Here is a 72,089-nt window from a genome sequence, read left to right on the forward strand (position 1 = left end):
TGAGCCTATTGAACGGCTGTGGTGATGAATGTATATTGAGTATGACTTTGGGAGTTGATTGAGGAAAATAATGAAGCCGTGATGGCTGGAAAAGTAAGAAATTTAGGGGAAGTGCTGTCCAATTTTTCTAGGCCAATTGGTTCCTTTAAGTTTGAATTGGCTTGTGATAGAAATGAAGGGCTTTTGGGTTGTTGAACCTAGGTCTTCATGTTACCTTTTTATTCCCAAAAATCATGTTTTGTACCCTTGCATTAGTAATTATTTGGCGAGGCATACGACTAGTAGTCGAGCATCACATGTGCATTTTGTTTACTCGATTCTGGATGTGAAACTTTCAATTGGTTTACTTTGATTATTTTAGGGTTTCTTGGCGATTAAAGCCAATCCGAAGTGAAAACTTTTGAGGTATCTGTACTTGAACCGGTGAGTGTACCACTCCCCTCCATTGCTGTTTAACATGATTTCTGCTCTGCAATCAGTTTAATTTGTTTGAGACGAGGGTGTACTTTATCACACTCATTCTCTTGTCTATTCATATGCCAATTTTGGTGTCAATATGAATCTGTATCTGTATCTGATATATGTATCTGTATCTGTATCTGTTCGGACGTCGTTTGGAAACTTGTAACCAACGACCTTTCTGTGACCTATGAGCTCAAACCCTATGGCTAAGTTCTTCGAGTCGGGCCGGCAAGGGCCTGGACGATTAGATAACGAACCACGGTAGTCTGTTTTGGGATTTTTGGGTATTGAGACCCTTGATTCCGGGTATACTCGAGTATTACCATTTTTGTTTCTGTTGAGGTGAGCGGGCCCGGTAAAGGGGTGTTTGGTGAACGGAATTTGGTGTAAAGTGGGGTCTACGGACGTGTTGGTTCTATATACGTTGACGGAGAGTCAACCGGCTTGGATCAAGTACTGCGCTGGAAAGCTGGCTCCCGAGAGCCACCTGTATCCTTCCTATTTGAGTTCTTGTGTTTACCTGTCTTACTTTATAGTGAGCATGTGTATCTGATTTGTATAACGTGAAATGCCTGATTTTTCTGCTACATGGTTGGTACCTCATTGGGCGTAAGCTCACCCCCTCCTCGTTATCTTTGTTTTCCTTACAGGAACCTCTGTTGGAAATCATGATTTTGAGAAGCGAGTTGAGCTAGTTAGAAAGTCTTTTGTTCTTTTGTATAGCTCCTCGAGAATGAGCAAACTCTAAATGTATTTCGTTTCACTGGTTCCATTTGAATTGTAAACCTAGCGACATGTATATATGAAAGCGTTTTCCCCATGTTTAAGCTTGGCGGTCTTCAATCGTTCATTTCTTTTGGGTCCTATCTCACGTAATATCAGATTTGTGTGATTCGACTCCGTAGTCCTGGCGAGAGCTGGGCAGGCGGTCCGCTGAACCCTTTGGTTCGCCTTAGGGTGAGGTGGGGCTGTCACAAAAACACTTTAATGTTCTCACCAATGCTCTCCAAACCTCTTGATAGCTTACCTTGAAAAAATTAGAACTCCTTCAAGTAAACAATCAACTTACCAATGTTGGTCACGAGAGTGTGGCAATCCTCAATAATGCCAACGAGGTGATTAGAATGTGGAGATAATATAGGTTCGAGAGACAATGAAATGGATAGAATCAAATGAAAGCAAAGGAATGACTAAGACACAGACAGTGATGAAGGCAAAGACACGATGAAATGGAAAGAAAAGTACTCTCTCTCTTTTTTTTTAGAAATGCAAGCTGCCTTGCTTGTTTAGTAGGTCCGAATGCGCAACTAAGGGCAAGAAATGGTGGCGGTTAGCTCCCTATAATGTAGGAAGGGTGGCCATAAAGAAAAAGGAAAAGAAAGGTTAAGGAACTCCTAAAATGTAGGAAAAGGTAGGGCTAAAATATAGGTAAGAAATCCCTAAGAAATAGGCACAAGGTGGTGGTGTTGGGAAGTGTAATGTGAGTGGCTAAGGTAATCCCTAAAATCTAGGTAAATGGGCAGCTAAAATGTAGAAAGGGAAGAAATTGTAGGAGAAATTTTAGGGGATGGATTTTAGGAAGCTTTCATGATTAGGAAACCTCAAGGTTAGGAAACCAAATTGGTTTTGGACAACCAATCAAGGATCATGGCTGCCCTAGGTATTAATACCCCAATGGCTGTGACTTCAACCCCACAAGGCAAATTTTAATTTCGGTGTTCCTACGCGCAACACACAAATCAGCTTTGGTTGGCTCGAAACAAGAATCAAGAGAATGGACAACCAACAAGAGGACACTAACAACCCTCCTCAGGCTCCTCCCCAATGGGTTACCCGAGATGTTCCCAAGAAGTTTACTCCAAAACCATGAAAACCTTTTACTACCGCAAGGGAGTACAAGAAGTTTTTCACTAGAAGGGTGAAACAAATTCCCAAGACCCAAAGTGCTCAAGAATTTGAAGAAGTAGTGGACCAAAACTTTTGAATGTTGTTTTCTTTTTTTTTTTGATTAAGGATTCAGACCACTATGTAACACTTCGAATGGTTGGCAATAAATCTGAAATTTGGCTTGACCCAAATAATTTTTTTGCTTGCTGTCACTTTCCTCTTTTTTTTTTTTGAACGACAAAGCAAACAAAGGGAGGCTAGGGTTTCCTCTCTTTTTGGACTTGGTCAGCCGCAATTAATTCGTGTATGGCTGAAAGGAACCCAAATCAGATTTACTTGCTCCCAAACTCACAAATTGCAAGGAGAAAAATTTTTGGACAGCCCACAATGGTCCTCCACCTGCAACAACAAACCCCAAATTCGGACAACCAAGGCTAAGCAAGGTACGACAGCCGCCTCTTTTCCTTCTTTTTCGCTCTTCATTTTTTTTTTGACTCAAGCAAAAACCCTAGGAAACCCTAATGACCCTCACGGCTAAAGCACAAGGTACGGTAGCCCCCAAGGTCGCGACACAACATGCACGATGGACAGATCTGACACAAGACAACCTAAGAGAGACACAAAACAGAAATTTTCAACGAAAGGACAAGAGGAAACAATTGCGGACTGACCTAAACAGATTGTAGCTGCTTTGGACAGAATTTTTTTACCCTCAAATATGACAAACAACTTCAGACTTAAAGCGGACAGATTTGAAGACAAAATGGCAGAAACACAAGAGAGAACAAACGACACAATAATGGAGCAACAAAATAGAATTCCGACTCGAACACAAGACAAAACAAATGCAACAAAGCTTGGGCAGATTAGAGACACTTGAACAGAATTTTTGACTCCACAAACACGACAAAATAGATTGGAACTTATGTGGACAGATTGAAGACACAATGGACAGAATTTGACACAAAACAAGGCAAAGAAAACGACACCAAAAGGAAGAGAAAATAGCGACACAAAAGAACACAAAACAAGGGATATACGTGATACCTTCAACTAGCTCTGATGCCAGCTGATACGAACGAAACCAACCTTGTGATGCAACCCGTACAGACAAGAAAGGATCTAGAAGATAGAATTCACGTTGATGAACACGAACGCAGCGGAATCACGTAAACCCGTTGATCACGTGGTCAACGAACCTCGGTATTGGTAGAAGACGCCACAATCTAGCGCGTTCCTAGATTAATAAGTCGACTTGAATACCTAAGAACGAATCTAAAATATTCAATGTGCTTCAATGAAGCTTTGAGAGAACTCTCAAGTGTATTTTTATTAATCATCAAAAACTGATCATGAAGGTCTCTTGCCTTGGCTATATATAGCCATACAACTTGAAAACTGTGACAGCCCCACCTTCCCCTAAGGCGAACCAAAGAGGTTAGCGGACTGCCTGCCCAGCTCTCGCCAGGACTAACGGTGCAGTATAAAACGATCTATCACGTTCTGAAACTTATAATGCGCGCAACAAGGCAAAAGGGCAAAATAACCCAACATAAAAGAAATGAAATCCAGAGTCGGCCATGAATGGTAACCGACCCGTCCGAAACCCAACCAAACATCGAAATACATATACAACATAACATTAACCATTTACAAGCCACAATGGCATTTAAAAGTGATACAAAAGTCACTACATAAGTGGGTTGCCAAAACAAAAGTGAAAACGGCCCTAATGATACATTTAGGGTCCTATTTTATATACAATACAAAAGAGGCATTCATCTAGTTCATTCGGCAACCATTTAACAAAATTCATTTCAAAAGAGTCACATTCCTGTAAGGAAAACAAAAGAAACGGGGTGAGCTAAATGCCCAGTGAGAATACAACCACCATAGCAACTAATATCACATAAGCATAACCGTTCAGTTCAAGTATGCAAATATGAAGTAAATCAAATCAGTGAAAGGATACGGACGGCTCTCAAGAGCCCATTTCCACGCTTATTTCTTGATCCAACCTCATTGACCCTCCGTCAATGTTAAAAGTAACCATCCGTAGACATCACTTACATCCAACCGTCCAACTATCATACCCCAACCGGGCCTGCACTCCATTCAGTCATTTTGGTAATACTCGAGTTTACTGGAATCAAGAGTCTCATTACTACAAGATTCCCCAGTACAGTCCCCGTGGCATGTCAATTATCACGACCAAGCCCTCGCCGGCTCGATCCAATTGACTACCTAACGGAGTTGAGCTCAGTGATACAGTAAGGTCGTTGGACATTCGTCTAAACAACACCAAATCAGTTTCCATGAAATGGAATGCAATAACTCATATATCAGGTTCAGTAAGACAGTGAAACAGTAGACAATCAGTGATACTATCAAAAGGGGTGAGGGCGGTCAAGTACACCCTCACCTTAATCAATTACAATATCCAAATAAGCCTTCAAGGCAACACAACCACATATAGCAAAGCCACATTATAACATTTAAGTGAGTAGTATACTCACCAATCACGTAAGTGATACTTCATGCACCGCCGTTAAACGAACGTCGTGCACCAACGTCACTTCCTAGAACATGCAAACAAATGCAATGAGACTCGATAACGAGTCATATAGCCATACCAATTATAACCCTAATAGGGTTTCATATGCATAAATAAGCATCATAGGTAACCAGAAATTAAGAAATGGCATTAGCTTAGGCCTTAACAAAAAAAACAGTTTTCGTCATACTTTTGCGGTAATGGCACAAAAAGCGCTACGCTTATCAGATGAGGGTGTAAGACCCACCATCTCAAAGCTAAAAGACAGGGCTACAACAATGTAGAAGGCCACTCAGTCCAAATCCTAGCACAACTAGGTCAAAAATGCAGATTACCAAACCAGAACCGCAATTGCAGGTTCCCAAATCGTACCATGCTGTAATTAGTCTATTTCAGTCTACACAAGTCCAAACACATAGATTCCAAAGGCATATGATAGCTAAGACATCCAGATACATTTCATCAGAAGACACCAACAACAAAATCCAAACCAATTCCAGTCAAAACAGTCAATTACAAGTGCAGTTTTCACATTCTGAGCAACCCAGATCAGCAATAGTAAAATCGACATATCTCACTCTAAACTAGTCTAAAAGACCTGAAATTTTGCAGGCACTTCAAACTCATCAATACCTACAACTTTCATGTTTTGAGAAAAGTCCAATTCGGCCTCTAACCCTATGATCCAAAACCGGACAGAATTAGGGGTTTTGAAACCCTAACATTTCACATTTCAATCCAAATCCAAAATTGGTTGCAATTATCAACAATTCACATCCACTAGAGTCATTGTGAGAACCCGTAAATTCCTCTTAATAATTTTCCTAGGGTTTATCCCCTTTAATGGCATGTTTTTTGCATTTTCTGGCTTAGGAAAAATTTTTCCTGGTGAATATTATGAGTAATTATGTTTTTAGATGATTTTTCTAGTATTGGAGAGTTTTTGAAAAATTAAGGATATATATCGGACGTGGGACCCACTAGTGCGAAAAGTTCGGAAAAATTCGGCCAATTAGGTTAAATTTCGGATACTGGTTGAAATTTATCGGGTGTTAAGAGATAAGTAGAGGATGTGAAGTGATTGATGTGAGAGGAAAAGAAAGGGATAGGAATGCATTTAATGAAGTGACAAGTGTCACTCTTCCATCGGTTGGACTTGGTGGACAACTAATCACCTTTTGACTAATTGATTAAATACCCCAAAAATCACCAAAAATTCACTCTTTTCTTCTCCTTGTTGGTCAGCTCTCTCTCTCTAGCAAAGGAAGGAAGAAAACTCTTCAAAGGTTGGCATCCATCTAGCTCAAATCATCCCAAGCAATCCCTTAAACTTGTTTCTACTCCATAAAACCTCTTCATTTGGTGTTGTTTAGTGGTTTGGTGAAGTGTTTGGAGGAGGTAAGGTGTCCTACAACTCTCCCTCTCTTGTTTACTAGGTGAGTGGTGATTGAACTTCCTCCTACACTTAATGAAGCTTAAGTTATGCCTAGTGGGAGCTAAAGTGCTGAAATTTGTGGTTTATTTCTTGGTTTGAGATGAATTGGTGAAGTTTTTAATTTATTGATGATTTTTCTGGTTTAATTTGATCATGATGTTGTGGCTGTCCATGATGGTTGGAAATGATGTTTAATAACTCTAGTAGGTGTAAATGATTGGTAATTGCAACCAATTTTGGGTTTGGAAGAAATCTGGAAAATTAGGGTTCCTTGGTTCTTCATTTTGTCCGAAATTTTAGGTCATAGATAGAGGCCGAATTGGCCTTAGCTCAAAACATGAAAGTTGTAGGGAATGATATTTTAGAGGTGCCTACAAAAGTTTAGGTCAATCGGAGTAGTGTGGAATGAGATAAGTCGAAATTACTATTGCTGTTCTGGTTTTACCCGAAATTGAGATTTTCGACTGTAATTGGGTGTTTTGGTCTGAATTGATTCCGAATTGGTTGTTGAGGACTTCTGATGAAATTTAGCCCTATTTCTTAGCTTTCAGATGGTTTTGGAATTTCTGGATTTGGACTTGTAGAGCCTGAGTTATGATGTTTCCGCTAGAATGCGTTTTGGTGAATCTGTTTTACGTTTTGGATGTGGTATCTAGCATTTTTGACCTGTTTGCACTCAAAACTCGGTTGAGTGACCTTCTGTGATGTTGTAGCCCTGTCTTTTAGCTTCGAAATAGTGGGTCTTTTACCTTCATCCGATAATTCTAGGGCATTCGGTGCCATTACCGCAAAAAGAGGTCAAAAACTATTTTTTTCAAGGCCAATGCTAATTGCATTTCCGAATTTTCTGGTTTTCTCTAATGTTTGTATATGTTTATGGAACCCTATTGGGGTCATATTTGGCATTGATTTACGATTCGTTATCGAGTCTCATTGTACTTGTTTACATGTTTTAAGGCTTACTCTTATTCCGGTCATTTCCTAGCTGACTTTTGTACTTGTACTACTTTGAGCCTAGTGAACGGCTTTTGGGAAATGAGATGAATTTTGTGTGAGATGTTGGGACTGATTTGAGGAAATAATGAAGCCATGATGGCTGGAAAATAGGTAAACGCAAGGGTTATGCTGCCGAAATTTTACTTGAAGGCTAGTTGGATTTACTTGTGATTTGAGCGAAGGGCTTTTGGGTTGTTTGCGCCTAGGTCTTCATGTTATCTTTTCATTTCCAAGAAAATCATGTTTTTGCACCCTTGCATTAGTATTTTTTTTTGGCAAGGCGTACGACGTGTAGTCGAGCCTCATTTGTGCATTCCGTTTACTCGATTTTGGATATGAAACCTTCAATTGGTTTATTTTCATTATTTTAGGGTTTCTTGGCGATTCAGGCCAATCTGAAGTGAAAACTTTTGAAGTTGAGCCAGTGAGTGTACCACTCCCCTCCATTGCTGTTTAACTTGATTTCTGCTCTGCAATCTGTTTATTTGTTTGAGACGAGGGTGTACTTTATCACACTCGTTCTCTTGTTTGTTCATATGCCAATTTACTATGCAAAATTTGAATATGTTATCTGTGTCTGCATCTGTTCGGATTTCTATGACCTATGAGCTCAGTCCTATGGCTAAGTTATTCGAGTCGGGCCGGCAAGGGCCTGGACGATTAGATAACGAACCACGGTAGTCTGTTCGGGGATTTTGGGTATTGAGACCCTTGATTCCGGGTATACTCGAGTATTACCATTTTGTTCGTTTGAGGTGAGCGGGCCCGGTAAAGGGGTGTTTGGTGGACGGAATTTGGTACGAAGTGGGTCTACGGACGCGTTGGTTCTATATACGTTGACGGAGAGTCAACCGGTTTGGATCAAGTACTACGCTGGAAATTTGGCTCCTGAGAGCCACCTGTATCCTTCCTATGTGAATCATTGGTTACTTTACTTTACATCTGGCATGTGTATCTGATTTGTTAAATGTGAAATGCCATGATTTTTCTGCTATATGTTTGGTACCTCATTGAGCGCAAGCTCACCCCTTTCTGTTCCTTTTGTTTTCCTTACAGGAAAATAAATACTTTTGGACTGGATTTGACAAATGGCTGCCAAATTGAGCTAGTTGAACATATCTTTTGTATAGCTCATGTAATAAAATCTTAAATGTACTTTTGGGAACTGTTTTCCTTTTGATTTGGCAAACCAGACATGTATCCACATTTGAATACTTTTGTACGCCACTTTGGCTTGTAAATGCTAAGTTTCAAGATGGGAATGTTTGCTTGGTATTTGATTGGGTTCTGACGGATCGGTTACTATTCATAGCCGACTTCGATTTTATTTTTTATTTATTTATTTTTTACCCGCGTTGGTAAGTTTCGGGATGTATTAGCTCGTCCTATACCGAACCGTTAGTCCTGGCGAGAGCTGGGCAGGCGACCCGCCGAACCCTCTGGTTCGCCTTAGGGGCAGGTGGGGCCGTCACAGGTGGTATCAGAGCCACTTCGCGTGGTCTCTACGCGGAGTGAGACTGGGCCAAGTGGTGTTGTGGTCCTAATTTCATGAATATGTCTAAGTGCTCGTTTGAGCATAAGTTATGAACCGGGCATGTGATAAGTGTACGAATCATTATCATGGGACTCGAGGAAGCTAGGTATGTATGTCGGGTAGGAATCATTAATAAGGATGGTTTACTCTTGGGACCGGCCGGCTCGAGCTGTGAATTATCTTAGATGGGATTCTTGCGCCCGGATACGAAAGATATGAGGGCCTAGGTTAAAAAGGATTTGGTGAACTAGAAAGGCCATTCCTCGGTGGATCGTTTATGTTTATGTTTATGGATCGAAAGTGTCCTCTCGGGTGTACTCCTTAGAACAATATCAAGTCTTTGATCCATTAGAGGACGTGGAAGGTAATAATTTACTGAACCTGGCCAGTGAAGGGGTACAGATCTGTTAGCTAAGTATAATGCTCAATTTAATCCCGGAGTAGTCAATGATAAGGAATTTCGAGGACGAAATTCTTTTAAGGGGGAGAGAGTGTGAGAACCCGTAAATTCCTCTTAATAATTTTCCTAGGGTTTATCCCCTTTAATGGCATGTTTTCTGCATTTTCTGGCTTAGGAAAAATTTTTCCTGGTGAATATTATGAGTAATTATGTTTTTAGATGATTTTTCTAGTATTGGAGAGTTTTTGAAAAATTAAGGATATATATCGGACGTGGGACCCACTAGTGCGAAAAGTTCGGAAAAATTCGGCCAATTAGGTTAAATTTCGGATACTGGTTGAAATTTATCGGGTGTTAAGAGATAAGTAGAGGATGTGAAGTGATTGATGTGAGAGGAAAAGAAAGGGATAGGAATGCATTTAATGAAGTGACAAGTGTCACTCTTCCATCGGTTGGACTTGGTGGACAACTAATCACCTTTTGACTAATTGATTAAATACCCCAAAAATCACCAAAAATTCACTCTTTTCTTCTCCTTGTTGGTCAGCTCTCTCTCTCTAGCAAAGGAAGGAAGAAAACTCTTCAAAGGTTGGCATCCATCTAGCTCAAATCATCCCAAGCAATCCCTTAAACTTGTTTCTACTCCATAAAACCTCTTCATTTGGTGTTGTTTAGTGGTTTGGTGAAGTGTTTGGAGGAGGTAAGGTGTCCTACAACTCTCCCTCTCTTGTTTACTAGGTGAGTGGTGATTGAACTTCCTCCTACACTTAATGAAGCTTAAGTTATGCCTAGTGGGAGCTAAAGTGCTGAAATTTGTGGTTTATTTCTTGGTTTGAGATGAATTGGTGAAGTTTTTAATTTATTGATGATTTTTCTGGTTTAATTTGATCATGATGTTGTGGCTGTCCATGATGGTTGGAAATGATGTTTAATAACTCTAGTAGGTGTAAATGATTGGTAATTGCAACCAATTTTGGGTTTGGAAGAAATCTGGAAAATTAGGGTTCCTTGGTTCTTCATTCTGTCCGAAATTTTAGGTCATAGATAGAGGCCGAATTGGCCTTAGCTCAAAACATGAAAGTTGTAGGGAATGATATTTTAGAGGTTCCTACAAAATTTCAGGTCAATCGGAGTAGTGTGGAATGAGATAAGTCGAAATTACTATTGCTGTTCTGGTTTTACCCGAAATTGAGATTTTCGACTGTAATTGGGTGTTTTGGTTTGAATTGCTTCCGAATTGGTTGTTGAGTACTTCTGATGAAATTTATCCCTGTTTCTTAGCTTTCAGCTGGTTTTGGAATTTTTGGATTTGGACTTGTAGAGCCTGAGTTATGATGTTTCTGCTAGAATGCATTTTGGTGAATCTGTTTTACGTTTTGGATGTGGTATCTAGCATTTTTGACCTGTTTGCACTCAAAACTCGGTTGAGTGACCTTCTGTGATGTTGTAGCCCTGTCTTTTAGCTTCGAAATAGTGGGTCTTTTACCTTCATCCGATAATTCTAGGGCATTCGGTGCCATTACCGCAAAAAGAGGTCAAAAACTATTTTTTTCAAGGCCAATGCTAATTGCATTTCCGAATTTTCTGGTTTTCTCTAATGTTTGTATATGTTTATGGAACCCTATTGGGGTCATATTTGGCATTGATTTACGATTCGTTATCGAGTCTCATTGTACTTGTTTACATGTTTTAAGGCTTACTCTTATTCCGGTCATTTCCTAGCTGACTTTTGTACTTGTACTACTTTGAGCCTAGTGAACGGCTTTTGGGAAATGAGATGAATTTTGTGTGAGATGTTGGGACTGATTTGAGGAAATAATGAAGCCATGATGGCTGGAAAATAGGTAAACGCAAGGGTTATGCTGCCGAAATTTTACTTGAAGGCTAGTTGGATTTACTTGTGATTTGAGCGAAGGGCTTTTGGGTTGTTTGCGCCTAGGTCTTCATGTTATCTTTTCATTTCCAAGAAAATCATGTTTTTGCACCCTTGCATTAGTATTTTTTTTTGGCAAGGCGTACGACGTGTAGTCGAGCCTCATTTGTGCATTCCGTTTACTCGATTTTGGATATGAAACCTTCAATTGGTTTATTTTCATTATTTTAGGGTTTCTTGGCGATTCAGGCCAATCTGAAGTGAAAACTTTTGAAGTTGAGCCAGTGAGTGTACCACTCCCCTCCATTGCTGTTTAACTTGATTTCTGCTCAGCAATCTGTTTATTTGTTTGAGACGAGGGTGTACTTTATCACACTCGTTCTCTTGTCTGTTCATATGCCAATTTACTATGCAAAATTTGAATCTGTTATCTGTGTCTGCATCTGTTCGGATTTCTATGACCTATGAGCTCAGTCCTATGGCTAAGTTATTCGAGTCGGGCCGGCAAGGGCCTGGACGATTAGATAACGAACCACGGTAGTCTGTTCGGGGATTTTGGGTATTGAGACCCTTGATTCCGGGTATACTCGAGTATTACCATTTTGCTCGTTTGAGGTGAGCGGGCCCGGTAAAGGGGTGTTTGGTGGACGGAATTTGGTACGAAGTGGGTCTACGGACTCGTTGGTTCTATATACGTTGACGGAGAGTCAACCGGTTTGGATCAAGTACTACGCTGGAAATTTGGCTCCTGAGAGCCACCTGTATCCTTCCTATGTGAATCATTGGTTACTTTACTTTACATCTGGCATGTGTATCTGATTTGTTAAATGTGAAATGCCATGATTTTTCTGCTATATGTTTGGTACCTCATTGAGCGCAAGCTCACCCCTTTCTGTTCCTTTTGTTTTCCTTACAGGAAAATAAATACTTTTGGACTGGATTTGACAAATGGCTGCCAAATTGAGCTAGTTGAACATATCTTTTGTATAGCTCATGTAATAAAATCTTAAATGTACTTTTGGGAACTGTTTTCCTTTTGATTTGGCAAACCAGACATGTATCCACATTTGAATACTTTTGTACGCCACTTTGGCTTGTAAATGCTAAGTTTCAAGATGGGAATGTTTGCTTGGTATTTGGTTGGGTTCTGACGGATCGGTTACTATTCATAGCCGACTTCGATTTTATTTTTTATTTATTTATTTTTTACCCGCGTTGGTAAGTTTCGGGATGTATTAGCTCGTCCTATACCGAACCGTTAGTCCTGGCGAGAGCTGGGCAGGCGACCCGCCGAACCCTCTGGTTCGCCTTAGGGGCAGGTGGGGCCGTCACAGTCATAACCCCTCATTATCAACCATCATAAACAACCACAACACCATGATCACATTAAACCAGCAAATTCCTCAAAAAAAAATAAAAACTTCACTAAATCACTTCAAATCAAGAAATAAATCACAAAAGGCTTCACTATCACTACCATTAGGCACAATTTAAGCATCATTAGGTGTAAGGGAATAGTCAATCATCACTTACCTAAGAAACAAGAGAAGAGGAGTTGTAGACCACCTTAGCTCTTCCAAAAACTTCACCAAACTCACCACCAACACCAAATGGAAAAGTTGTATGGAATGGAAACTAGTTTATGTGATTGATTTAGATGATTTAAGCTAGTTGAAAGCTTGAAGTTGGAAGAGGTTTTTCTCCTTCTTTGTTAGAGAGAGAGGGCCGGCTATGGAGAAGAAAAAATGAGGGAATTTTAGTGAATTTTGGAGATATTTAACTAAATGGGTCAAAAGGTCAAAAAGTGGAATAGTAACTCTTAAACTTCAACCCATAAAATGGTGACACTTGTCACACCATTAATGCAATCTTATCACTTCTTTTTCCTCTCACATCAATCAAATCTCACTCTCTACTTATCTCTTAACACCCGAGAAATTTTACACAGTATGCGAAACTTAACCTAATTGGCCGAATTTTTCCGAACTTTTCGCACTAGTGGGTCCCACGTCCATTATATATTCTTAATTTTTCAAAAACTCTCCAATACTAGAAAAATCATCTAAAAACTATAATTACTCATAAAATTCACCAGGAAAATATTCCTAAGCCAGAAAATGCAGAAAACATGCAATTAAGGGAACTAAAACCCTAGGAAAATGATTAGGGTTTTTTACGGGTTCTCACAAAAACCTAAAGTGACTTAAGAACCCTAACTCAGCTAGGCTAGGCCTTTGGCCTGATTCCACTACTCAAATCCACTATCTAATGGTCATCTTATAATCGATCCAATGAAGGCTTTAAGCTAGCCCAACAAAACCCAATAAAAGTTAATTAACCAACTTAAGTAATAGTGAGTCTAGACTCTATAAATCGGATCCAACTCAACATGAGGTCTTGGACCTAATTTATTCCTAGCAAATAAAAATAGAAATTTGGAAAACAAACTACTAACTATTACTAAAAGATTCAATCTCTTGTAGTCCAAAACATGGCCCATAAGCAGCCCATATTTCGTATCACTTTGAGTTGAATAGTGATTGTTGATTGTTCGAGACCGAGTTTCCCTACTAGCCCTTAGTCATTATTCAAATGGCACGTGGCATGAAATCTTTATTTGATGGTGCTAAAGGTTTAGTATAGGATGGTATGACTTATGAAGAAGAATTCTAGCTATAACCTAGTACTTGGATGGTGAATTTGTAGCTTTTAAACCACTATGCCTTGTTAACGCCTAGATCACTACTTATACGTGGATTTTCACTTAAAACTAAGGTGCTTTAAAGAACGAGTGACTTTTCTTCCCGAGTCGCTTGTTGAATATTTTGACAAGAGTAAACGTTATTATATCATCTTACTATATTCTTGCCTCAATTAGAACCTTATTTTTTTTGTTTAAATTTGTATTTTTGACTTTATTGTCAAAAGTTTTCCCTTATGGTTTGAGCAAGAATAGGTGATACTTTTTGATTAAAAGCTTGCACTTGGAGAGGGGTTTGGCTTCTTTATTCCAATGTTTTAAACGGTGAACTTCTTTAGTTCACTTATCCTATGTGTTTGATCACAGGTTTCGAAAGCGAACCCGTGGACCCTTTCACCGAGGAAAGTTAACTTTTTTCCATGCGGTGAGTATTCTAAGTGCATATTGCACTTCATACTTGCTTGACATGCATGTACCCTATGAAATTGCCTATTATTGAACTGTTTGATATTTGACTTGGGTGAGCATGTACTTTAACTTGCTCAACCCCTTTCTTACTTGTACTTGTCCTGTTAGTCGTTTGGGCTGTTATCCCATCGACTCTTTATTGTGAATTGTTATTCTATGACTATTTGATTGGTTGGTTGGGCTATTTTCCCACCAACACAACTGCATGTTGGGAATTCCAAAAACCCTGTTGGCTAGTTAATTAAGTCGAGCCGGTAAGGACCTAGTCGATTAGATAACGAACCCTAGGTCAACTGTTTTGTCGAGTGGAGTGATATCTCCTCGACTAATTGGTATGCTCGAGCATTATCACCAGTATTTATTGTGGCGTGCGGGCCTAGTATAGGGGTGAAATGGTGAACAGGAATTGGAGTAAAGCGGTGTTCTAGGTTATTGGTTTGATAAACGTTGACGAAGTGTCAACCACCTACGAGATGCCCGAGCTACATGGATTTGGCTTTTGGAAGCCCTTGTATCCTTGAATTGGATTGTTACTTCTTAACTTGCGCTCCAAGTATTTGTCTTATTCTTTCTTGAATTAGTCTTGAATTAAATGTTCTTGTTGGTTAGACTGCATGATTTTCTTAGAACCTCATTGGGCAAAAACTCATTGTATGTTTGTTTTCCTTAACAGGGGGAAAAGTGTTAGCACCCTGAGAGAAGTGAGCATGCCAGCACTTGGTATATTTTGTATTTCATCCTTTTGGGATGTAAGCTAAATCTTGAATTATGATTAAGACATTTTGGGGATGAACACTTCAGCTTGTAATAGTTAGTATTTATGGGTGATATTGAATGATTTACTCGTACTTCTTGTCTTGAGGTGTTAGTAAGTCTTGGCGAGTGTTGGACAGGTAGCTGCCGACCTCTCTGGTTCGCGTTAGGGGAACGTAGGGTCATTACACAAACCTTAAGTGGACACTTGAAAACAAAGAAAATTTCAGTGTGATCTAATAGAAGTTCTTATTTAGATAGTTTGGATTGTTATCGGAAATAGATTGCACCATCTTCTATGGATGTGTACATTAAATGTTATCTGTTTATTGAAAATTATATAATGAAGTGAAAATAGTAGGTTTTCAATTCCATACATAGTTTTCTTGAGAGATTATATTATTGGTAGTCTATTCATTATATACTTCTATGTTTTTATAATGTACTCCATATACAAAAGTGATTCTCTCTCTCTCTCTCATTTCTCTCGATGTACTCTTTATACAAAAAGTTATCTTTCATAATGTATTTTCAATTGCCAGAATTTTAGGGTTTGCTTTCAATAGCCATGGCTTTCTTTCAACCGCCTAGAGTGCAATTGTGGATCCATCTATTCTAGCAAGATCTTTTGGTGCAAAATCCATTGCGATAGTCCTTATAGGTTCCAATTCTTCTTCTTTATATCGCGCCCCATTTTTAAAAATAAAATAAAATAACGAGTTTTAAGAAAATGGGATTTTTTTGATTTACTTTTGAGTGAAAATGTTTGAGTTAAATAATTTGTAAAGAATAATGTGAGAACCCGTAAATTCCTCCTAATATTTTCCTAGGGTTTTTCCCCTTAATGGCATGTTTTCTGCATTTTCTAGCTTAGGAAAAGTTTCTTGGTCAATTTTATGAGTAAATATAGTTTTTATATGATTTTTCTAGTACCAAATAGGTTTTGAGAAATTAAGAGTGTATACCGGAAGTGGGACCCACTAGGGCGAAAAGTTCGGAAAAATTCGGCCAACTAGGTTAAGTTTTGGATACTGGAATTAATTTATCGGGTGTTATGAGATATTTAGAGGTACCAAGTGGATAGGTGTATGAGAGACAAAAAAGTTAGGCAAGTCATTAAATAAGATGACAAGTGTCACCATTGGATTGGGCTTACCTTAAGACTTTCTTACCATTGACTTAAATAACCAAAAATGACCCAAAAATCTTCAAAAATCCTCAAGAAGTGGCCGGCCCTCTCTTGCTCTCTTTCTCTCTCTCCTACTCCAAGCACAAGGAAGAAAACACTTCAATCTTGTTCCAAATCATCAAAACCAACCATCCAACTTTGATTTTGCTCCATAAAACACCTTCAAGTAGTGGTTGTGAGTTGTTTTGTGGAGTTGTTTGGAAAGTTAAGGTGGTCAATAGCTCTCTCTCTCTTGTTCTTAAGGTAAGTTGTGAAGAACCACCCTCCTCCTTTAATTGATGCTTAAATCATGCTTAGTGGTAGTATAAGATGCAAATTTATGGATTAATTCTTGATTTGTGGTTGAAATGATGAAGTTTTATTATTTTTGGGGATTTTTCTGTTTTAATATAAGCATGATTGTGTGGCTAGCTATGATGATTGGAAATGGTATATAATGACTTAAGGAGGTGGGAAAAGTGATTAATTGCAACCAATTTCTGGTTTGGAAGAAATTTCAGAAAACTAGGGTTCTTGAGGGGGCATTCTGTCCGAAATTTTAGGTCCTAGATAGAGGCCGAATTGGCCTTAGCTTAAAACATGAAAGTTGTAGGAAATGACATTTTAGAGGTGTCTACAAAAGTTCAGGTCAATCGGAGTAGTGTAGAATGAGATAAGTCGAAATTACTATTGCTGTTCTGGTTTTACCTGAAATTGAGAAGTGCGTCTGTAATGGGTTGTTTTGGCTGGAATTGCTTCCGAATTGGTTGTTGAGGCCTTCTGATGAACTTTAGCCCTGTTTCTTAGCTTTCAGTGGGTTTTGGAATTTTTGGATTTGGACTTGTAGAGCCTGAGTTATGATGTTTCCGCTAGAATACGTTTTGGTGAATCTGTTTTATGTTTTTGATGTAGTATATTGCATTTTTGACCTATTTCCACTCAAAACTGGGTTGAGTGACCTTCTGTGATATTGTAGCCCTGTATTTTAGCTTCGAGATGGTGGGTCTTGCACCCTCATCCGATAATCTTAGTGAAATTGGTACCATTACCGTAAAATGAGGACAAAAACTGTTTTTTCAGGGCCAAAGCTAGTTACATTTCCGAAATTTCTGGTTTCCTTTAATGTTTGTATATGCTTATGGAACCCTATTGGGGTCATGTTTGGCCTTGTTTTATGACTCGTTATCGAGTCTCATTGTATTTGTTTGCATGTTTTAGGGCGTGACGGTGGTGCACAATGTTCTTTTGACGGAAGTGCATGAAACCACATTTGCTAGCTTGGTGAGTGTACTACTCACTTGTGTGCTATTATATGACTTTGATATTTGAACTTGAGATGTTGAATGTTAATTGATTGGAGTGAGAGTGTACTTTATCATTCTCACTTATTGTTTCTGTAACGCCCCCACTTCTCCCTAAGGCGAACCAAAGGGTATCCGCGGGACGCCTGCCCAGCTCTCGCCAGGACTCACTACAATCCATCATTCAAAAGCTCGAAATACTTTAAGTAACTTCAATACATAATTAAAGTACTCCAAATATCTCACACTTACAATTATGCAGCTTCCAAGCTTAAATACAACCCAACGGAAAAGGGTACAATAGCCATCCGTTATAATATAACTTAAAGTTTTCAAAAGAAAACAATCTAGTACTACTCACGAGCACCCTTGGTCTCGAACCCTGTAAAAGAAAACCACAACGTGGGATGAGCTACACAGCCCAGTGAGGTTCCAAGACACTCTAACAGTTCAAATAAATCAAGTAAGTTGGGCATATCATATGCATGGTTCAATGTTACACAATGGCGTGTTATCATGAGGTGATAATCATTGTACGAGTAATTTGAGACATTTATCATGGTATGAGACATTTATCATGAGACAGGTATCATGATATAAGTACATTGGTCAGGTAACAGGTATGGAGCATATCACAGGCATAGTTCAGGATTTCATGTTGACATTTTAGCATGAAACAATTATCATGATACAAGGTAAACATATACGGTAGGATACGGTGTTCCAGTGGAACTCTGTCGGTCATCTGCACCTTATGATTTCTGATCCCCACGGTACGGTCTGGCCATCGCCTTATCCCTCCAGTGGTAATACTCGAGTATACCGAAACGGTGGCCCAGGGTTCCAACCTACCCGACCGAGCCCAGTCCTGGCTCGAGTAGGTCAGTAACCAAGGGCAGGGCCCAAGTTCAGCTTAGAGCTTACAACATGCACAGGTAACCAAGTAATTCGACAAAAGGTAAAATTCATCATTTGAGTAGGTCGAGTCAGGTAAAGTACACACTCGCCTAATAATGATGGACAGCTTCATATAACATGTGATTCATGATAATCAAGTAATCAGGTGGTCAAGTAACCAAGTAAGTTGGTGATCACGTAAGCAGATAACCAAGTAAGCAAGTAACCAAATAGATTAGAAAACGGTAAGTAAACACGGTTAACGGTAAACGGTAAACGGTTAACGGTAGTAATTACGGTTAATTGGTAGACATATGTCATTTCAATAGGCCGCCATTGGCCGTTTTTCACTTTCACCACGTAAGAGTCGAGGAGATTTACTCCAACCGACTTATGCTTCCATAGCATAATTAATCATTTAAACACATCATGTAAATATGCTCTCCAAACATTTCATATCTAGTATTTCAAGTAATCACATAAGTATGCTCTTTAAGCATTTCATATCGAATAGTTCAAATATACCTACTTCAGGTGTTTCATGTCAAGTAATTCAAGTATACATTATTCCAATTACGTATTCCTATATGGAACACTCACCTAGTCAAAACAAGCGAGTAGTTCTTAAACAAGCGTCTTAGGTGTCCGCTCCGAGTTCCTCTGGGAGATTCCCTCGAGTGCCTGAGCAAACAATAATCAACTACCACTCAAAATCATTCTAATTATCGAGGAAAATTGTACACTAGTACAATCTAAGAAATTAACGCAGAGACGAGTCTAAGAGTTCGTGTAACTCGAGGTTCAAAAGTGGGTTTTAAAATACAAGACAAATCTGATTTCCATCTTTGAAATCAAATGTAAAACGATCAAATGATATTGAAGGAAAATGGAGGGTTTGAAACCCTTAGTTTCCTTTAAGTTAGAAAATTCCAGATTTAACAAGCAATATTTGAAAAAAATCATATTTCACTCTCCACAAGTCCAAAATTGGAAAACTTGGTACTGTTGGAATCCTCTTTCAAAGTACTAAAAGTTCTTAGAAGACACTTTTCCACGAATGTAAGTGAAAGGCACTCAAATTTTGGCTCAAAGTTGGTAACTTGAATTACCAAGACAGATTTAAGTTGGTTTTTGGCCAACTTTAGAAATTCGGCAAAAATTCACTTGTTTTGAACTAACCTTTGAAATTTGAAAATCAATTAGTGTTGCAATCCAAGAGTATAACAAAACAAGCGGAACGAGAAACGGAGTTTCGAGCACCAAGATATAGTACCTCCAAGTTGCTGAAAAAGTTAAGACTGTTGGGCTATTTTCCAGGTTTAAAACTAGATTCGAAATATCATTTGGTCATCAAGTTGGCATTAGAAATACATCAAACTTGGTACACTAAATCTTCCATGTGTGAACAACATTTCTACTAAGTTTCGTACAAAAACTCTCACGGTAAGGTAGTCATTAAAACAACCAAAGTTTATGAAGAGTTTCAAGGCTAAACTACCTTCTCACTTTTCTTTCGTTTACAAACTTTTTGTACCATGAAATCAGTTCCAAATCTCTCCATTATTGAAACCAAGAGTTCATAAACATCCACTGAGCAATTTAAAGACCATTGACATCCAAATTCTAGAAATAAAACTCTCCAAATCAGATTTGACCATTTGGCTAAGAGAAAACGAAAAGTTTTCCAGATTCGATGAGCGAATTTTGTGACATCATTTGCATATCAAAATGGTCTTAGAATATTACCAAATTTTGTACAATTAAACCTCCATATGAGGATTACTCTTCTATCAAATTTCATTTGAAAATTCACACGGGAAGGTAGTTAACTAAACCATCAAAGTTCAGGAAATTTCCCAAGGTAAAACTGTCTTCTAGCTCTTCTTTCCTTTTTAAACATTTTGTCCAAAGCAACCAACCCAAATCTGGTTTATTTGTGAAACAAAGTCCAAGGAACATCTAATCTAAAGTTTGGTAGATGTCGGACATCAAAGTTTCCAAAACAACAAGTCCCAAATCATTGTTAGTTACAAATCTGCCCAAGTGGAAAATTCTATCACTGTAGCAGTTTCAAACTTTGGCCACAACTCACTCAATTCAACTTGGAATTGCACGTGGTTGATGGCGTTGGAAAGCTCTCTTATAAAGCTGAATTTTCTCAGAAGAAACCATTTTCAAATTCCATTCACAAATAGCTCGTTTTTGAGCATCAAGAAGCAATTTCTGTCCTGTCTCCTGGAGAGCAACGAAACAGGACAGTGATATTCAATCGAATGGTGTGGCTCACTCAAGTGGAACCAGAATGTGAAATTGGTACCGATGGAAAGCTAGGAATGTCTAGTTTCCAATGCCGCAAACGGCACTTGATTTCGACATCGGAACAAAGAGTTATGGCCGTTACAAAATGACTGCCTGGGCAATACGGGATTCATTTTCCAGTTTTGCTAACTTTGGAAATCAACTCATTTGACCAACCAAATCATGTTATTTTTCAATGAACTTTTGTACACACTTACAATAATAGATAAACAACATAATCAATTCATTAGAATCTCAAAATCTGGCACGAAAACGGTCGGACAAGGCAGGGGTAAAACGGTCACTTTTGCTCCAAGCACCTCCTTTGATTTTCTACCAACAATACAACATTAATCTACTAATATAAGCACTAAACCACCATTAATTTCATCATCCAACATCAAATCAGCAACAACCCAAGAGTGGGAGTTCATAGAGCCCACTTTCACATTTTATACCATAAACAAGGCTACCCACATGATTATATAACCTTATATGTGCAATAAATCTTACAAAAACTAAGATCTATGGGTTGGATGATTTGCTACCTTCTTGGATGATTAGATCAGAAATTTTGGTCACTCTTTGCTCCAGAAAACCGTGGCTTTTCAGCTCCCTTTTGCAGCTCAAAATACTCCTCAAGTGTTAAGCTAAGTGTAGTTCGAATTTGGAGTGAATTGGAAGAGGTTTGGTGAAGATTTGATGGAGGAATTGGAAGAACTCTTGAGCTGTTTTTCTTGCTTTGTTGTTCGGCCAGATGAGGGAGCAAGAGAGAGAAATTGTGGTCTGAAATGAGGCTTCCAAAGGAAGCTTAATGACTAAGGATTGGGTGCACAAAAGTCAACCGCAAAAAGTGCGCGCACGCGCGCGTTTTGTGCTCGATTCCTCTCGCGTTTGTTTCACTAGTGTACTAAACTTCTAATGCATTTATATTCATATAAATATTATTCACTCTTAATTGTCCCAAAATAAGGGTCTAAAGTTCCTCAATTTAAATTGCGCGTGTGAAAACGCGTATCTCCAATTTAAGCGCAATAACGCGAAACTTCCGAGAAATTCTTATAACGATAGTACTAATAACTATCACTTGAGTATTTAAACATTAAAATGCCTAATTTAGGTCCATTGTACATGTCTCCAATATTTCAAACCTATTGTACTCTCAATCGATCAAGATTTCCAAAGACGTGTTCACTATTTTTACAAAACGAGCTTCCGAAAATTAATTTTTGAAACAAGTCATTTTAAAAATATAATGAAACTATATTTCCATGTAATTAGGTCTCAAGAGCTTAGAAAATAATATTCGGAGTAAAAGACCAAATAAATAATTAAATAAGCTAGAAATAGGAGATTAAATAAGTAAATTTTACGAGTCCTCACAGTTTCGCATGTTATTGAAAAGTTATTGGAATGTTATATGAGATGTTATATGAAATGAAATGCATGACTTGGTGTCGTTTGGACGAGTCTCCAACGACTACAAATGTTATCAATGAACTCAACCCATTGGTAATTGATTGAATCGAGCCGGCGAGGGCTTGGTCGTGCCAATTAATGTGCCTTGGGGCAATGTTATTTGGAATCTTGTAGTATGAGAGACTCTTGATTCCGGTTTACTCGAGTAATACCACAATGCAAGTGTTTGGATTTCGGGCCCGGTTGGGGAATGTTAGGTGGAAGGTATGGAAGTAAAGTAGAGTCTACGGTTGGTTATTGTTGAACATTGACGGAGAGTCAATGACGTCCGATCAAGAAATGCAAACGAGGAAAAGGGCTCTTGAGAGCCATCTGTATCCTTTTATCACCATATTTGACGTGTGCCTTTGCTTATTTTTATTATATTGATTGAAAGCTTGATGCTTATATGCACTTGGTTGCGTAAGTGATAGTATCTCACTGGGCAATTAGCTCAACCCGTTTCTTTTGTTTTCCTTATAGGAATATGACTTTTTTGGAATGAATCTTAATAGATGGTTGCCGAATGAACTAAATGTATATTTTTTTGTATTGTGTATGCAGTGAAACCCTAAATGTATCTTTAGGGCCGTTTTCACTTTCAATTTGGCAAACCTTGTATATATTCACTTTTGACAACTTTTGTATGTCACTTTGGATTGTATTTGATAAAGTTCAAGATATGAATGTTTGTTCGATATTTGGTTGCGTTCTGACGGGTCGGTTACTATTCATGACCGACTCCGAATTTCATTTTTTTTAATTTTGGGTTATTTTGCCCTTTTACCTTGTTTACGCGCGTTTATAAGTTCCAGAACGAGATAGATCGCTCTAAACTGCACCGTTAGTCCTGGCGAGAGCTGGGCAGGCAGTCCGCTAACCTCTTTGGTTCGCCTTAGGGGAAGGTGGGGCTGTCACAGGTGGTATCAGAGCCTAGGTTTGAATTAGCCTGGGTGTTATATGTGACGGCCCCACCTCCCCCTGAGGCGAACCAGAGGGTTCGGCGGGCCGCCTGCCCAGCTCTCGCCGGGACTCAGTCGTTCACTACAATCCTCAAATATATTACAAGAATAAACCTCAAATATTACAATGTAAATCTCCAATATTTACATATAAACAAAACGAAGCGGAAACTAATTCCAAGCGTGGAACGTATGTATACATCCGATCGATTCCAAACATTCATTACAATCCCTAATAATAACTATTACACAAAAGGAAATCCAAATTCAAACCATACACGAGATAATCCATCCATTCACATGAATAAGCACAACAAGTCCTGCCTTCGCCTTGAGCCCTGTGGAGGGGAATAAAATATTTTTGGGGTGAGCTAGAAGCTCAGCGAGTAACCAAATAAAACCAGTAATCAAATATCTTTCACAATAATTCATTTCGATGATGTCATGATGTCATGATTCAAGTATCAAATGCACGTATTTTTGCTCTCGTGAGCCAGTGAAATCATTGAAACTAAACACCCAACGCTCAAACAGATCACGAAACCATAAACATTAAAGGGGAGCAGCATCGGTGCTCCAGATCATATCACAAACTCACGAAAGTGGTGGAGACGTTGGTGTCCAGCACAAGACTCCTCAAGAACTCATTAAAGCCAAACCATGTCAAGAACTCGTATGCGCGCACACATGATATGCAAACCAAAGAAACAATGCAAGGAACATTTCAAAAGTAACTTTGGAAACAGTTTAGGGTCACTCACCTCCATGGCTCAGAAATCATCCATCATATAACATTGCCTTGCTCAAATCCAAGTCTTAGATCACAAACTCAAAGCAATCAAACCCTTTAAAAGTTCGGACAGCACTTCCCCTAAATTTGCTTACTTTTCCAGCCATCATGGCTTCATTATTTCCTCAGCCAGTCCCAAAGGCACACACAACAACAGGTTCATCCAATAGTCATTGAGCAAGCTCCAAGTAGTACAAAGACAAGTCAAGCTAGGAAGAAGTCCGGAAATGAAAGTTAAGCTCAAAACCAAAAAAACAGGTTTTGACGTCATTTTGCGGTAATGGTACCAAAGGCACTACGATTGTCGGATGAAGGTGCAAGATACACCGTATCAAAGCTAAGAGATAGGTTTACAATATTACAGAAGGTCACTCAACCCAGTTTCGAGTGTAACCAGGTCAAAAATGCAAGATACCACACCAGAATCACAAAAACAGATTCACAAAACGCATTCTAGCGGAAACATCATAACTCAGGTTCTCCAAATCCAAATCCAGCAATTCCAAAACCAGATGAAAGCTAAGAAACAGGGCTAAATTTCATCAGAAGGCCTCAACAACTAATTCGGAAGCAATTCCAGCCAAAACAACCAATTACAGACGCACTTCTCAATTTCGGGTAAAACCAGAACAGCAATAGTAATTTCGACTTTTCTCATTCCACACTGCTCCGATTGACCTGAACTTTTGTAGACACCTTTAAAATGTCATTCCCTACAACTTTCATGTTTTAAGCAAAGGCCAATTCGGCCTCTATCTAGGACCTAAAAATTCGGACAGAATGTTCATCACAAAACCCTGATTTTCTGAAATTTCTTCCAAAACAGAAATTGATTGCAATTAATCACTTTTTCCACCTCATAGAGTCCTTAAACATCATTTCCAATCATCATATATAGCCACACAATCATATCCATATGAAAACAGAAAAATCCCCAAAAATAATAAAACTTCATCATTTTCAACCAAAATCAGGAAATCAACCATAAAATCACTTATTCAACCACCAGCAATCACTAATTGAACATTATCAAGATCAAAGGAAAGGTTCCTTAGTCACTTACCTTACAAACCCAAGAAAAGACCCAACTTAGCACCTTTGCTTCTCAAACCACTTCACTACACACCTTAATACTACCAAGAGAAAGGTTTTTATGGAGCAAATCCAAGTTTAATCGGTTAAATTGTTTGATTGAAGCAAGAAATGAAGAAGTAAGATGAAAGCTTTCCTTTCTTCCTTTCTTGAGAGAGGTTCGGCCATGAAGCTTGGAAATGGAGCAATTTTTTGGTAAAGTTTTAGTTTATTAAGTCAAATGGTAAGACATGGCATAAAAGTCAAAAATTCCACCCAATGGCCAAGCGACACTTGTCACTTAAATAATGAATCTCTATCTCTTTGTTCCCTCTCACACCAATCCATAAATATCTCTTAACACCTTGTAGAAAAATATCACTTAGCACAAAACTCCAACAAGTTATCAAAAATATATTACATTTACCGCACTTGCGGGTCCCACGTTCAAAATACGCTCTTAATTTCTCAAAAACTAACCGATACTAGAAAAATCATTTTAAAACTATCTTTGCTCATAAACTTTATCTGGGGAATTTTTCTAAACAAGAAAATGTAGAAAAGGCGGGCGATTAAATAAATAAACCCTAGAAAATTAGAAAATTTTCGGGTTCTCAAACTCATTTTTTCCGGGGCGTCACATTATAGAATTGCTTGATTTGAGGGTTCTTTGTTATGGCTTTTAAGCTTATTTATGCTTATTTACACTTTTGGTGTAGGATGGACGGATCTAGTGGACCGAGTGATGGCCCTGCAGGCGAGCGACCCCGTGTAGCGCTCCCAGTGATCCCGTACCAGATTCGGCCGAGAGGGGCCGTCTTGCGTTGGAGTCCGGCGAGTCGCCTTCGTCGGTGTGAGTATCGCCACGCCTACGCCTACCCTAACACCTTAGTGTTGGCTGTGGCAAAGGAGCGGAAGGCGTTGGCGAAAGATAACGCTAGGCTTGAGACTGAGGTGAAGCAGTTGAGGGCAGATAATGAGAAACAAGCTAAGCGCATTCAGGATTTGAAGTATGATGTACTAGAGGTTGAGGATAGAGTTGATTGTGACGGCCCCACCTCCCCCTAAGGCGAACCAGAGGGTTCGGTGGGCCGCCTGCCCAGCTCTCGCCGGGACTCAGTCGATCACTACAATCCTCAAATGAATTACAATATAAATCTCAAATATACATCACATGGTCCACAAACATACATCCAAGTCTCCAATAATTACATGTCACAAATGCAGCGGAAACTGATTCCAATCGTGGAATGTATACTTACATCCATATCAATTTCAAATATTTATACAAGACCAACTCGTACATAAAATAGATCCAAACTTAAACTGTACACGATATAAGCCATCCAGTCACGTGAATAAGCACAACAAGCCCTTCCTTCGCCTTGAGCCCTGTGGGGGGGGAAATAAAACATTTTTGGGGTGAGCTAAAAGCCCAGTGAGTAACCAGTAAAATCAGTAATCAAATAGTTTTCACAAAAATTCATTTCATTGATGTCATGGTTCAGAAATCAGATGTACGTATTTTTGCTCTCGTGAGCCAGTGAAATCATTGTAATGTTTTAGAAGTTCAATAAGTAACCGGGGGTAAAAATGTAAATTTGTTACAGGTCAACATTTGCACAGTGAGAGTAAAACAAAAGCAGAAAATGACACCACATGGTAATTCCACAAAGCTCAATGAGCTAAAATCTCAATAAGGTTCCAAACATGAAATTTCATAACAAAGCCAACACATTAACCATCAATAATCAATAATTCAAGAAACATTTACAATGGAAAGCGATAGTAACATATTCATTAAAAGGATACCGCTCACATGGAGCTATTCATTTGTTCGTTCCCCTGACATTTCCCCTTATTCCTCCAATTATTTGAAAATTTCATTTTTATAAATAAACCCTCGTTCATCTTTTTATTCGTTCATCCCCTTTTCCGGACGTTGACCGGACTCCACCCATCCGACGTTGGCCGGACTCCACCCATCCGGACGTAGCCGGACTACAAGGTAATACTCGAGTATACCAAATTCACCCAGGGTCACCATATCGCCCGACCGAGTCCGCTTCTGGCTCGAGTCGATTGGTAACGAAGGGCAGTGGCCAGTTCAGCCAAAAGGCTTACATCATGCGCAACTAGCATTTAATCATTAATCATTGAAAATTCATATTTATTTAGGTCGAGTGCGATAAAGTACACACTCGCCTAGAAAACTATTTTAACAATCATCGAAAGTACTTAACACATTTTCAATTAATAATGACAAGCCAATAAGTCAAGAATTACAGCAACCAAGGGACACTCATATGCAAGTACGCATGATATGCAAGAAAACAGTTCAAAAGTAACTTTTGGAAACAGTTTAAAAGTAAATAATGCAGGAAACGGTTCATAAAGAACTTCAGAAATAGTTTGAGGTCACTCACCTCAATGGCTCAGAAATCATCCATCATGTATCATTGCCTTGCTCAAACCCAAGTCTTAGATCACAAACTCAATGCAAACAAATCCTTTAAAAGTTCGGACAGCACTTCCCCTACATTTGCTAACTTTTCCAGCCATCATGGCTTCATTATTTCCTCAGCCAGTCCCAAAGGTACACACACAACAACAAGTTCATCCATAGCCATTCAGCAAGCTCCAAGTAATACTAGTGCAAGTCAAGCTAGGGGGAAAAAAATCCGGAAATGAAACTTAAGCTCAAAACCAGAAAAACAGTTTTGACGTCATTTTGCGGTAATGGTACCAAAGGCGTTATGATTGTCGGAAGAAGGTGCAAGACCCACCGTTTCGAAGATAAGAGATAGGTCTACAACAATGTAGAAGGCCACTCAGTCCAAATCCTAGCACAACTAGGTCAAATGTGCCAAATACTCAACCGGAAACACCAAAAACAGGTTTACAAATCACATAATGCTGTAATTACTATAACTCAGTCTATACAGGTCCAAATGCCGAAATTCCAAAGGCATATGGTAGCTAAGACATCCAGCTACATTTCATCAGAAGACACCAACACCTAAATCCAAAGCAATTCCAGTCAAAATGGCCAAATACAAGTGCAGTTTTCGCATTCTGATCAACCCAGAACAGCAACAGTAAAATCGGCATATCTCACTCTACACTAATCCAAATGACCTGAAATTTTACAGGCACTTCAAACTCATCAATACCTACAACTTTCATGTTTTGAGCAAAGTCCAATTCGGCCTCTAACATGGTGAAATAAATTCGGGCAGAATGAAGAACTACAAAACCTAATTTTCTGAAATTTCTTCCAAAACAGAAATTGATTGCACTTAATCACTTTTTCCACCTCCTAGAGTCATTAAACATCATTTCCAATCATCATACATGACCACCCAATCATATCCCTATGAAAACAGAAAAATCCCCAAAAATAATAAAACTTCACCAATTCAACCAAACTCAAGAAATAATCCATGAAATTGCATCTTATAACACCACTAATCATGAATTGAACATCATTAGAGGAAGGAGAGGTGTTCATCCACCACTTACCTTAGCAAAACAAGAGGGAGAGCTACTTGTCACCTTAAGCTTCCAAACAACTTCACCAAACAACTCACTATCACTAAAAGAAGAGGTTTTATGGAGTAGAAACTAGATCAAGCAAGTGTTTTGGAGGATTTGAGCTAGATAATTGCCAAACTTTGAAGAGGTTTTTTCTTCCTTCTTTGCTAGAGAGAGAATCAGCCAAGAGGTTGAAGACAAGAATGAATTTTGTGTGATTTTTAATATATTTAAGCAATTGGTCAAAAAGTCAAGAAAATGAATAGTAAGTCATAAGCTATTTCCAATACAATGGTGACACTTGTCACCTCCATAAATGCAATCTTATCTTTTCTTTTTCCTCTCACATCAATCAATTCACATCCTCTACTTATCCCTTAACACCCGATAAATTTTACACAGTATCCGGAATTTAACCTAATTGGCCGAATTTTTCCGAACTTTTCGCACTTGTGGGTCCCACGTCCGTTATATATTCTTAATTTTCTAAAAACTCTCCAATACTAGGAAAATCATTTTTAAACTATTTTTGCTCATAAACTTTATCTGGGGAATTTTTCTAAACAAGAAAATGTAGAAAAACGGGCGATTAAAAAAAATAAACCCTAGAAAATTACAAAATTTCCGAGTTCTCAAACTCATTTTTTTTTCGGGGCGTCACATTGATGATCTCTGTACCCAGCTTAGGGAGGCGCGTGAGCGCGAGTCTAAGAGGGCTCGAAAGGTGAAGAATCGAGCCGCTGCGATCCTGAACCTCTGCGCCGAGGTGGTGGAGGGAGTGAGCGACGAGGACTCCTGTGCGGGGTCTGAGGTTGGGGTTGGATCCACTCCGTCGGGTGGGTCTCATAGCTCGTCATCGGTCTAGGTTACGACTCCTAGAGTTGTTGTGGATAGTTTTGGTCTTGTATATAGGGCGGATAGGGAGTAGGGCCTTAGCTAATCATTTTGTACGGCTAGATTAGCTACGTGTATATTTTTTTTGACGAGGCCATTCCCTTGGGGATTGTCCATGCTTGTACTTGACTTGACTGATTGTATATATGTGTGTTGTTTGTCTTGTTTGTAATGTATATATGTGTGTTTGGAAAGTTTTGAGTTTACTTACATGCATTGTTTTATATTGGTTTAGTACCATTGCCTAGATCATATAAAGTATGGAAGGAACACGTAGTGGACGGGGACGTGGGCGCGGAAATAGACAACCCACACCGGATAGGGGTATTGGGGAAACTTCTACGGGACCTAACCCTGACCCCAATGTGCAAATCGCTGCCGCTATGCAGCAAATGACTAACTTGCTAGCACAAGTGGTGCAGCAACAAGGCCAGAATACAAACCCTAATCCTGGAAACCCTGGTAACCACATCGAGAGTGAAGACAGAGCTCTCGAACGTTTTCAAAAGTTTGCTCCACCCAAATTCATTGGGGGACCTGATCCGGATGTTGCCGAACGATGGCTCGAGAAAATGGTTGATATTTTTACGACTTTGCACTACACCGATGAACGGCAGGTGACTTTTGCCGTTTTCCAGTTCGAAGGGGCGGCCCGTTCCTGGTGGAACGTCATACGACAAAAATGGGAACGGGAACAAATGCCCAGGACTTGGGTGAATTTCATCCGGGAATTTACCGCGAAATTCTTCCCTCCTCTAGTTCAGGAAAGGAAGGAAGACGAGTTCATCCGACTCCGCCAAGGAACTCAATCGGTGGCGGAATACGAGAGCCAGTTCACTCGTTTGTCCAAATTTGCGCTTGAGCTGATCATGACAGAGCAACGGCGAATCAGGTCATTCAGGGCTTGAATGTCGAAATTCAAAAGGACCTCGCAGTAGCTCAAATCAATGCTTTTAGCGAGGTCGTAGAAAAGGCCCAAAGGGTAGAGAGTGCTCGATTGCAAGTCCGGAACTTCCAGGCGAAGAAACGGGGCTTTCCTGGAAGCAGTTCTGGACAAGGGGACAAAGGTACTCCCTCCAAGTTTGGACGCGAAGCTGGAGGTGGGCGACAATCAGGTTCCGGCAGAGGGGCTCAGTCTAGGGGCGGCCCAGCCAGGAGAGGTCAAGGTGAAAACTTCTAGAGGGGCTCAGGTTCGGCATCTCGTGGACCTTGCGGGTACTGCGGAAAGCTGAATCACTCTGAAGACAATTGCTGGAAGAAGGGAGGCAAATGTCTGCGTTGCGGAAGTGCAGACCACCAGCTTGCTACCTGCCCACTCATAACGCAAGACGGAAGGGGAACTCAAACCACGCCAAAGACCAATACGGGACCGAATAAGGGGAATGAGGCGAAACCTAAAGTGCCAGCTCGAGTCTATTCCTTAGAACCTCGACAGGTCCCAGAATCCTCAGAGGTCGTAGAAGGTATGATCCCTATTTTCCACCGTTTTACCAAAGTTTTAATTGATCCTGGTGCCACCCATTCCTTTGTTAACCCTGATTTCATGTGTGGCATCAATATAAAACCTGCTAGTTTACCGTACGACCTAGAAGTTAGTACACCTACGGGGAATCAACGCTTGGTTACTAGTATGGTTTATAAGGATTGTGAAGTGTGGGTAGGAGAGAAAAGATTGTTAGGGGATTTGATAAGTCTGGTCATTAAGGGGTATGATGTGATTTTGGGTATGGATTGGTTAGCCAAGTATAATGCCCAACTGGATTGTAAAACGAAAGTGGTGGAATTCCGTATCCCTGGTGAGACAACCATAAGGTTGGATATAAGGGATAGGTTAGCCTCAGCTGCTTTAATTTCGGGCATTCGGGCTAGGAAATTGCTAAGTAGAGGAGCGCAAGGATTTTTGGCCTTTTTGATTAACACCCCCACGGATAAGTTGAAAGTGGAGGATATGGCCATAATGAAGGAATTTCCAGACGTGTTTCCTGATGAGTTAGTAGCCTTACCTCCAGAAAGAGAAATTGAATTCAAAATAGACCTGCTACCGGGAGCCTCACCCATCTCAAAAATACCATACCGAATGGCTCCTGCCGAGCTCAAGGAGCTAAAGCTGCAATTACAGGACCTTCTGGGCCGGGGATTCATTCAAGAGAGTGGGTCTCCTTGGGGAGCTCCTGTACTGTTTGTAAAGAAAAAAGATGGTGGTTTGAGGATGTGTATTGATTATCGGGGCCTGAATAATATTACAATTAAAAATAAGTATCCACTGCCCCATATCGATGAGCTATTTGATCAGTTGCAAGGAGCGGTGGTTTTCTTGAAACTGGACCTCCGCCAAGGGTACTACCAGTTATTAATCAGAAATGAGGATATTCGGAAGACCGCCTTCAACTCGAGATATGGGCATTACGAGTTCACAGTTATGCCCTTTGGACTAACCAATGCTCCTGCCGTTTTCATGGACCTAATGCATAGGGTTTTTAAGCCCTACCTGGATCGATTTGTAGTAGTCTTCATCGATGACATCCTGGTTGTCGCGCCCCATTTTTTGATAAATAAATAAATGGTTTTAAAAAATATATTTTTGTGATTGAAAAATGAATTGTGATTTAAAAGAAAAATGGGTCTAAATGGGGGTTTGAGAATGCGACGATTTGACCCAAAATTATAGTTTAAAAAGGGTTTTTAAAATAAAAATGGAGTCGCCACTTGGTAATGAGTTAAGGTGTACCAAGTCACCTAAAAATGAATTTTTAAAGAAAAAAAATAGGAAAAAGTAGTAAGAAACCCCTTTTAAACGACTCCTAGTCCACGTAAACCAAAGAAAAAGGTTCGGGAGTCACATTTGACAAAAGGGAAGGCAAGAATAAAATCCAAGGCACCCCTTTGACCTAGCCAGGGCTAGTTGCATGATTTAATCAAAGATTTTCTTGTTTTAACCAAAGAATTTATTACATTTGGATGCACTACATGAATGAAAACCCTAGACCTAGGGGTATTGGGGGAAATTTCTCTTCAAAGGTTGAGTGGTGCCAATCACATTAATTGTGAAGCCCAATAACGATCTTTTGAAGCAGTCACGAATAATGCGAGTGGGATGCAAATGCATGGAATGCATGTATGCAATGTGAGGACATGAGTTTGGAAAAGTAATAAAAGACAATAAATATGTAAATGAAAATGTGCACGTGAGTGGGCAAGGTACGGTATGTGAAATGATAATATGAAGTGCATGTGTGCAAGTGATGATAAAAGTGTTCATGTGCAAGTGAAGAAACATAAAGGTGCACGTGTGCAAGATGGGAGGAAAAAAATGAAAGTGTGATGGTAGAGTGAATGCATGATCCTAGGGAATGTATGCATATTGGGTACGGGGAGACCTAAATCGTGACTCAATTTGCCCTTTTATAGAGGGAATACAAGCGTGCTAAGGCTTAGAAAAAGCCACACTCGTCTATATCCCATATTTAAGGGGACTCTCAAGCGAATGAACCCTATAACTAGCATGAAATGCAAAAATCCTAAAATGGAGGGAAAAGGGGTTCGAGGGGCATGCAAAATGATAAAACTAAAAAGAATGCATGACATGTAATGAACATGCAAACATGTACTAACGAGAGGAAATCCCTAAGGGTCTAGCGTTGGACTAGCCTATTCTATGAATTCCGACTAGCGTTGGACTAGTGGAAACGTACATTCATCCATTCCATTCATCTACACTACAGAAAGCTGGTAGACATGCCAAACACTCATAAACACGCAGCACGTAACACTTAACATGCTCGACTAGATGCAAAACCTAATAAAGCAAGTAACACGTAACACATAGGCATGCAACCAAGCTATGAACTTATTACATTCACTAACTAAAACAAAAGGGGAAGGGGAAAATGGACCAAATTGCTCGCCAAAGCCCTATATATTACAAGCCAAGAGGTGTACACATACCCCATTAAAAGAATAACTTAATGAAAATGAAAGTAAATGGCATAAATGAAAGGAATTAAAGAAAAGCTAGGAAAGCAAAGTAGACATGCAATGCACTTAGCACGTTGGGTCACATAGGAAAGACACAAAGAAGGATAAAAGAAATTATACCGCCACCTTGAATTGATGCTCTAAATGGAGTGAAATCACTTATTTATCCTCCAAAATAAAAGAAATGGTCAAGGTACCAATTTATTCGAAGAGATTAAAGAAAATAGGCAAACAAGAGCTCATTCGGTCATAAAGCCCCTAAAGTCATGGCTTAAGTGCAATTGACAAAGCATGGTAGTTAATTTGAAGCAAAGCAAGCAATGAAGTTTCAAAATTAAAACTACCAAGGATTAAATTGAGGAGATTATTCAATTGATTGGGTCCTAGTGGAATAAGGGGGATCTTGAGGGGTTAAAGTGCAATTTTCTTTTGGTTCTCATGCATGCATACGTTAGAAAAATTCTGCATTTTGAAGCTTCTTGCAACTAAACATAGGCTGGCTGCATTTTTGTTTCCAAGCTCAAATTTCAGACTTGAACACACAAGCTTTGCTCAAGACATTTTCAATCAGAATCATAACTTGAAACCAAGCAACAAAACGTATAACCTCAAACTCCAAATAACAAACAACATAAAGGGAGTTGATGCAAAAATCTGGAGGAACACTCAAACACATTTTTCTTTGAAGGAACGAACACTGCTGCAATTTTCCCATAAACTTCAGCTTTTCCCGCAACCACATTCATGCCATTCCCTTATTCAGTTTAAAAGTATTCATGCAAACAAACCAAGAAGAAACATGTTGGAATTATTATCTAATAAAAACAGCAAAGCTAGGAACCGAAATGGAAGAAAACAACAAGACAAGGCCGTGAGTTTCTGGTTCAGCAAACTGAACTGCATTTTCCAGCAAGCACTTGGGCATGATTCAAATATCTTTTAAATCCCAACACATAAACTCAGCACCAAGCTTTTCACTTCTTTCCCTTCAACACAAGATTAAACTAGCAAAGGATGACTAAAACTAGCTTTGTGTGCTGTTGCAGGGAGCAAAGAAGACAGCAAAACATAAAGATGAAGTGCATCTATCAAGAACCCAGAAAATTTTACAGCTTAACATTCATTATTCTCACCATGAACACGCGCACTGAACAACACAATAAAGGAAATCTGGGATAGAAGGGATGGTGTAATGTTCAAAAATTTTCATGCATAACACTTGACAGCTTTTGCTACAATTTCCTGCTTCAACATTCATCCAGCCTTTTCCCGCAACTTTAAACTCTCAAATGCAGATTTCATAGAAGACTTCAAGCAAAAGCCAACAAAACCATCACTCAATCACCATTTAACAACTTAAACACTTTGACTAACATAACACAGTTGAACATGCAACAAAAGGAGCGGAACACACCCCCCAAAAGTTCATGTAACTCAACCAAAGCTATGCTGCGTTTTTTTTCACTATCGAGTTTCCTGATGCAAACTAAACGCAAGGAACAACTTAGACAACGAAGGCTTGGACTGAAGGAACCAGATTACCAAACATTTCCCACTGTTAGCCGCAAAAATCTTATATTTAAACATCTGAAATTCAGACAAATGATCATGCAAGCATAGAAATAACATCCTGCAGTTTTTAGATTCGATTTTCTACCATTTTATTGCTGCAATCCGCAACTTCCGTGGCTCAACAACTCAAAGATCACATAAAACCAAATCCAAACAAAACAAAATACTAAAACCAGGCACCCGTATCTAACACTAAAGAGACACAAAACAAACAGCAACCAGGGAAATATCAAGAAGCAAAACATGATAAAAAATCATGAAGCCAAACCAGCAACAAAAATAGCCCAAGATTCATGCTCCCCAGACTTGGATTCTCATGAAAAATCTTACCTCAGAATCCTGGCGGATTAAAGGAAGTCACCTCAAAGATCACGCTGATTCCAGAGACGCTATCGAAAACTTCCGTCGCAAAGCTGAAGAACCCGCAACTTGGAGCACCAATTTGGAAATGGCCATGAACGAGGCTGATTCGTCTGCTTGGGAGATGAATCTTCAGCAAGTTTCCTCCTTTTCCTTCTTTCGATCCTCCCTTTTCTTCCTACAACCAGCCAACCCCAGCTCTCTCTTGCTCTCAACTCTCTCAAAAACTCCAGTTTTCCCAGCCGTCCATCTTTCGGTTCCTCCCCGTAGCTTTCCTGCCTTTTTCCCTTTTTCGGTCTCCCTATTGTTGTTTTTTTTCTTCGCCGTTATCTCTCGTCCCCTTTCTCTCTATCTCTCCTCCAAACTCTCTTTCGGTTTCTCTCTAGTTTTCTTATGCAGCCGTCCCTTCGATTCTACTCTCAGCCATCAACTAATTTTCTGGTCCTTGCTCCTTCACAAAACCCTCGCTATTTCCTTCCCTCTCTAATCTCCCTCAGCCCGGATTCTAGCCGTCATCAGCCCTTTTCTCTTTTTAGATTTTTCCTTTGCCGTTCCTCCCCTCTCAGCTGCCTTTTCTTTTTGTTGCCTTCTAAAGCTTATCCCCTCTCTATTTGCGGCTCTCCCTTCTTTTTCTATTTATATGGGAGCCCCCAATCTCCTAAACCCTCACCCCAATGGTGAGGATGAAGAGCCTGTCCTTGCCTTCACATCCAGCCATCCAAAGGAGCCTCTGAGATTGTGCTTTGCAGCGTGCATGCCGCGACTCTTTTTCTTTTTTTTTTTCAATTTTTTTTTCAACTAAATAATTAATTAAACAAAATTGATAATAATAAATAATAATAATAACAAAAACAACTTAATTAATATTAAATAAAAATATATAAACCAGAAACAACAAAATGCAACTTTTCAATTTCTTTTTTTTCATTTTTCCATTTTTCTCTTTTTTTTCAAAATAACTTAATAAAAATAAAAATAAAATAAAATGCCAAAAGGTTGAATTTAAAAGAAATAAACATATTTTGTGAGCAATTTTCTTCTCTTTTCTTCTTTTTTTTTTCTATGCTAAAACTTGAAAAGCTTAAATAACAACTAATATGACAAATAAAAATAAATAGCAAATGAATTAGACAAACTAAAGAAGCTAAAACAAAATAACAACTAAAAGTGCAAAACAAACAATAATGAACTAAAATGCAAACAATCTAAAACAAAATCATGAATTAGATGCAACATACAAATTATCCAAAATTTGGTGTCTACACTGGTCTATTCCAAGACCCGTGAAGAGCATGAGCAACACTTGAAGACTGTCTTGCAAACCCTGAGAGACCATCAACTGTATGCCAAGTTCAGCAAGTGCGAATTTTGGTTGGAGAAAATTGCTTTTCTGGGACACGTAATTTCTCAAGAGGGTATTTCAGTTGACCCGGCGAAAGTGGAGGCTGTGACTAATTGGAAGAGGCCAGAAACTCCCACAGAGGTCCGCAGCTTTCTAGGACTGGTTGGATATTACCGGCGTTTTATCAAGGACTTCTCCAAACTAGCCGGTCCTTTAACCGATTTGACGAAGAAACATGGTCGGTTCTTATGGAACGCCCGAAGTGAGACAAGTTTTCAAGAATTAAAGAAAAGATTGACCATGGCTCCAGTTCTAGTCTTACCAAACGGGGTGGACGGATATGCTGTGTACACTGATGCATCATGAGAAGGCCTGGGTTGTGTATTAATGCAAAACCGAAATGTGATCTCTTTTGCCTCGAGGAAGTTAAAACCCCACGAGCAAAATTACCCGACCCACTTTAGACACCAAAATTTTATTGTAATTTCTTTTACTATTTATTTTTTACTTTTTATTTTTGTCGTGTCAGTTTTATTCACTTTTTCGTTTTTAGTTTTTATTTTTATGTTATTATTTTTATTTTATTTTTGGAGTTTTAGCATAGAATTTCTCGAAAATGAAAAAGGGAAAAGCATTCAAAAATATGCTTTAGTTGTTTTTATTCAAATTCAATGTTTTCTTGAAAAAAAAAGAAAAAAGAGAAAAATGATGAAAATAAAAATTGCAACTTTGCTGTTTATTATTTCTAGTTTATTTATTTATTTTTATCTGATGTTAATTAAATTGTTGGTTTTTACTTAAATTTATTATCATTTTGCTAAATTACTTAAAAAAAAGAGAAAAAAGAGAAAAAAAGAAAAAAAGGAAAAAGAGAAAAGAAAAAGAAAAGAAAATTAGCATTTCATTTTATGCCTATTTCCGCTCATTGTATTTAATTTTTTCTTCATTAGTTATTTTTTATTAATTAGTTATCCATATTTTGTTAAGTTGTTATTTAAAAAAAAAAAGGGGGATCCGCGGCATGCAAGCTGCGTTAATACGCAGCTTGCAAAGGACAGTCACGCATGCCATTGGAGGGCTGGATTTTAAGGTAGAGCAAGCCTTTCATCCTCACCATTGGGGTAAGGGTTTAGGAGATTGGGGGCTCATATAGAAAGGAAAAGAAAGCAGCAGAAGAGAGGGGGGGATGGAGTTGACGGCGGAAAGAAAAACTGAGCAAGAGGGAAACAGAGGAGAGTTTGAGGAAAAAGGCTAGGGTTTTGAGAGAGGTAAAAGCTGGGGAAGAAAGAAATCTCACGGAGGAGAATCTGGGAGAGACGAAGGAGCTAGGCTAGTGAGGGCTGGACAGAAATCAGGGGAGGTTGATGACGGCTGGGCTGCGGGAAAGAAAAAAGAACAGGGGGCCGAGAGAGAGGTCCGGGGAGAGTTTTGAGGGGTTTCAGGCTAAACAAAAACAGAGAGGGAAGGCAGAAACCAAGAAGAACTGGGAGTGAAGTTTGAGAAGAGAAGAATCTGGTGTCATCTGAAGCCGCTGCCACCTACTGGAATCAATCATCATTGTTGCTTGCTGTCGACTGTCACCAAAAAGGACGCTGTAAGTTTTTGCTTTCCTTATAGACAATTTCTAAGCTATGAGAACCGCAAGTTGATTTGGTATTCTTGATGACTGATTGTCGCGCCCCACTTTTTGATTCGTTGTGATGTGTGGTGTGAAGTGTGGTGTGAACGTGTGCAAAATGAAAAGTAAAAGGCCATGGGACTTTGGAAAGCGACGATTTGGCCAAATGAAATTTTAAAAGGGTTTTTTAAATATGAAAACGGAGTCGCCACTTGGTATAGATTTGGGGTGTACCAAGTCACCCAAAAAGTGTTTTTTTTAAAGACAAAGTAGTAAAACCCTTTTTAAAACGACTCCTAGTCCACGTAAGCCAAAGAAAAAGGTTCGGGGGTCACGTTTGACAAAGGGGAAGGCAAGGATAGAATCCAAGGCACCCCTTTGACCTAGCCAAGGCTAGTTGCGCGACTTAACCTTACCTTTCCTAGTTTTCTACCCAAGGTATGTATTGCATGTTTTGGATTTGACTAGATGAATGCAAAAAGAAAGAAAAAATGCAAACCTAAATTCTAAAATGTCTCTTGTAAGGTTTTTGGTCCCAACCACATGAGTTGTGGCGGCCAATGAAGAAAAACCTTATAGAGGTCGATTAATGCAAATGATGGCTAAAGTGCAAGTGTGCGTGTGTGCAAAAAGGTGCACGTGTGAAATTGTATAAAAATCCAAGTGTTTGTGTGCAAGTGTATGAAGAGGTGCATGTGTGAAATTGTATGAAAAATCCAAGTGTTTGTGTGCAAGTGTATGAAGAGATGCATATAGTGTGAGGCCCCAGTCCGTTCTACGTTGATATATTCATTAGCTGGGCGGTAACGTTTGGTTTTAGGAGTATTTCGAAAACCCTATGTAGGGATTAAGATTTAAAGCCCTACTATCCAATTATTCCATAATAAGTGCAAGTGAGCCTAGAAAGTAGGGTTTCACTCTTCGGTTTCAGCATTGAAGCAAAATTAGGGTTTTTGTGATTTTCGCCGGATGAAATTTTGGTACGGAAAAAGGATCAAATTTGGTGATTAAAAGTGACTTTTAAATGAGAAATAATATGTAATTAGGAGCAATAAGATAAGATTAGTGAATAGGAAGTAAAAACCGTAGTACGTGTGTTTTAAGAAAAAACGGCGCGAACCGGCGGGTCCCGCGCATTAACGATTGAACGCACCAATTGACCACCACTTACTTGCCATGCAAGTTTACCACTAATAGAGCAAAATATCTTCCCCCCCCCCTCTTAGTTTCTTATTGGCAGAAAATTAGTGGTTCAAAATGCAACAAGAGAGAGAAAATTGTGTGGTTGTGATTCAACCAAGTGTTAACCAAACTTGTGGCTAGAATTAATTCTTATTTTTTCCAACCTTCTTATAAGACAAATGAAGCTTAATCTTCCTCATTCTTTTCTCTCTCTTGGCCGAAATTCTCTCCAAAGGAAGAAAGAAAAATCTCTCTCAATTCCTTGTCCTAATCTTGCTCAATCTCATAAACTAACCGGTTAATCTTGAATTCCTTCCATAAAACCTCTTCATTTGGTATTAGTAAGTTGATTGGTGAAGTGTTTGTGGAAGCTAAGGTGACAAGCAACTCCCTCTCTCTTGTTTTACTAGGTGAGTAATGAATGAACTCTCTCCTTCACCTAATGAAGCTTAATTCATGCTTAGTGGTGTTAAGAGATGAAAAATTATGGTTTATATCTTGATTTGTGGATGATTTAGTGAAGTTTTATATTTATTGGGATTTTTCCTGTTTTAATATAAGCATGATTGTGTGGCTATATATGATGGTTGGAAATGGTATGTAATGATGCTAGATGGTGGAAAAAGTGGAAGATTGCAAGTGATTTCTGTTTTGAATGAAATCTGGAAAATTGGGGTTTCTTGGTTCTTCATTCTGTCCGAATATTTTGGTCCTATATAGAGGCCGAATTGGCCTTGGCTTAAAACATGAAAGTTGTAGGAAATGACATTTTATAGATTCCTGTAAAATTTCACGTCAATCGGAGTAGCGTAGAGTGAGAAAAGTCGAAAATACCCTTGCTGTTCTGGTTTTGTCCGAATGTAAGAACTGCACTTGTAATTGGTGATTTTGGATAGGATTACTTCAGAATTGGTTGTTCTAGTCTTCTGATGAAATGTAGCCCTGTTTCTAAGCTTTCGTATGCCTTTGAAATTTCTGAATTTGGACTTAAGTGGGCTGAGTTATGCTGTTTGCACCAAGTTGCGGTTTGTTCACCTGTTTTAAGATTCTGGTTTAGTATCTTACAGTTTTGACCTATGTTACACTCGAAACTGGGTTAAGTGGCCTTCTTCAACGTTGTAGCCTTTTAAGTTCTGAATCTACCTGTAAAATTTCAGGTCAAACGGATTAATGTATTCCGAGTTATAGACAAAACCCTCAGACCTGTTTTAGACGTCCGTTTGTGTACGTTTTGCATTTCAGTTTCTGCCGTGCATTTTTCCGTTCTGATTCCATACAATCTGGGTGTCGACTCCTTCATAAGAAATTTAGATCTTGGTCTCAGCTTCGAAACGGTATAAAGTACGTCGAAAACCGAGTTCCGTAGCTCCTGTTATGATCAAAACAATAACGCTCGTCAGAACTGCCTTGTATTTGGACAGTTCTGACGGGTACGTTGACACTCGATTTTCGTTCTGTTCTGAGTGGATTCAGGTCTTGGCCAAAACATCAAAGTTTTACCCTTATGTCTCAGCTTTCTAACGCCTTTGAAATTTCTTGATTTCGATTTCTGAGCCGTGAGTTACGGCCTTGCAAACAGGGCATGTTTGGTAACTTGCCATGAAACAGCTGGCACTATTTCGTGCCTTTTTGACCTATACCTATTGAGATCTGGGTTGAGATGTCTTCATGAGAATTGTAGCCCTTCCTCTTAGCTTCGAAATGGTATCTCGCTCACCTTGATCCGACACACCTAGCCTAACTTTCGACCAAAACGGTTTAAGATGGCCGATTTGGCCGTCCCGTTTACCGTTCCGCGCGCGCGCGCGTGCCCCTTTTTGCCGTTTTCGCACTTGCGCGTGCCAATTTTGCCGTTTTGCTTGTTTTACGTGTGTGAGTAGCTGTTTGTGATATATTGTGACACAATCTTCGATTTCAGACGGTGGTGAACTAGGCGGAGCCGGTGGGGCCCACTACTAGCCAACCAACGAAGTGATTTCCGCTTTTGTACTACTTTTGTATTTGGAGTAAGTATTCAGGCCGCTTTTGTATGTTAGTTGCTTATGTGTTTCGATATGTATGAAGAGGGTACTTAGACGAGGGTGTACTTTATCGCACTCGCTCTAAACCCTAATTTGCACACATATTTGTACATGGCTTATGTATATGAGCAATTTTGGAACTAAAACCCTTGAGCTGGTGGCTCAGGGTGACTTTTGAATAATTTTGTGAATTTTGTGAGTTTGAGGTTGAACTCAATACCTAGATGGACTATTCGAGCCGGTTAGGGCTTGGTCGAAGTCAGTCCAACTTGGTTTGAGGTCACCAAGTTTGTGAACCCGGTTCGCTGAGTATGTGAACCAATTTTGTGACCCGAGCTTGTGACTCAAGCTCAAGTTTGTGATTTCGTTCGCCTGGGCAAGTTTGTGAGGTGACTGGCCAGTGAGGGTGATAAGGTGTTCGGTGGGTGTACAAGTGGAGTTCTACGGACCTTATGTATGGTCGACGGAGTGTCGACAGGAGGTCACGCATGGCAACGACTTGGCTTTGGAGCCACCTGTATCCTTATTATGTGATGTTACTTTTCTGCTTTTGCTTTACTCTTATTGAGTAACTGTGGTTACGTGACATTTACGCTTTTGCCCCTGTTTACTTACTAAGCATATAGCTTACCCCGTTCCTTTTGTTTTCCTTAGCAGGGGCCGACGCGGGGACTTATGGGCACTTACACTAGTATTGGTTTGTCATAGTTGGACAATTAGGATGTTTGTTTTTATTGTGGTGGTTTGTATAAGGACCCTCCTTAGGGTCTACCTTTTAGTTTTGGTTGTAATTATAAGGGTGTAATAGTTTGAGCAGGTACTTTTGGAGAATGTAATTATAACCTTTTTGGGATTTGTATATAGTATGTAAGGTACTCTTTTGGATTTTCTGGTTTTTATCGCTTTAAGGTTTGAGTCCTGGCGCGAGCTAGGCAGGCGGCCCGCCGATACCCTTGGGTTCGCCCTTGGGAGAAGTGGGGTCGTCACAGTTGGTATCAGAGCTTAGGCTTCAGATCTCTGTAGTGTATCCTAGGCTTGAAGTTTAGGATGCCGGACTGTGGGATTTGATTTGATATGAAAGTTAAGTAATTGAGGGATAAAATATATAGCTGCTTCGCGTGGTCTCTGCGCGGAGTGAGCCTGGACTAAGTGGTGAATAAATATGAAGGACTAAGTGCTCGTTCGAGCATAAGCTGTGAATTGCAAATGTTATGGGCCTTTAATCTTTTCCGTGGTATTTGAGGATCATAAATAGGTACGTCGGGTAGGAATTTCGATTGTAGATAGTTTACTCTTGGGACTGGCCAGCTCGAGATGTGAATTATCTTATTTCGGATTCTCGTGCCCGAGTACTCTAAAGTTGAGGCAGCGTTAAGTACTTGAAATTTCATTTTGGAAACATGAACAGGCTTTGTCTGACTAGAATGAGCACAAGAGGTCAATGGACGTCTAGTTTGGATAGAAAGTAACGTGATAGATCGGACGGGGTTATTTATTTGAGACTGGGACGATTTCACCTTTTCTTTTGACTCGCCCGTATATAGTTACTACATGATGTTAGTATGTGTGTGTGTGTACATGGTTATCTGTCCAATTTGATATGTATTTGTGTAATTGATTATCTGTCTCCTTAATATGGCATGTTATGTGCGTATAAGTTTATTTGCGTATTTCATTTATTAAAGTACCTTTTGGAAGAGAAAAAAAAAACATAGAGGGAAGACGTAGTCGCGGACATGGTCGTGGCCGTGGAGCCAAGCGGGGCCAAGAGTCAAGAAAAAGGGGAAACAACCACTGAACAAAACCAGGGACCGAGAGTGTCATTGGTATTTAGGAATTTATTATGACCCATTGTTTTGGCCAGCAGGCTACTATCGAAGGTCCAGCAACTCCGTGAGATGGCACATTGGGTCGAGATGTATAAGGAAATCGCAGTTCTTCGAGACGAAATAGAGGTCCAAAGGAGACTAGCCGCATACTGGGAAGGGCGATGGAAGCACGAGTATTCAGAAAAGATTGAGCTCTTGCACCAGAACTTGGAGCTAAAAAGGAAATACGAAGGGATTTCTGAGGAGGCCTTAACAATGGCACAAAACACTACTGCTATGGGGTTTCCAGAGGAAGCTCAAAGGACAGGAATTGCAAGGCCACAAGTAAATATCTTCCATGCAAAGAAAAGAGGTAAAAGGCCAGAACAGTGTAAGCGAGGTAGGCCAGTCGCTAAGAAGGGTCGTGGAGTAAGGGGTGTGAAAATTTTGGAGACACTTAAGGAGGATACTCCGGGAGGAAACCCAAGTGGAGAAGGACCACTGCATGATGTCTCACAAGAGGATCAGACCCCAATCGCTCTCTCATTTTGTGGCTACTGTAGAAAATCCAACCATATGGAGGTGGATTGCTGGAAAAAGGATGGAAGGTGTCTGCGTTGCGGGAGCACCGAGCATCGGATTGCTAATTGCCCTAGTTTATTGCGTGAAAAGAAAGGAACCCAGCAGCCAACCCAGACCGACCCTGAACCGTCAAATAGAGAAGGGACTGGAATGAAAAGCCTCGTTTCTTCTGAGGACGAAGAAGGTACAGGCCACTGGTTACTTTAGATTCGATAGGTTCCGTTCATAGAAAAATTTCGAGGACGAAATTGTTCTAAGTGGGGGAGATTGTGAGGCCCCAGTCCGTTCTACGTTGATATATTCATTAGCTGGGCGGTAACGTTTGGTTTTAGGAGTATTTCGAAAACCCTATGTAGGGATTAAGATTTAAAGCCCTACTATCCAATTATTCCATAATAAGTGCAAGTGAGCCTAGAAAGTAGGGTTTCACTCTTCGGTTTCAGCATTGGAGCAAAATTAGGGTTTTTGTGATTTTCGCCGGATGAAATTTTGGTACGGAAAAAGGATCAAATTTGGTGATTAAAAGTGACTTTTAAGTGAGAAATAATATGTAATTAGGAGCAATAAGATAAGATTAGTGAATAGGAAGTAAAAACCCTAGTACGTGTGTTTTAAGAAAAAACGGCGCGAACCGGCGGGTCCCGCGCATTACCGATTGAACGCACCAATTGACCACCACTTACTTGCCATGCAAGTTTACCACTAATAGAGCAAAATATCTTCCCCCCCCCCTCTTAGCTTCTTATTGGCCGAAAATTAGTGGTTCAAAATGCAACAAGAGAGAGAAAATTGTGTGGTTGTGATTCAACCAAGTGTTAACCAAACTTGTGGCTAGAATTAATTCTTATTTTTTCCAACCTTCTTATAAGACAAATGAAGCTTAATCTTCCTCATTCTTTTCTCTCTCTTGGCCGAAATTCTCTCCAAAGGAAGAAAGAAAAATCTCTCTCAATTCCTTGTCCTAATCTTGCTCAATCTCATAAACTAACCGGTTAATCTTGAATTCCTTCCATAAAACCTCTTCATTTGGTATTAGTAAGTTGATTGGTGAAGTGTTTGTGGAAGCTAAGGTGACAAGCAACTCCCTCTCTCTTGTTTTACTAGGTGAGTAATGAATGAACTCTCTCCTTCACCTAATGAAGCTTAATTCATGCTTAGTGGTGTTAAGAGATGAAAAATTATGGTTTATATCTTGATTTGTGGATGATTTAGTGAAGTTTTATATTTATTGGGATTTTTCCTGTTTTAATATAAGCATGATTGTGTGGCTATATATGATGGTTGGAAATGGTATGTAATGATGCTAGATGGTGGAAAAAGTGGAAGATTGCAAGTGATTTCTGTTTTGAATGAAATCTGGAAAATTGGGGTTTCTTGGTTCTTCATTCTGTCCGAATATTTTGGTCCTAGATAGAGGCCGAATTGGCCTTGGCTTAAAACATGAAAGTTGTAGGAAATGACATTTTATAGATGCCTGTAAAATTTCAGGTCAATCGGAGTAGCGTAGAGTGAGAAAAGTTGAAAATACCCTTGCTGTTCTGGTTTTGTCCGAATGTAAGAACTGCACTTGTAATTGGTGATTTTGGATAGGATTACTTCAGAATTGGTTGTTCTAGTCTTCTGATGAAATGTAGCCCTGTTTCTAAGCTTTCGTATGCCTTTGAAATTTCTGAATTTGGACTTAAGTGGGCTGAGTTATGCTGTTTGCACCAGGTTGCGGTTTGTTCACCTGTTTTACGATTCTGGTTTAGTATCTTACAGTTTTGACCTAGTTACACTCGAAACTGGGTTAAGTGGCCTTCTTCAACGTTGTAGCCTTTTAAGTGCTGAATCTACCTGTAAAATTGCAGGTCAAACGGATTAATGTATTCCGAGTTATAGACAAAACCCTCAGACCTGTTTTAGACGTCCGTTTGTGTACGTTTTGCATTTCAGTTTCTGCCGTGCATTTTTCCGTTCTGATTCCATACAATCTGGGTGTCGACTCCTTCATAAGAAATTTAGATCTTGGTCTCAGCTTCGAAACGGTATAAAGTACGTCGAAAACCGAGTTCCGTAGCTCCTGTTATGATCAAAACAATAACGCTCGTCAGAACTGCCTTGTATTTGGACAGTTCTGACGGGTACGTTGACACTCGATTTTCGTTCTGTTCTGAGTGGATTCAGGTCTTGGCCAAAACATCAAAGTTTTACCCTTATGTCTCAGCTTTCTAACGCCTTTGAAATTTCTTGATTTCGATTTCTGAGCCGTGAGTTACGGCCTTGCAAACAGGGCATGTTTGGTAACTTGCCATGAAACAGCTGGCACTATTTCGTGCCTTTTTGACCTATACCTATTGAGATCTGGGTTGAGATGTCTTCATGAGAATTGTAGCCCTTCCTCTTAGCTTCGAAACGGTATCTCGCTCACCTTGATCCGACACTCCTAGCCTAACTTTCGACCAAAACGGTTTAAGATGGCCGATTTGGCCGTCCCGTTTGCCGTTCCGCGCGCGCGCGTGTGCCCCTTTTTGCCGTTTTCGCACTTGCGCGTGCCAATTTTGCCGTTTTGCTTGTTTTACGTGTGTGAGTAGCTGTTTGTGATATATTGTGACACAATCTTCGATTTCAGACGGTGGTGAACTAGGCGGAGCCGGTGGGGCCCACTACTAGCCAACCAACGAAGTGATTTCCGCTTTTGTACTACTTTTGTATTTGGAGTAAGTATTCAGGCCGCTTTTGTATGTTAGTTGCTTATGTGTTTCGATATGTATGAAGAGGGTACTTAGACGAGGGTGTACTTTATCGCACTCGCTCTAAACCCTAATTTGCACACATATTTGTACATGGCTTATGTATATGAGCAATTTTGGAACTAAAACCCTTGAGCTGGTGGCTCAGGGTGACTTTTGAATAATTTTGTGAATTTTGTGAGTTTGAGGTTGAACTCAATACCTAGATGGACTATTCGAGCCGGTTAGGGCTTGGTCGAAGTCAGTCCAACTTGGTTTGAGGTCACCAAGTTTGTGAACCCGGTTCGCTGAGTATGTGAACCAATTTTGTGACCCGAGCTTGTGACTCAAGCTCAAGTTTGTGATTTCGTTCGCCTGGGCAAGTTTGTGAGGTGACTGGCCAGTGAGGGTGATAAGGTGTTCGGTGGGTGTACAAGTGGAGTTCTACGGACCTTATGTATGGTCGACGGAGTGTCGACAGGAGGTCACGCATGGCAACGACTTGGCTTTGGAGCCACCTGTATCCTTATTATGTGATGTTACTTTTCTGCTTTTGCTTTACTCTTATTGAGTAACTGTGGTTACGTGACATTTACGCTTTTGCCCCTGTTTACTTACTAAGCATATAGCTTACCCCGTTCCTTTTGTTTTCCTTAGCAGGGGCCGACGCGGGGACTTATGGGCACTTACACTAGTATTGGTTTGTCATAGTTGGACAATTAGGGTGTTTGTTTTTATTGTGGTGGTTTGTATAAGGACCCTCCTTAGGGTCTACCTTTTAGCTTTGGTTGTAATTATAAGGGTGTAATAGTTTGAGCAGGTACTTTTGGAGAATGTAATTATAACCTTTTTGGGATTTGTATATAGTATGTAAGGTACTCTTTTGGATTTTCTGGTTTTTATCGCTTTAAGGTTTGAGTCCTGGCGCGAGCTAGGCAGGCGGCCCGCCGATACCCTTGGGTTCGCCCTTGGGAGAAGTGGGGTCGTCACAACTTCGATTTTCCCTTTGATTAGAAGGCGAAACTAGCATGCTAAGGCTATCGAGTAGCCACACTCGCTCGTTTCCCTTATCAGAAGGGGACCCTCAAGCAAATGGACCCTACAACTATCATGATATGCAAAAATCCTAAAATGAAGGGAAAGGGGGTTCGAGGAGCATACCAAGTGATAAAACTAAGAAAAATGCATGATATGTGGTGAACAAGCAAATGATATGCTAATGAGGGGAAATCCCTAAGGGTCTAGCGTTGGACTAGCCCATTCTATGAATTCCGACTAGCGTTGGACTAGCGGAAACGTACATTCATCCATTCCATTCATTCATGGCTATGAAAGCAAGTAGACATGCCAAAACACTCGTAAACACATAGCACATAGCACTTAGCATGCTCGACTAGATGCAAGAGCCTAATAAAGCAATTAAACATGTAGCAACAAAAACAAGCAACCAAGGGGAAGGGGAAATGGACCAGGTGCTCTCCGAGCGCTATCTATTACAAGCCAAGAGGTGTACACATACCCCATAAAAGCATAAAGGGGAAGGGGAAATGGACAAGATGCTCTCCGAGCCCTATCTATTACAAGCCAAGAGGTGTACACATACCCCATAAAACTTAAATAAAAGTAGAAGTAAGTAAATGCATGCAAGGAGGTAAGGAAAGCGAAGTAGACATGCATATTCACATAGCACATTGGATCACATAGGAGAGACAAAAGAAGTGCAAATAAGGGATAGAGTGTACCTCCCTTGCAATCGGGGCCCAATGAAGTGAAATCACTTATTTATCTTCCAAAATAAAAGAAATGGTCAAAGTACCAATTTATTTAAGAAAAATTAAAAGAAATGTGCAAAGCAAAGCTCACTTGACCATAAAGTCCCCAAAGTCATGACTTAAGTGTAATTGACAAAGCATGGTAATTAATTGAAGCAAAACAAGCAATGAAATTGAAAAATTAAAATTTCCAAGGACCAAATTGCAAATATTAACAAAGCACTCAAGCTTAATGAAACACTTTCAGGAACTTCAAAGGGCAAAGACAAAAGCAAGTAATAGCTGAGATTGCAAACACTTTAGAACTTGGATGCAAACGATTGAAAAGCAAGCGGGTCTTTGTAGCATTGCTGCAAAATCTCATGGACTAAATTGATTAATCCTTCCAATTTCTGGGTCATAGTGGGTCAAGGAGGAACTTAAGGGAGTTAAGAGGCAATTTTGAAGAATTAGTACATGCATGCATACGAGGAAACAAAATTCTGCAATGAACACTTTCTACAATTCTCTTTTCCAGCTGTGGCTTTCCCATTTTTCCAGCTCAAGCATTTTAGATGTTTAAACACTCAAACCCAACACCCAACCTTCCATTTTCTCCCTTCAAAAAAAAAAAAAAAACAATTAAGCATGCAGCTGAAGTAAAAACTCAGATAGCAGCCACGGAAAGATCAGCAAGAGAGGAAAAAAAAATGCAGCAAAAGTTCTCGGCAGTTGCTAGGGAATTTCTACAACAAACTAGACACTAGTTTTCGATTTCCAAGCACAGATTTTAACCCCAAAACACAACTTCGAACAAAACAAATTCACCCAAGCATCACGACTTTGATCCAAACAAAAACCCATTGGAGCTTGGTGTCTGAGCATACAATAGGAAGCTCGGCCCTGCAGATTGCTTGGAGAAAGAAACGATGAAGAAAATGCAGCAGCCTTTAGTTTCTTATACAATTCGAACATATCAAAGAAATGATTTAATGCAGTTTCCAACTTGCCCAAGACCAGCAATGAGAGAAAGTGAGGCGAAGGAAAAGGGGAGGCATCTAACAAACACTCTTGGACACAAAATGCCGCAAGGTAGCGTGATCTGGCTGCTCAAATATGCAAAAGGCGAAGCCAGAAATTCCCAACCCATTTCCAAGCCAACAAACACCGTGTTATCTGAGCCTTTCACTGCTAAAACCCATCATTAACATCGCAAAAACACAAAAAGAAGCAGCAACCAAGGGAGCATTAGGATCCGAACATGATGAGAATCATAAAGCCGAGGGCTTTCTACAGTTTTCTGGTTTTGTTCGTCTAACAAGATCATGTAACTCATGGTTTTATTTACATCATCCGACATCAGAAATTCATCAATAAAACAAGAAGCATTCGACCAGGGAATTGTCTGAAATTCAGCATGGGACAGGGAAGAAAATAACTCAACAGAACTGGCGACCTAAATCTGATTTGCTCATGTATCGTAGGTACGAATTTTGTGAGAAACACGTTGAATCAGCAGGGGCGTGAGTTATATTTACCTGACCACCTTGTAAGGTTGAAACCTAAGATGACTGTCCGCAAGAAGATGAGCTCCACCAAATATGAAGCCCAGGTTGCAGCTCTCAAGAACGATGAGGACAGCAAGTTTGGTCTCGGCTTTGATGAATTTGTAGCCGCTTCCAACGCAAAAACTTTCCTGTCAAAATTTTCTGCCAAGTTTTCCTTTTCCCAGCTCACGGCTGCTCTTGTTTCTCTCTTTGCTTCACTCTTGACCGAAGCCTTTCTTTCAAAACCCAGGAAACTCCTTCTTTCTCCCCTCCCTTTCTTACTCTCGCTGTTTCCTTCTCCCCCGATCCTCTCTCTCTTTGTGGGTTTCTCCTTCGATCTTTTCCTTTCACTTTCTCCTAGCTTTTCAGTCGACCATCACTCTATCCGCTCAGCTCACCAGCCGTCATTCAATGCCCAGCTCCCCTCTCTCGTTCTTAGTTTTCTCTCCTTTCTAGCCACTAACTCTCTCTCAAACCAAAACCCTTGCTCCGTTTTTCTTTTAGCCTGCCGATCCTCTCCAAAAAAACCCCCCTGCGGCTGATGTTTTCTTTCTGCTTTTATATGGAACTCCAAGGCCCTTAAACCCTCCACTGAATGGTCAGGATGAAGGCCAGCCTCTGCCTTCATCCTGCCCTTCAATGGCACGTACGAAGTTAGCCCTTTGCAGGCTGCCAAAAATGCAGCTTGCAGGCCACGATCCTTTTTTTTTTTTTTTTTTTTTTTTTTTAAGAAAACTAACACAACTTGATAATTACAGAAATGATAAAATAAATAATAACAAAATTACACAAACCAGGTAATAATAATTATAACAAAACAAAAATAATTTTAAACACTAAACAAAAATGGCCATTTTTAATTTTTAATTTTTCTTTTTTCATCATTTTCTTTTTCTCAAAATAACTTAATAAAAATAACTAAAGTGCCCAAAAATTGAATTTAAAGAAATAAACATATTTTTGTGAACAATTTTCCCTTTTTTTTCTTTTTCCTCTTTTTTCATTTTTCCAATCCATCTAAAACCTATTTTTTTTGAATTTTTCTTCTTCATTTTTCCTTCGAGAAAGTATTGAATAAAAACAAAAGACTAAAACATATTTTTTTGATGTCTTCCTTTTCTTTTTTCTAAAAACTCTATGCTAATTTTAAACTTAAAAACTAAAAACTAAAACTAAAACAAGAATAAATAGCAAATGAAATAGGTCAGCTAAAAGGGCGAAACTGAATAAAACTAAAATATCATAACAACTAATAGTGCAAAACACACAATAACGAACAAAAATGCAAGCAATCTAAAATAAAAATCATGAAATAAATGCTACATAAAATTATTCAAAATTTGGTGTCTACAGTTTGCCCCTCTTTGTCTGAGTTTTGAAAAAAAACTTGAGACAAAGAAGTAGACACCAAATACTTACCTGTGTTATTGGGCTGCAAAAGATTCCAGGAATTATATCACGGGACTGACCCGAACATGAAAAATAAAACGGGACTGACCCGAACCAGAATTGAAAACGGGACTGACCCGAACAGAAATTTAAAACGGGACTGACCCGAACAGAATTTAAACGGGACTGACCCGAACAGAATGTAAATGGGATAGACCCAGACAGAAATGTAAATGGGATAGACCCAGACAGACATGTAAATGGGATGAATTGAAGTGAGATGGCGTATTGGTGGGGTTGACCCATGTTTATTGGTGATGCAAATGAAAGAAGCGAAATGAAGTGTTAATGGGACTGATCCACGTTCCAGTGGTTATGAAAAATGAAATGCTCACTGGCGGGACAAACCCAGCTCCAATGGCGGTGAAAATGAAATGCAAATGAAACACTCACTAGTGGGACTGACCCACGGCTAGTGGCGATGTGAAATGAAATGCGCACTAGTGGGACTGACCCACGGCTAGTGACGACGCAAAATGAAAGGCTGACTAGTGGGACTAACCCACGGCTAGTGGCGAAGCAGAATGAAAGGCTCACTAGTGGGACAAACCCACGGCTAGTGGCTAAGCAGAATGAAATGCTCACTAGTGGGACTGACCCACGGCTAGTGGCGAAGCAAAATAAAAGGCTCACTAGTGGGACTAACCCACGGCTAGTGGCTAAGCAAAATAAAAGGCTCACTAGTGGGACTAACCCACGGCTAGTGGCTTGTGAGATGAAAGGCGCACTAGTAGGACTAACCCACGGCTAGCGGCAATGAAAATACAATGCACACTAGTGGGACTAACCCACGGCTAACGGCAATGTAAAATGGAATGCACACTAGTGGGACTGACCCACGGCTAGTGGCAATGTAAAATGCAATGCACACTAGTGGGACTAACCCACGGCTAGTGGCTTGTGAAATGAAAGGCGCACTAGTGGGACTAACCCACGGCTAGCGGCAATGAAAATACAATGCACACTAGTGGGACTAACCCACGGCTAGCGGCAATGTAAAATGGAATGCACACTAGTGGGACTGACCCACGGCTAGTGGCAATGTAAAATGCAATGCACACTAGTGGGACTAACCCACGGCTAGTGGCTATGTAAAATGAAATGCACACTAGTGGGACTAACCCACGGCTAGCGGCTATGTAAAATGAAATGCACACTAGTGGGACTAACCCACGGCTAGTGGCAATGTAAAATGAAATGCTTTTAACAATCGGACAGTGGGATCCAACCCGAGCCTGCCGTGATGAACTTGATTTGATTTTTTGATTTTTGTTACGTGATTTTTCTTTTCTTTCCGCTTTTCTTTTTGACTTTTGAGAATCTTTCCAAAAAATAATTTGCCCCAGTATGATGGATTTTTGCAACTTGAGTCCATAGCTGATTCTGTATCGCCATGTTGTTGCACCTTTTGATCAAATTTGCTTGCAATATTTTCGATTTGCCTTTGTTCACCCGAGGACTCCTTCCAACACCGATTCCAGTGCGAGGTGTGATTGTTTTCGTCCATGCATGGAATTTTTCTGCAAAAAAGAAAAAACAAAAGAATTGCCACCATCATTTGATCCGTTTGCCTTTTGAGAATCGTGTAAACATAAGCCTTTTGATGCTTTCGTCAAAGTTTGCCGCGGCATCTGACTTGGTTGGATTTATCACTTCAAATGTCTCTGCTTTTCCAGACTGACCGGGTTAGCATTTTGCCATATTGCGAAGCCTTCGTAATTGGCTTGGCTGCACCTTAGCCCTTTTTAAGAGATGACTGAACCCAAGTATGCTTCGAATAAACCACGGGGGTTGTCATTTACCACAATTCAATGATAAAGCATGAGGTATGCAAGAAAAATTCACATGTCATGTAAAAATAAATATGCACAAGAATGCACTCACAACTATTTGTGCTTAAATTCTATAAAAATGCCATGAATGCAAGAAATTTGGTAAAAATGAATTTCCTAAGAATGTATTTGCCAAAGAATGTTTTACAAAATGATACAGCTTTGGCCAAAGGATGCGTATTCGAATCTCTGAATATCCTTGTTCTGGAATTCAATATTGGCAGGGGTATGACAAAAATGAGGAGAAATCCAAATGGAACTAAACCACCAGTTGTTCCTCCTCGTGCTTGCTCATTGCAGAAATCCTACCTTGGTGCCCTTTCGGGTTTTCACCAAAGTTGCCCCCACTCCTTTTCTTTTGTTTTGTTTTTATTTTTGTTTTTCTCTTTTTCTTTTCTTTTTCTCCTTTTCTTTTGAGGTGCCCTTTCGGGTTTTCACCTAAGGAACAATGGAAAAACTCAACCATAATCGACTCAGGAATATGAACTGAAGATTGCTGACATCAGTGAAATGCGCTTCCCTTGTAAGATTAGGCGAAGGCATTATGGACATCACTTGCCAGTTGATTAGCAAACTTCCCAATAGGAAAAAACGGCAAATGACGAAAACCAGGACTTTGGGCTTTTGAAATGAAGTCAGGTGGGGTGTTTTTCAAGAAAAGTTGAGGCTTGAAAGCAAATTTTGATGAGAGGGGTGTGAAATAGCCTGAAATTGCATCATTTTGAAATTATTTCCAATTTTGAACGAAACTGAGGAAAATTTTGCCCCAGTTTGATTGGATTTTCTTCCTTTGCATTTTCTTCATTGCATTCTTCTTACTTTTGCATTTTTCTTCAAAAACTAGATTTGCCCCAGTATGGGGTTCTTTTTTCCTTTTCATCTTTTTTCCAAAATAAATTTGCCCCAATATGGGGTTCTTTCTTTTCCTTAGATCTCTTTCAAAGATAAATTTGCCCCAGTGTGGGGTTTTTCTTTCCTTTCTGATCATTTTCAAAATGCATTTGCCCCAGTGTGGGGTTTGCAATTCTCAGGGGTTGCCAAACGAAAATTATTGTTCTGATAGCTCAAAGGGGATGACTAGGGATGAAATGTTTTGATTGGAAAGGAAGATGGCCTGACTTTTGCCTCGTCTCTTGCATGATTTCCTAAAGGGCATTTGCATAATCAAATAAAGAACTTCTTACACACGTCCGAGTTGATAGGCTGAGGGAACGTCTGTCTATCCGCCTTTGTTAGGACAAATGCTTCGCTCGGGAGCCCCTTTTGAATGACAAATGACCTTGCCAGTTTGGCACCAAATTCACCTTTGACCTCATCTTGCAATGGCAACTTCGCTTTAGAGCTTTGTCCCTTTTTCAAAGGGCCGCTGGTGGACCTTTTTGTTATGAACTTAGGCCATGCATTTTGACAATATTGGTCATGGCACATAGCATTCAACTCTTTTTCATCAATCAGAATCAATCGTTAATGACACTGCTTTAACCAATCAACTTTCTATCTGGCAAGAAAGGGATTTTCCTTATGAAGGAATTTTTAATGAAGGCTTTTCTCAATGAATGGATTTCTCAAACACGGGATTTGAAAGCTTTCTCAGAGAAGGAAAATGAAGGCTTTCTCAAAGAAGGGATTTCTCAATGAAGGGATTTTTCAATGAAGGCTTCATCGGATTCCAGAACAGTGATATTCAAAGGGTCAAATAATTTTATTTTTGGCCACCGAAAGAATTTTAGAATGAAATTGAAAATGACAATCAACCAATATAAACAAAATGATATCAAACAAGCAACCAAAAACAATGAAAGGATATAATTATGCATGCTATTGGCAACACAAGAGCTTGATAAAGTTGTTTTAGTCAAAACTTGAAGCTGACAAAGCTATTTACACAAAACCAGTGAAAACTTTCATGAATTTTTGGCCAATGACAATCCCCAGATTTACGAAAGTCCCTTCAAGAGGGAAAACACTCGATCATCCAAATTGCGCAAAGCTCCTTTAGGACTTTCAAATTTCATCTTTGGAGGTGGATGCTTCAAAGGCGCCTTTGTGTTCGGGAAAGGGATTCGTACTTATGCTCGGCCCTTGTTCTGTATTTCTTCTAATCACTATTTCCCCCGCCTCAATCATTTCTTGGACTTTCTGTTTGAGTGCTCTACAACCAGTAGTTGGGTGGCCAGGTGCTCCCGAATGATAGGCACAAGTATACTGTGGATTGTAGTCGGAACGGACGCCATGAGGATAAGTTGGAGGGGGAATTTCATCGATTTTACCGGCGGCTTTTAATTGTTCATATAATTGGTCCAAAGGCCTGCCAAGATTGGTGAATGTTTGAGAACGATTTTGATTGTAGGTTTCAGTATGCTGGGGATAGTTGTAGGTGGGTCTGTTTGGTGGAGGCATTCTTGGATTGAGTGGAGGCCGATGACGGTTTTGGTGAGGATTTGGTTGAGAAATTTGGAAAGGGGCTAAAGGCGATTTGGTGTAGTTAAGGTGAGGTCGAGGACGAGTGGTATTGGTATGGTAAACAGGATGAGGGTTTGGATAATGGGGGTAAGGTTGTTGGTAGGTTGGGTTGTGTTGGTATCGGGGTCGGGGTGAAGGGTTGTGGTTCCAAACAAAGGTTGTATCTCCTTCTTTCTTTTTGAATTGAGGTTTCTTTTCATTGCTTCCTCGCCCTTGCAAAGCTTCTACTTGCGATTTCAGGGCAGATACATTAACAATTTTTCCGGCTCGTACAAAGTCGTCGAATTCTTCAAGTTTATTTACAATTGCCGCGAATGAACATCCAGTCATACGGAAAATTTCTTCAAAATATGGAGGATCATGGGCCTTGATGAAAGTACGGATGATTTCTTCCTCGGTCATCGGAGGCTCCACCTTGGCAGCTATTTTCCTCCACCTCTTGGCATAAGTCTTGTGATCTTCGGAGGGTTTTCTTTTAGTTCCTTCCAAGGTGGTTCTAGTCGGTGCCAACTCACAATTATACTCATATTGCCTTACGAAAGCCTTGGACAAGTCAATCCAGGTTCTTACGTCTTCAGGCTTCAGATTTGAATACCAGTCAAGTGCGTCCCCTTCCAGACTTTCAGGGAACAACCTTAGAGGCAAGTTTTCATCGTCCACAGGCTTTCCCAATTTGTTTGTAAATAGTCGGAGGTGTGTCTTGGGATTACTCGTCCCATCGTACTTATTGAATTTCGGGGTTTTGAACCCTTCAGGCAATTGCACATTTGGGAAAAGGCAAAGTTCATCGTAATCCAGGACTCCTTGCTTGTTCAACCCCTGACTCTTTCTTATAAACTCATCAAAACGATCAAGGCGTTTGAGCAGCCTTATATCAACGGGAGCAGAGGATTCCCCCATTTCTGGCTTGTTTTGGAAAGTGTGCTCCGGTATCACGGGCTCTGCGGTAGTTTGATAAAAAGCTGGATTCGGATGTATGTTTGGGTCACCTTGAGGTGGAAACCCTTGCCCGTAAAGAGGATAGAATGGAGGATTTTGAGTGTAAACATATTGCGGGTTTTCAAACGTGGTTTGATTTGGAGGAATAACAAATGGTAAGGTGGTTTGAATCGGAGGAATAATAAATGGTTCGGATTGTGGCTGTGTGGCAGTCCCAAGCTCAAGTTGCACTCCGCTACTAATGAGCTCATCGATCAATTTCTTTTGAGCGGCCATTTCGGATGCCATTTCTCCAAATCTTGTGAGCAATTCAGTCAACTGAACCCCAGGACTTGCGGCTTCCGGCTGGGTAGTTGTAACGGCCTTATCGGATGATTCTGGCGGAGCACTCATGTTTACACGATTCCTCTGTGCTTGAGTACGGGATCGCGTTATGATGGGGCTTCGACGAGAAGCTATGTTTAAATATTACCTGAGAAGTTTTGAAAAGATTGCCTTTAGATTTAACCCTTGCTTAGTTATTCTAATAAAAATAAAGAAAAAGGAAAAAAGAAAAAGACAAGAGTTAGTAGATATCCAGAAAATTCGGATGCATGTCCTATGGGGGAACCCTTTTTGTGCCAAGGGTAGGCCTAGCATGAAAATGCAATCCTCTGAGGCAGGCACTATACCGTACCTGACGGATCTGATCAACTTATTGAGTGAAAAATAATTTTAAAAAAATTTGGCCATTGGAGTGACGAGAGATTTGTCAAAATGAGGACAACGTCCGAATAGATTGATCACCTTTGATTTGCAAAACGCATGGGTTTGACCTTGACGAACTCCTATCGAAGAGATTGGAATTCGTTGACAAATTTCCTCAGTGAAGCATGGGTCAAAAACTCAACTGATTAAATAGTTGGATATAATGGATGGTTTTCTCAAAAATTGACTAGACTTCCCAATTTGGAATTTGACAATGAAACCCTAATAGGGCAAATGGGTTGAATGAAATTGACAATTTATTTAAAATTGACCAAATTACCCTAAAAAGGGAAACAGGCCAAATGAATTGAATGAAATTTATCCCAAATTGATCAGATCACCCTAAAAAAGGGTAAATTGATCAAACAGATTGAACGAAACTTGATTTATTCAAAATCAGCTCGGTTGCGCTAAAAATGGGTAAATTGGTCAAATGAATTGATAATTTATTCAAAAGCGACCGAATGACCCTAAAAAGGGTAAATTGGTCAAATGAATTGATGATTTGTTCAAAAATCGACCAGGTGACCCTAAAAAGGGTAAATTGGTCAAATGAATTGACGACTTATTCAAAATCGACCAGGTGACCCTAAAAGGGTAAATTGACCCTAAAAAGGGTAAATTGGTCAAATGAATGGAAAGACTTATTCAAAATCGACCAGGTGACCCTAAAAAGGGTAAATTGGTCAAATGAATGATTTATTGAACGAATTGGCAAAATGGATTGGTTGAATTGTCCGGCTATTAGTGATTTCAGAAAATTAGTCTATGAGCCTTCTAAAATCAAGATTTGGCCTCCATATTTATCATCTCAACCATGAGGAATCACTTGTGAATTTTCTTCAAATTAATGTCCTTCACGCAAGGGATTTTTACCAATTTTTGATAAAATGGCCAAAAAGTGATTATTAGATGCTCATATTCCAAAGATCACTCTATGAAAATGATCGGATCCCACCTTACCTTGCGCACTACCCCTTTGGATGGTACAAAAATGTAAACGTGCAAGTCTCATTTGGATTATATATCCGAGACATGGGGTGGTTCATTCCTAACACGGGATCCCCTAAATGCCATTCCCTTTCTAGGGTTTATGCATGATGCCATTTTGTTAAAGCGATATAAACATGTGACAAACATGGCCTAAAAGATATAAATAATGCAACGAGGGGAAAAGGTCTAAAAATGAAATGTACTTATTGAAAGTAAGTGCAAAGACTAAAATTTAAACATGTGAGCTATCTAGTGGGTAAGTCACTAAAAGAGTGCCAATAAGGCCTCTTATTGCTAAGGCACATGAATGCAAACCAAGGAAACAAAAGAATGGTTAGTGCAATTGATAGTACACATAACACATTGGGAGCAATTAAGAAAAGAAATAAAAGCGGGTAAAAGGGGTGGAACCCCTTCCCTCGTGCCTAATGTACTTAAAATAGGGTGAGGCTGACTCTAACCTAGGAAAATTCTAACATGGATGCATGAGGCTGGGGCTCACTAATGCAACTAGACTCGATAAGTCTCGGCTCCCAAGCCTTCAGACCTAAAGGCGAAGGGTCATCACTCCCAGGGCCTTCGATCGGTGGCTCGAGTGATCCCTTAGGTAGCGCTATGGGCGCAGAGCACACCAGCCGCCTACCCAAGGCAATCGATCCTAATCCTACAAGGCGGTGTGGGAAACGCCCACGAAAAATAAAATAAAATGGGATAACAGTAAATAAACGTGCACGTATGAAGTGCTCCCTATTTTGAGGGAAAGGGGTGAGAACCACGCGAGGCTCTAAAGGTGACACACACCCCCCCAAATGCAATGCAAGCGCGAGATACATACATCCAATCAACCAATCATACACACGTGAGTGAGGGAATAGTTTGATACGCGCGCGAGGCGAAAAAGTCCTAAAATAGAAAATGCAACCCTAATATCCAAATGCAATGCATAAAAAGGGTAGAAAAGGGAAAAGTATGGCCAAATCAAATGCTTGGACCCACTTAGGAAGTTCCCAGTGGAGTCGCCAACTGTCGCGCCCCACTTTTTGATTCGTTGTGATGTGTGGTGTGAAGTGTGGTGTGAACGTGTGCAAAATGAAAAGTAAAAGGCCATGGGACTTTGGAAAGCGACGATTTGGCCAAATGAAATTTTAAAAGGGTTTTTTAAATATGAAAACGGAGTCGCCACTTGGTATAGATTTGGGGTGTACCAAGTCACCCAAAAAGTGTTTTTTTTAAAGACAAAGTAGTAAAACCCTTTTTAAAACGACTCCTAGTCCACGTAAGCCAAAGAAAAAGGTTCGGGGGTCACGTTTGACAAAGGGGAAGGCAAGGATAGAATCCAAGGCACCCCTTTGACCTAGCCAAGGCTAGTTGCGCGACTTAACCTTACCTTTCCTAGTTTTCTACCCAAGGTATGTATTGCATGTTTTGGATTTGACTAGATGAATGCAAAAAGAAAGAAAAAGTGCAAACCTAAATTCTAAAATGTCTCTTGTAAGGTTTTTGGTCCCAACCACATGAGTTGTGGCGGCCAATGAAGAAAAACCTTATAGAGGTCGATTAATGCAAATGATGGCTAAAGTGCAAGTGTGCGTGTGTGCAAAAAGGTGCACGTGTGAAATTGTATAAAAATCCAAGTGTTTGTGTGCAAGTGTATGAAGAGGTGCATGTGTGAAATTGTATGAAAAATCCAAGTGTTTGTGTGCAAGTGTATGAAGAGATGCATATAGGTGTAATTAAGTGCAATTTTGTGAAGTAGAAATCAAAATGAACAATAAGGAAAGGAAAATGTGATTTGAAAAGAATGAGTAAGTGATGAATGAGAATGAATGAACCTAAGGGAATGCATCAGGTCGGGTATGGGAATGACTCCTACCTTTTTCGACTTCGATTTTCCCTTTGATTAGAAGGCGAAACTAGCGTGCTAAGGCTATCGAGTAGCCACACTCGCTCGTTTCCCTTATCAGAAGGGGACCCTCAAGCAAATGGACCCTACAACTATCATGATATGCAAAAATCCTAAAATGAAGGGAAAGGGGGTTCGAGGAGCATGCCAAGTGATAAAACTAAGAAAAATACATGATATGTGGTGAACAAGCAAATGATATGCTAATGAGGGGAAATCCCTAAGGGTCTAGCGTTGGACTAGCCCATTCTATGAATTCCGACTAGCGTTGGACTAGCGGAAACGTACATTCATCCATTCCATTCATTCATGGCTATGAAAGCAAGTAGACATGCCAAAACACTCGTAAACACATAGCACATAGCACTTAGCATGCTCGACTAGATGCAAGAGCCTAATAAAGCAATTAAACATGTAGCAACAAAAACAAGCAACCAAGGGGAAGGGGAAATGGACCAGGTGCTCTCCGAGCGCTATCTATTACAAGCCAAGAGGTGTACACATACCCCATAAAAGCATAAAGGGGAAGGGGAAATGGACAAGATGCTCTCCGAGCCCTATCTATTACAAGCCAAGAGGTGTACACATACCCCATAAAACTTAAATAAAAGTAGAAGTAAGTAAATGCATGCAAGGAGGTAAGGAAAGCGAAGTAGACATGCATATTCACATAGCACATTGGATCACATAGGAGAGACAAAAGAAGTGCAAATAAGGGATAGAGTGTACCTCCCTTGCAATCGGGGCCCAATGAAGTGAAATCACTTATTTATCTTCCAAAATAAAAGAAATGGTCAAAGTACCAATTTATTTAAGAAAAATTAAAAGAAATGTGCAAAGCAAAGCTCACTTGACCATAAAGTCCCCAAAGTCATGACTTAAGTGTAATTGACAAAGCATGGTAATTAATTGAAGCAAAACAAGCAATGAAATTGAAAAATTAAAATTTCCAAGGACCAAATTGCAAATATTAACAAAGCACTCAAGCTTAATGAAACACTTGCAGGAACTTCAAAGGGCAAAGACAAAAGCAAGTAATAGCTCAGATTGCAAACACTTTAGAACTTGGATGCAAACGATTGAAAAGCAAGCGGGTCTTTGTAGCATTGCTGCAAAATCTCATGGACTAAATTGATTAATCCTTCCAATTTCTGGGTCATAGTGGGTCAAGGAGGAACTTAAGGGAGTTAAGAGGCAATTTTGAAGAATTAGTACATGCATGCATACGAGGAAACAAAATTCTGCAATGAACACTTTCTACAATTCTCTTTTCCAGCCGTGGCTTTCCCATTTTTCCAGCTCAAGCATTTTAGATGTTTAAACACTCAAACCCAACACCCAACCTTCCATTTTCTCCCTTCAAAAAAAAAAAAAAAACAATTAAGCATGCAGCTGAAGTAAAAACTCAGATAGCAGCCACGGAAGGATCAGCAAGAGAGGAAAAAAAAATGCAGCAAAAGTTCTCGGCAGTTGCTAGGGAATTTCTACAACAAACTAGACACTAGTTTTCGATTTCCAAGCACAGATTTTAACCCCAAAACACAACTTCGAACAAAACAAATTCACCCAAGCATCACGACTTTGATCCAAACAAAAACCCATTGGAGCTTGGTGTCTGAGCATACAATAGGAAGCTCGGCCCTGCAGATTGCTTGGAGAAAGAAACGATGAAGAAAATGCAGCAGCCTTTAGTTTCTTATACAATTCGAACATATCAAAGAAATGATTTAATGCAGTTTCCAACTTGCCCAAGACCAGCAATGAGAGAAAGTGAGGCGAAGGAAAAGGGGAGGCATCTAACAAACACTCTTGGACACAAAATGCCGCAAGGTAGCGTGATCTGGCTGCTCAAATATGCAAAAGGCGAAGCCAGAAATTCCCAACCCATTTCCAAGCCAACAAACACCGTGTTATCTGAGCCTTTCACTGCTAAAACCCATCATTAACATCGCAAAAACACAAAAAGAAGCAGCAACCAAGGGAGCATTAGGATCCGAACATGATGAGAATCATAAAGCCGAGGGCTTTCTACAGTTTTCTGGTTTTGTTCGTCTAACAAGATCATGTAACTCATGGTTTTATTTACATCATCCGACATCAGAAATTCATCAATAAAACAAGAAGCATTCGACCAGGGAATTGTCTGAAATTCAGCATGGGACAGGGAAGAAAATAACTCAACAGAACTGGCGACCTAAATCTGATTTGCTCATGTATCGTAGGTACGAATTTTGTGAGAAACACGTTGAATCAGCAGGGGCGTGAGTTATATTTACCTGACCACCTTGTAAGGTTGAAACCTAAGATGACTGTCCGCAAGAAGATGAGCTCCACCAAATATGAAGCCCAGGTTGCAGCTCTCAAGAACGATGAGGACAGCAAGTTTGGTCTCGGCTTTGATGAATTTGTAGCCGCTTCCAACGCAAAAACTTTCCTGTCAAAATTTTCTGCCAAGTTTTCCTTTTCCCAGCTCACGGCTGCTCTTGTTTCTCTCTTTGCTTCACTCTTGACCGAAGCCTTTCTTTCAAAACCCAGGAAACTCCTTCTTTCTCCCCTCCCTTTCTTACTCTCGCTGTTTCCTTCTCCCCCGATCCTCTCTCTCTTTGTGGGTTTCTCCTTCGATCTTTTCCTTTCACTTTCTCCTAGCTTTTCAGTCGACCATCACTCTATCCGCTCAGCTCACCAGCCGTCATTCAATGCCCAGCTCCCCTCTCTCGTTCTTAGTTTTCTCTCCTTTCTAGCCACTAACTCTCTCTCAAACCAAAACCCTTGCTCCGTTTTTCTTTTAGCCTGCCGATCCTCTCCAAAAAAACCCCCCTGCGGCTGATGTTTTCTTTCTGCTTTTATATGGAACTCCAAGGCCCTTAAACCCTCCACTGAATGGTCAGGATGAAGGCCAGCCTCTGCCTTCATCCTGCCCTTCAATGGCACGTACGAAGTTAGCCCTTTGCAGGCTGCCAAAAATGCAGCTTGCAGGCCACGATCCTTTTTTTTTTTTTTTTTTTTTTTTTTTAAGAAAACTAACACAACTTGATAATTACAGAAATGATAAAATAAATAATAACAAAATTACACAAACCAGGTAATAATAATTATAACAAAACAAAAATAATTTTAAACACTAAACAAAAATGGCCATTTTTAATTTTTAATTTTTCTTTTTTCATCATTTTCTTTTTCTCAAAATAACTTAATAAAAATAACTAAAGTGCCCAAAAATTGAATTTAAAGAAATAAACATATTTTTGTGAACAATTTTCCCTTTTTTTTCTTTTTCCTCTTTTTTCATTTTTCCAATCCATCTAAAACCTATTTTTTTTGAATTTTTCTTCTTCATTTTTCCTTCGAGAAAGTATTGAATAAAAACAAAAGACTAAAACATATTTTTTTGATGTCTTCCTTTTCTTTTTTCTAAAAACTCTATGCTAATTTTAAACTTAAAAACTAAAAACTAAAACTAAAACAAGAATAAATAGCAAATGAAATAGGTCAGCTAAAAGGGCGAAACTGAATAAAACTAAAATATCATAACAACTAATAGTGCAAAACACACAATAACGAACAAAAATGCAAGCAATCTAAAATAAAAATCATGAAATAAATGCTACATAAAATTATTCAAAATTTGGTGTCTACAGTTTGCCCCTCTTTGTCTGAGTTTTGAAAAAAAACTTGAGACAAAGAAGTAGACACCAAATACTTACCTGTGTTATTGGGCTGCAAAAGATTCCAGGAATTATATCACGGGACTGACCCGAACATGAAAAATAAAACGGGACTGACCCGAACCAGAATTGAAAACGGGACTGACCCGAACAGAAATTTAAAACGGGACTGACCCGAACAGAATTTAAACGGGACTGACCCGAACAGAATGTAAATGGGATAGACCCAGACAGAAATGTAAATGGGATAGACCCAGACAGACATGTAAATGGGATGAATTGAAGTGAGATGGCGTATTGGTGGGGTTGACCCATGTTTATTGGTGATGCAAATGAAAGAAGCGAAATGAAGTGTTAATGGGACTGATCCACGTTCCAGTGGTTATGAAAAATGAAATGCTCACTGGCGGGACAAACCCAGCTCCAATGGCGGTGAAAATGAAATGCAAATGAAACACTCACTAGTGGGACTGACCCACGGCTAGTGGCGATGTGAAATGAAATGCGCACTAGTGGGACTGACCCACGGCTAGTGACGACGCAAAATGAAAGGCTGACTAGTGGGACTAACCCACGGCTAGTGGCGAAGCAGAATGAAAGGCTCACTAGTGGGACAAACCCACGGCTAGTGGCTAAGCAGAATGAAATGCTCACTAGTGGGACTGACCCACGGCTAGTGGCGAAGCAAAATAAAAGGCTCACTAGTGGGACTAACCCACGGCTAGTGGCTAAGCAAAATAAAAGGCTCACTAGTGGGACTAACCCACGGCTAGTGGCTTGTGAGATGAAAGGCGCACTAGTAGGACTAACCCACGGCTAGCGGCAATGAAAATACAATGCACACTAGTGGGACTAACCCACGGCTAACGGCAATGTAAAATGGAATGCACACTAGTGGGACTGACCCACGGCTAGTGGCAATGTAAAATGCAATGCACACTAGTGGGACTAACCCACGGCTAGTGGCTTGTGAAATGAAAGGCGCACTAGTGGGACTAACCCACGGCTAGCGGCAATGAAAATACAATGCACACTAGTGGGACTAACCCACGGCTAGCGGCAATGTAAAATGGAATGCACACTAGTGGGACTGACCCACGGCTAGTGGCAATGTAAAATGCAATGCACACTAGTGGGACTAACCCACGGCTAGTGGCTATGTAAAATGAAATGCACACTAGTGGGACTAACCCACGGCTAGCGGCTATGTAAAATGAAATGCACACTAGTGGGACTAACCCACGGCTAGTGGCAATGTAAAATGAAATGCTTTTAACAATCGGACAGTGGGATCCAACCCGAGCCTGCCGTGATGAACTTGATTTGATTTTTTGATTTTTGTTACGTGATTTTTCTTTTCTTTCCGCTTTTCTTTTTGACTTTTGAGAATCTTTCCAAAAAATAATTTGCCCCAGTATGATGGATTTTTGCAACTTGAGTCCATAGCTGATTCTGTATCGCCATGTTGTTGCACCTTTTGATCAAATTTGCTTGCAATATTTTCGATTTGCCTTTGTTCACCCGAGGACTCCTTCCAACACCGATTCCAGTGCGAGGTGTGATTGTTTTCGTCCATGCATGGAATTTTTCTGCAAAAAAGAAAAAACAAAAGAATTGCCACCATCATTTGATCCGTTTGCCTTTTGAGAATCGTGTAAACATAAGCCTTTTGATGCTTTCGTCAAAGTTTGCCGCGGCATCTGACTTGGTTGGATTTATCACTTCAAATGTCTCTGCTTTTCCAGACTGACCGGGTTAGCATTTTGCCATATTGCGAAGCCTTCGTAATTGGCTTGGCTGCACCTTAGCCCTTTTTAAGAGATGACTGAACCCAAGTATGCTTCGAATAAACCACGGGGGTTGTCATTTACCACAATTCAATGATAAAGCATGAGGTATGCAAGAAAAATTCACATGTCATGTAAAAATAAATATGCACAAGAATGCACTCACAACTATTTGTGCTTAAATTCTATAAAAATGCCATGAATGCAAGAAATTTGGTAAAAATGAATTTCCTAAGAATGTATTTGCCAAAGAATGTTTTACAAAATGATACAGCTTTGGCCAAAGGATGCGTATTCGAATCTCTGAATATCCTTGTTCTGGAATTCAATATTGGCAGGGGTATGACAAAAATGAGGAGAAATCCAAATGGAACTAAACCACCAGTTGTTCCTCCTCGTGCTTGCTCATTGCAGAAATCCTACCTTGGTGCCCTTTCGGGTTTTCACCAAAGTTGCCCCCACTCCTTTTCTTTTGTTTTGTTTTTATTTTTGTTTTTCTCTTTTTCTTTTCTTTTTCTCCTTTTCTTTTGAGGTGCCCTTTCGGGTTTTCACCTAAGGAACAATGGAAAAACTCAACCATAATCGACTCAGGAATATGAACTGAAGATTGCTGACATCAGTGAAATGCGCTTCCCTTGTAAGATTAGGCGAAGGCATTATGGACATCACTTGCCAGTTGATTAGCAAACTTCCCAATAGGAAAAAACGGCAAATGACGAAAACCAGGACTTTGGGCTTTTGAAATGAAGTCAGGTGGGGTGTTTTTCAAGAAAAGTTGAGGCTTGAAAGCAAATTTTGATGAGAGGGGTGTGAAATAGCCTGAAATTGCATCATTTTGAAATTATTTCCAATTTTGAACGAAACTGAGGAAAATTTTGCCCCAGTTTGATTGGATTTTCTTCCTTTGCATTTTCTTCATTGCATTCTTCTTACTTTTGCATTTTTCTTCAAAAACTAGATTTGCCCCAGTATGGGGTTCTTTTTTCCTTTTCATCTTTTTTCCAAAATAAATTTGCCCCAATATGGGGTTCTTTCTTTTCCTTAGATCTCTTTCAAAGATAAATTTGCCCCAGTGTGGGGTTTTTCTTTCCTTTCTGATCATTTTCAAAATGCATTTGCCCCAGTGTGGGGTTTGCAATTCTCAGGGGTTGCCAAACGAAAATTATTGTTCTGATAGCTCAAAGGGGATGACTAGGGATGAAATGTTTTGATTGGAAAGGAAGATGGCCTGACTTTTGCCTCGTCTCTTGCATGATTTCCTAAAGGGCATTTGCATAATCAAATAAAGAACTTCTTACACACGTCCGAGTTGATAGGCTGAGGGAACGTCTGTCTATCCGCCTTTGTTAGGACAAATGCTTCGCTCGGGAGCCCCTTTTGAATGACAAATGACCTTGCCAGTTTGGCACCAAATTCACCTTTGACCTCATCTTGCAATGGCAACTTCGCTTTAGAGCTTTGTCCCTTTTTCAAAGGGCCGCTGGTGGACCTTTTTGTTATGAACTTAGGCCATGCATTTTGACAATATTGGTCATGGCACATAGCATTCAACTCTTTTTCATCAATCAGAATCAATCGTTAATGACACTGCTTTAACCAATCAACTTTCTATCTGGCAAGAAAGGGATTTTCCTTATGAAGGAATTTTTAATGAAGGCTTTTCTCAATGAATGGATTTCTCAAACACGGGATTTGAAAGCTTTCTCAGAGAAGGAAAATGAAGGCTTTCTCAAAGAAGGGATTTCTCAATGAAGGGATTTTTCAATGAAGGCTTCATCGGATTCCAGAACAGTGATATTCAAAGGGTCAAATAATTTTATTTTTGGCCACCGAAAGAATTTTAGAATGAAATTGAAAATGACAATCAACCAATATAAACAAAATGATATCAAACAAGCAACCAAAAACAATGAAAGGATATAATTATGCATGCTATTGGCAACACAAGAGCTTGATAAAGTTGTTTTAGTCAAAACTTGAAGCTGACAAAGCTATTTACACAAAACCAGTGAAAACTTTCATGAATTTTTGGCCAATGACAATCCCCAGATTTACGAAAGTCCCTTCAAGAGGGAAAACACTCGATCATCCAAATTGCGCAAAGCTCCTTTAGGACTTTCAAATTTCATCTTTGGAGGTGGATGCTTCAAAGGCGCCTTTGTGTTCGGGAAAGGGATTCGTACTTATGCTCGGCCCTTGTTCTGTATTTCTTCTAATCACTATTTCCCCCGCCTCAATCATTTCTTGGACTTTCTGTTTGAGTGCTCTACAACCAGTAGTTGGGTGGCCAGGTGCTCCCGAATGATAGGCACAAGTATACTGTGGATTGTAGTCGGAACGGACGCCATGAGGATAAGTTGGAGGGGGAATTTCATCGATTTTACCGGCGGCTTTTAATTGTTCATATAATTGGTCCAAAGGCCTGCCAAGATTGGTGAATGTTTGAGAACGATTTTGATTGTAGGTTTCAGTATGCTGGGGATAGTTGTAGGTGGGTCTGTTTGGTGGAGGCATTCTTGGATTGAGTGGAGGCCGATGACGGTTTTGGTGAGGATTTGGTTGAGAAATTTGGAAAGGGGCTAAAGGCGATTTGGTGTAGTTAAGGTGAGGTCGAGGACGAGTGGTATTGGTATGGTAAACAGGATGAGGGTTTGGATAATGGGGGTAAGGTTGTTGGTAGGTTGGGTTGTGTTGGTATCGGGGTCGGGGTGAAGGGTTGTGGTTCCAAACAAAGGTTGTATCTCCTTCTTTCTTTTTGAATTGAGGTTTCTTTTCATTGCTTCCTCGCCCTTGCAAAGCTTCTACTTGCGATTTCAGGGCAGATACATTAACAATTTTTCCGGCTCGTACAAAGTCGTCGAATTCTTCAAGTTTATTTACAATTGCCGCGAATGAACATCCAGTCATACGGAAAATTTCTTCAAAATATGGAGGATCATGGGCCTTGATGAAAGTACGGATGATTTCTTCCTCGGTCATCGGAGGCTCCACCTTGGCAGCTATTTTCCTCCACCTCTTGGCATAAGTCTTGTGATCTTCGGAGGGTTTTCTTTTAGTTCCTTCCAAGGTGGTTCTAGTCGGTGCCAACTCACAATTATACTCATATTGCCTTACGAAAGCCTTGGACAAGTCAATCCAGGTTCTTACGTCTTCAGGCTTCAGATTTGAATACCAGTCAAGTGCGTCCCCTTCCAGACTTTCAGGGAACAACCTTAGAGGCAAGTTTTCATCGTCCACAGGCTTTCCCAATTTGTTTGTAAATAGTCGGAGGTGTGTCTTGGGATTACTCGTCCCATCGTACTTATTGAATTTCGGGGTTTTGAACCCTTCAGGCAATTGCACATTTGGGAAAAGGCAAAGTTCATCGTAATCCAGGACTCCTTGCTTGTTCAACCCCTGACTCTTTCTTATAAACTCATCAAAACGATCAAGGCGTTTGAGCAGCCTTATATCAACGGGAGCAGAGGATTCCCCCATTTCTGGCTTGTTTTGGAAAGTGTGCTCCGGTATCACGGGCTCTGCGGTAGTTTGATAAAAAGCTGGATTCGGATGTATGTTTGGGTCACCTTGAGGTGGAAACCCTTGCCCGTAAAGAGGATAGAATGGAGGATTTTGAGTGTAAACATATTGCGGGTTTTCAAACGTGGTTTGATTTGGAGGAATAACAAATGGTAAGGTGGTTTGAATCGGAGGAATAATAAATGGTTCGGATTGTGGCTGTGTGGCAGTCCCAAGCTCAAGTTGCACTCCGCTACTAATGAGCTCATCGATCAATTTCTTTTGAGCGGCCATTTCGGATGCCATTTCTCCAAATCTTGTGAGCAATTCAGTCAACTGAACCCCAGGACTTGCGGCTTCCGGCTGGGTAGTTGTAACGGCCTTATCGGATGATTCTGGCGGAGCACTCATGTTTACACGATTCCTCTGTGCTTGAGTACGGGATCGCGTTATGATGGGGCTTCGACGAGAAGCTATGTTTAAATATTACCTGAGAAGTTTTGAAAAGATTGCCTTTAGATTTAACCCTTGCTTAGTTATTCTAATAAAAATAAAGAAAAAGGAAAAAAGAAAAAGACAAGAGTTAGTAGATATCCAGAAAATTCGGATGCATGTCCTATGGGGGAACCCTTTTTGTGCCAAGGGTAGGCCTAGCATGAAAATGCAATCCTCTGAGGCAGGCACTATACCGTACCTGACGGATCTGATCAACTTATTGAGTGAAAAATAATTTTAAAAAAATTTGGCCATTGGAGTGACGAGAGATTTGTCAAAATGAGGACAACGTCCGAATAGATTGATCACCTTTGATTTGCAAAACGCATGGGTTTGACCTTGACGAACTCCTATCGAAGAGATTGGAATTCGTTGACAAATTTCCTCAGTGAAGCATGGGTCAAAAACTCAACTGATTAAATAGTTGGATATAATGGATGGTTTTCTCAAAAATTGACTAGACTTCCCAATTTGGAATTTGACAATGAAACCCTAATAGGGCAAATGGGTTGAATGAAATTGACAATTTATTTAAAATTGACCAAATTACCCTAAAAAGGGAAACAGGCCAAATGAATTGAATGAAATTTATCCCAAATTGATCAGATCACCCTAAAAAAGGGTAAATTGATCAAACAGATTGAACGAAACTTGATTTATTCAAAATCAGCTCGGTTGCGCTAAAAATGGGTAAATTGGTCAAATGAATTGATAATTTATTCAAAAGCGACCGAATGACCCTAAAAAGGGTAAATTGGTCAAATGAATTGATGATTTGTTCAAAAATCGACCAGGTGACCCTAAAAAGGGTAAATTGGTCAAATGAATTGACGACTTATTCAAAATCGACCAGGTGACCCTAAAAGGGTAAATTGACCCTAAAAAGGGTAAATTGGTCAAATGAATGGAAAGACTTATTCAAAATCGACCAGGTGACCCTAAAAAGGGTAAATTGGTCAAATGAATGATTTATTGAACGAATTGGCAAAATGGATTGGTTGAATTGTCCGGCTATTAGTGATTTCAGAAAATTAGTCTATGAGCCTTCTAAAATCAAGATTTGGCCTCCATATTTATCATCTCAACCATGAGGAATCACTTGTGAATTTTCTTCAAATTAATGTCCTTCACGCAAGGGATTTTTACCAATTTTTGATAAAATGGCCAAAAAGTGATTATTAGATGCTCATATTCCAAAGATCACTCTATGAAAATGATCGGATCCCACCTTACCTTGCGCACTACCCCTTTGGATGGTACAAAAATGTAAACGTGCAAGTCTCATTTGGATTATATATCCGAGACATGGGGTGGTTCATTCCTAACACGGGATCCCCTAAATGCCATTCCCTTTCTAGGGTTTATGCATGATGCCATTTTGTTAAAGCGATATAAACATGTGACAAACATGGCCTAAAAGATATAAATAATGCAACGAGGGGAAAAGGTCTAAAAATGAAATGTACTTATTGAAAGTAAGTGCAAAGACTAAAATTTAAACATGTGAGCTATCTAGTGGGTAAGTCACTAAAAGAGTGCCAATAAGGCCTCTTATTGCTAAGGCACATGAATGCAAACCAAGGAAACAAAAGAATGGTTAGTGCAATTGATAGTACACATAACACATTGGGAGCAATTAAGAAAAGAAATAAAAGCGGGTAAAAGGGGTGGAACCCCTTCCCTCGTGCCTAATGTACTTAAAATAGGGTGAGGCTGACTCTAACCTAGGAAAATTCTAACATGGATGCATGAGGCTGGGGCTCACTAATGCAACTAGACTCGATAAGTCTCGGCTCCCAAGCCTTCAGACCTAAAGGCGAAGGGTCATCACTCCCAGGGCCTTCGATCGGTGGCTCGAGTGATCCCTTAGGTAGCGCTATGGGCGCAGAGCACACCAGCCGCCTACCCAAGGCAATCGATCCTAATCCTACAAGGCGGTGTGGGAAACGCCCACGAAAAATAAAATAAAATGGGATAACAGTAAATAAACGTGCACGTATGAAGTGCTCCCTATTTTGAGGGAAAGGGGTGAGAACCACGCGAGGCTCTAAAGGTGACACACACCCCCCCAAATGCAATGCAAGCGCGAGATACATACATCCAATCAACCAATCATACACACGTGAGTGAGGGAATAGTTTGATACGCGCGCAAGGCGAAAAAGTCCTAAAATAGAAAATGCAACCCTAATATCCAAATGCAATGCATAAAAAGGGTAGAAAAGGGAAAAGTATGGCCAAATCAAATGCTTGGACCCACTTAGGAAGTTCCCAGTGGAGTCGCCAACTGTCGCGCCCCACTTTTTGATTCGTTGTGATGTGTGGTGTGAAGTGTGGTGTGAACGTGTGCAAAATGAAAAGTAAAAGGCCATGGGACTTTGGAAAGCGACGATTTGGCCAAATGAAATTTTAAA

General features: G+C 39.9%; 1 long non-coding RNA gene across 1 annotated transcript; it reads right to left on the reverse strand.

The window, feature by feature from the left end:
- Nucleotides 1–17,678: 17,678 nt before the first annotated feature.
- On the reverse strand, nucleotides 17,679–21,621 carry LOC140015582 (uncharacterized). The gene is made up of 3 exons (XR_011822229.1): nucleotides 21,276–21,621; nucleotides 19,030–19,110; nucleotides 17,679–17,914 (listed from the first exon to the last, which is right to left on the reverse strand). It is a non-coding gene; the product is annotated as an uncharacterized lncRNA (long non-coding RNA).
- Nucleotides 21,622–72,089: the final 50,468 nt, after the last annotated feature.

The sequence above is a fragment of the Coffea arabica genome, chromosome 10c (assembly GCF_036785885.1).
Source record: "Coffea arabica cultivar ET-39 chromosome 10c, Coffea Arabica ET-39 HiFi, whole genome shotgun sequence".
Taxonomy (NCBI): Eukaryota; Viridiplantae; Streptophyta; class Magnoliopsida; order Gentianales; family Rubiaceae; genus Coffea; species Coffea arabica.